This window comes from Leucoraja erinacea, chromosome 6 (genome assembly GCF_028641065.1).
Source record: "Leucoraja erinacea ecotype New England chromosome 6, Leri_hhj_1, whole genome shotgun sequence".
Taxonomy (NCBI): domain Eukaryota; kingdom Metazoa; phylum Chordata; class Chondrichthyes; order Rajiformes; family Rajidae; genus Leucoraja; species Leucoraja erinaceus.
The window spans coordinates 75,885,897-75,957,985 of NC_073382.1; the positions used below are offsets into that span (position 1 = coordinate 75,885,897).

Sequence of the window (72,089 nt, forward strand, 5' to 3'; positions counted from 1 at the left end):
GGAGCCAGTGGAGAGAGGCCAGGATCGGGGTGATGTGGTCCCTTTTTCGGGTGCCCGTCAGGAGTCTCGCTGCGGCGTTTTGGGCCAGTTGCAGGCGGGACAGAAGATTGGCTGATGCCAGTGTAAAGGGAGTTGCAGTAATCTAGACGGGAGGAGATGAATGTGTGGATGATCTTTTCCAGGTCATCAAACTGGAGGAATTGTTTTATTTTAGCTATCATCAGAAGCTGAAAGAAGCTAGCTTTTACACGGCATTGATTTGTTTGTCAAATGGCGGTGTAGAATTGGTATTTACTTAGAATTGGTATTTACTTGAATTGTTATTGCTGCATGTTCACCGTTGGGCTGATTTTACTGGCCCTCCTAACCCTCACCCTTGTCTCACTGAAGTTTATTTGCTCACCAAAGCCAGCACTCAAAGTACTGTGCATTCTGATTACCATGTCCAAACCACATAAAAGCCTAGATCACAGTCAAATCTCAGCCTATTCAGTTCACTCCACAACATATCATAAATGGTTAACTGGATTGAATATTGCAATTACAAAGGAACCAAACAAGATTTACTCACATATTTTGCTTTAGTTTGATATCTTTTGAAACATTCCTAAGTATATTTACATAATTAACATTTTTAAAATCGCTAATATACATTGTTATATTGTGCGTCATTGATGGGACATTGCAGTATTGTATACAGTTCTGGTCCCCTAGCTAAAGAAGGATGTCATTAAGGATGAAAGGCCGCAAATAGGATTTGTGAAGATGATAGCAGGAATGGAGGGCTTGAGTTAAAAGGAGAGGCTAGTTAGGCTGGGATTTATTTCCCTGGAGTATATGAGGTTGAGAGATGACTTTATAGAGACATATAAAACCATGAAAGTGTAGAAGAGGTGGGTGACCACAGTTGCTTTCCAATGGATAGGGAAGTCTAAAATTAGAGGGCACAGATTTAATGTGAGATGGGAATGCTTTAAAAAGGACCTGAGGTGTAACATTTTCACACAGAGACTGGTGGGTATATTGAATGAGTAACTAGAAGGAAACTGGAGAGACATGTACAATAACTATGCTTAAAGGACATTTGGACAGGTACATAGACAGAAAGGGTCTAGAGGGATATGCACCAAGTACTGGCAAATGAGGCTACGCGACATGAGCAAATGAGGCTACCTCAGATAGACATCTTAGTCAACATGAGAAAGTTGGGCTGAAGGCAGAGATAGATAGATTTGTACGCTCGTCAAGGGTTATGGGGAGAAGGCAAGAGAATGGGGTTAGGAGGAAGAGATAGATCAGCCATGATTGAATGGTAAAGTAGAAGATGGGCCAAATGGCCTAATTCTGCTCCTATCACTTATGACATAACCAATTGCCATGCAATGCACCTCTATGACTATTGGGTTGGGGTGGAAGATTGCAACCTTCACGTGGTCCTCCCTGTTGCGACTAATGCAATCAACCTGGCGTGCACAATCAAATAAGATCAAATAGAACATGTTGTCCTACAACTTTAGGCTGTGCACGCCATACGCAAGAAGAAGAAAAAGATTATTGTTTTTTTTTTTAAATTATTGACTACCTTTGTTAAATTTCTCTGACTTTTAGATGTACGTCTGTAATATTAAATTTGTCTAAGAAATCATGGATGTCAAAGGCGTTTCAAGGGTTTCAAGGGTGGGACTTCTACACTGTTTAGATCGAAATGCTCAACCGACCAAAATAAAATTCAGCCCAGGTTAGTGCAATTGTCAACGATTGGATGGTATGTTGGTTCAACATAATGCCATTTAATGCATTGAGGTAATGTAGAGAAAAGAGGAAAATATGTATAAATGTGAGGACAAAGATTATTTGTGTGGCTGTGGTTAATTTGGAAGGGTGTGGTGCACTGATAGATGTAGCTACAGAATAAAATGTAATATTTTCTCTAAATATTATATGCATATAGCATATAAAGTGTTTGCTTAAGCAATTGTAACTGCAATTTAAATGCACTTTTTGTCCAAATTGGTCAATCTCTTTGAACAGTGACCAAATGAGTTTGAAATAACACTTCACTAAACTTACCTGTTCTATTCCCGTCTGTATGCATTTCCTGCCTCGGGCTTCGGTGCGGTTTAATTTTTCTTCGCTCTTCCTAACTTGTCACTTTAATAAATTCTGCTCTTAGGTTTTACATTGAGCACTGCATTTTTTCCCCATTTAAATTGCTAGCGAGTATACCAATCTCTGGGTACACCCGGCTTAATCTGTTTTGTATGTGAGAGGTTCCTGCAGCATCCTGGTATAGCGATATCTTAACATTTATATGGTTATCTGAAAATCAATTTTCTTTCATCTTCTGTAATATTGGATTTCATCCTTTTATGTTCCAAATGTTAGTTAATTTAAATGCATGACAAAATATTTGTATTAGATATAGCCGTTTCTTTCATGTATATTTGCTTCACATTCAGTATTTATAATTTCATCTTATTTCCATACCCTTTATTCTCTTGAGTTTCTGCATAATCTTCTAATTTGCTCTGCATGCTAAAATTAGAGCTATTTATTACCATGTCACATGTGGCTTAATTGCAGATGTAATTTACATGCATGCTATTAATGCCCGCAGGTTGCATATTTTATCCAATCTCTACCCATTTACTTTCACATGGTGTTTAGTTGTATCTAAGAAGGTCAGTTTCGGGAGGTGTGCTGCCTTCACCGAGGAAGATCGAAATCTGAGGCAAGCTGCACTGTTTATTGTAATTATGTGGAGCATAACCAAACATGTACAATCTCAAATCTGCTTCAAATCCATCCACGGCTCATTCTTCCCCTAACTGAAATCTTATCTAACACAATAGCTCTCTGAGATTCTCGTGCTCTCCCAGTTTTAGTCTTGTGTGCGTCTCTCACCGTATTCACCTTTTATTGCCTGCTATGTCTTCAGCTAACTAAGCCCTTGGCTCCCTTATACGTCCTTGCATCTTCATTTCTATCCACTCCTTTAAGACAGACATAAAACCCGCAATTTTGTCCGAACATTTAAATTTATTTATTATGTATGGCTGATCATGTTTCTGCGAAGTACCTTCAGATATTTCGCCATGATACAAGCTTCACACAAATGGAAGCCGCAGCTGTAGTTTTGCAGGTTTTACCTTGGATAGAAATCCACGTCCCATGGCAACAAGTGCTTGCGTGCATAATGCCTCCTTTTGACAGCTCGTGACAATTTATATGTAGAATCGCTACCTAGAATGGCAGCATTCACTCACATGAGAGATGTTGGTCATGCTTTAAATGCCACATTTATCCATGTCTATTTATATTCCTATCTACATTTTTCAGCTTTTTTTCTGTCCCTTTCAATTTCTATTTCATGCTTTTCCACTCCTGTCACCTTCAACCATGTTATCAAAGCGGACTGCAGCTGTATGTTCTTAATGCAACTTTGCCCTCTGTCAAACCATCTATTCCTCGCCTGCTTTACATTGGAATGATTACCATAACCTATTCTCCTTTCAAATTTCAGATGTAAATTGCTTTAAACATATTTTCCAAGGTATTTATTTATCTCTGTATTTTAGAATGTTTATCCAAGAAAGTTTCGTCAAATGTTTCATTTGAACTCTGTGCATTTATCTTAAAATTGTGAAGTAACATTTGTTGATGGATAGATTTAACATAATATTTTGCGTTATCTCAGTTAAGCATTTCCTTCATTTTTAAATTATTATGAGTTTGAAATTTCCAATGGTCTTGCCTGCCTTAAGCCCATAATTTTCTTCAAATCTATAATCCTTTGAAGAACTTGCACCACTCTAAGTTTGCATCTTCTTTATACTAGAATTTACAGCAAATGCTCAAACTATGGATGAAATGCCTTCCACAGAATTGTAGGTCAATTGGCTTGGTAAAATTGTAAATTGTCCCTAGTGTGTGTACGATAGTGTTAATGTGCTGGGATTGCTGGTCAGCGTCGATTCAGTGGACTAAAGGGCCTTTTTTCCATGCTGTATCTATAAACTAAACTACATTAAACTAAACTCAATCTTTCTGCATATTTGCTTAGAGTTGTAGAGAGATACAGTGTGGAAACTGGCCCTTCAGCCCAACTTTCCCACACCGGCCAACAATGTCCCAGCTACACGAGTCCCACCTGCCTGCGCTTGGTCCATATCCCTCCAAACCTGTCCTATCCATGTACCTGTCTAACTGTTTCTTAAATGTTGGGATAGTCCCAGCCTCAACTACCTCCTCTGGCAGCTTGTTTCATACACCCACCACCCTTTGTGTGAAAATGTTACTCTTAAAAAGTCCTATTAAATCTTTTCCTATTCACCTATGTCCTCTGGTCCTTGATTCCCCTACTCTGGGCAAGAGACTCTGTGCGATCTACCCGATCTATTCCTCTCATGAACTTGTATACCTCTGTAAGGGAACATCTTTATTGCGGAGACCATTTACAACAGTAGTTTAAGGGAAAAAAAGCCTTCCACAAAATTTTCAAGGGCAATTATGGATGGGTAATAATTGCTGGCCTTTGCATTGTCCTCTTTATCACATGAATAAATTAAAGAGTAAGGTGATGTTTTACGTCTATTGAATGGGTCTAAATAAAATTGGCGTTCAGTAGATGAAGGACAAACAGATTGGCTGAGAATCAACATATCCATAAGAAGCATGAACAGTATGATGTTGTAGTTTATGGCAAAGTTATGATTTCAGAATGTATAACATGGATAGTTTAGAAAACTATAACCAACAAGTTTGCATGGTTTTCCTCTGACTGTGGGCTTCCTCCAAGTGCTCTGGTTTCCTCCTACATTCCAAAGACATAGTCATCTCATCAATGGGATGATGTAGATTAGGCCCAAATACGTCAATTGCTGCAAGAATATTTTGCCATTTTTAGAAGTGTTCTAGCACCAACATCATAATGTTTCTGGAACAAATACATGCCTCAGTGGAGAACTATGGACTTGTGCTTTCCCTCTCCTCTGCGAAGAGGCCAGTGCAGAGCGAGTGGTCGAGTCGAGGTGATCAGGTCGGAGCCCTGACGTCAGGTCGAAGGCGAGGTCAGATGGGAGCCTTGAGGTCAGGTCGGTCCGAGGATGAGGTTAAGATGAAGATGGGCCGAGGTCAGAGTCTCGGGGTCCGGCTGAGGTGGACGGGCCACATCGTCGAGGACAAAGGGGGACCCAGTCTGGGGGGGGGGGGGGAGAGACGAAGAAGAGGTGAATACTTTTTGTAACTTTGTCGTTGCCTTTATGGCAACTCTTTTGTGTACTTTGAATGCAAAAACAAGGGATTTAACTGCACCCATCTAGGTACAAGTGTCAATAAAGTATCATCATCATGATTAGCATGGATGCATTGGATTGAAAGGTTCAGTGTTACGTGGTTCTATATGAGGGGAATGAGGATGAGAAGAGTTTCGCTGATCAAACTCATGTTAATGATGACAATTGTGTTTGAGTCAGGAGTGGAATGAATTGAGGAGGAAGAACAAGATGAAGTGATGGGAATGTCGGCTGCATTGGGGTGAATATAAGCTCCATGCTCACCTTCCTAATTTATTAAGCGAGGTTCTGAATTCATGGTATTCATGGTTTTCCTCCTAACTCCAGATGCTTGCCTGCACTTCCAGCTCCAATCAAGCCTTCGCATTTGGCTAAAACAACCCGCGTCCTACTGTGGAGGAAGGAACTACAGATGCTAGTTTACACCAAAGATAGACACAAAATCCTGGAGTAACTCAGCGGGTCAGGCAGCATCTCTGGAGAAATGGAATAGGTGACATTTCGGGTTGAGACCCTTTTTCTCCTACTGCCTACTGGTGTCAATAGCATCTCCACTTTCACCATGAAACCCTTGGCTAATCTTTCCACTTCTCAGTTTTAAGTTCAATATCCTGCTTCTCCTTTATCAATTCAATGACTATCCTCCTAAATTTCTCTGCTGAAAATGGACCAGTCATAATCGAAAAGAAGGTGCATTATGTAGACCTGTCATCTTTCCACTTGCACTTATTGGAGAAGCAGTGCTCCAATAGGAGAACCTTCTGATCCTTTTAAGGTAGAAGCCCTACCATGCAGAGAGACAAGTGCAACATGCGTGTAGGAATATTGTCCAAATTCCCTTTCAAATCTTGCATCATCCTGAACAAGACATAACTCACCGTTCATTCATTATTTTTGGGACAAAGACCCAATTTTCTGGGAAGTGATATCCAAACCATAAACGTCAAGGCCTTGTGCAGTGCATAGCCCAGTGCCATTCAATGCCATTTCAGGATGTGCCACAACTAGCCACAGGGTGACCACAGTGGCGCAGCGGCAGAGTTGCTGCCTTACAGCATTTGCAGCGCCGGAGATCTGGTTCGATCCTACTATGGGTGCTGTCTGTACGGATTTTGTACATTCTCCCCGTGACTGTGTGGGTTTTCTCCGAAATCAGTTTCCTCCCACACTCCAAAGACGTACAGGTATGTATTGGCTTGGTGAATGTGTAAAATTGTCCTTAGTGTGTGTAGAATAGTGTTAATGAGCGGGGATCGCTGGTCAGTGCAGACTCGGTGGGCCAAAGGGAATTGTTTCCATGCTGTATCTTTAAACTAAATTAAACTATAATATTCTGCAGTCCTTGACACCTGCTGCATGGGAGGGGAGCAATTGTATCTCTAAACCTAAAACTAGCCTCACTCCAGGATCGCTGAGAAAATAACTTCTCCTTCTGAAACTCTATGCCTACAAGCATACAATTGTCAAAATTATACAGGAGTTTGACCACTTCAAAAAACTTTTTTTTAATTGAAACTTGTTTTAATTGTTTAAGCTTTTCATGCTATTTTTAAAAGAGAACTGAAGAAATCAGAAGTATTTTAATTCCCTGGTGTTTAACCATTTCCCTTGAACCGTATAAGAGTCAAGAGAGTTTAATTGACATATGTACCTGCAATGAAACAACAAAATTCTTACTTGCTGCAGCTTTACAGGCCCATTATCAGCAAATCACACAAATAAAAATATAATTCTCAATAATACAATAAATTAATAGTCAATAATACCAGGTAAACCAGACCACAGTAGAGCAAAATCAAAGATTGAGGTGCAACCAAAATCGAAGTCCATAGTAGATCATAGTTGCTGAGGTAGTTGGTTGTGTAGTGTTCAAGAGCCTAATGATTGCTGCGAAGAAGCTATTGATGAGCCTGGAGGTCCCAGTTTTCAGGCTTCTTCCCAATGGTAGTAGTGACATGAAAGCCAGGGCAGTGTGCATCTTTGATGATATTAGCTGCTGCCTGCAGATTGTTTCAACAGTGCGGAGGTTAGTACATGTGATGGACCAGACAGTGTCTACCATTTTCTGCAGCCTCCCTTGTTTATGGGCATTTGAGTTATCAAACCAGGCCATGATACGACCAGTGTGCTCTCTACCACACACCATTATATGTTCAATAAGAGTGTTCAGTGACATTCCAAATCTACTCTCTCTTTGAAGGGGATGGAGATATACATGAGTGTTTTTTGTGATTGCATCAATGTGTTGGGCCCAGGACAGATCTTCTTTTAAATTGTAGCCCACGGATTCTGTGGTGTATTTGATGTATAGAGTGTTTAGCAGGTTAGAAGCTTCTGCATGTTATATTCAAAGCAGAGACTTTCTGGCAAAACTGCTGGGAAATAGTAGCGCTCCACTACTGGACTCCATGTGGAGGACCACCGAGTGATTTTGGGAATTACCAGTGATTCAGCACGTTCAGAACTTCACATGAGAGGGTGACACGGTGGTGCAGTGGTAGAGCTGCTGCCTTACAGCACCAGAGACCCGGGTTTGATCCTGACTACCGATGCTTGTCTGTACGGAGTTTGTACGTTCTTCCCATGACCTGTGTAGATTTTCTCCGGGAGTTCCAGTTTCCTCCCACACTCCAAATATATACAGGTTTATAGGTTAATTGGCTTGGCATCATTGTAAATTGTCACTATTGTATGCAGGATAGTGTTAGTGTGCAGGGATCGCTGGTCGGCACACACCCGGTGGGCTGAAGGGAATTGTTTCCGTGCTGAATCTTTAAACTAAACTATAAAATTTTGCAGTCCCTGATACTTGCTGCAGAGAGGGGAGTAATTATAGAAACTTTCCACAACATTTCTGATATCTTCCAGCAACTTGCAGACGAATAGCCCCAATAAAACCCAACATCCCCCCCCCCCCCCCCCCTCCCCTCCCATGTCAAGGTGTTGCACATTCTCCCTACCACCACACAATCCCCATTTTGTTTTTGTTCCATTTTCTCATTGAAATTGGGTCAGAATTAAATGTCCTCATAACTATTCTTGCCTGACTGTCATATTCTCCATTGGATTAAAGAGATGGGTTACAACTACTTTGAAAAAAATCAAATCCCAAACGCACGCATAGATTTAAAGAAGTTGAAGAATAAGGCTTCTTAGATTTTGAAATGCAAAACAAGAGATGAATTCAGAAAAATATCAATTCAATTTAATGTTCATTTATACAATTAAATAAGAACATTGAAGCAACATTCACCCAGTCTAAATAAAAGACATTACATTGAGATGTCTATTATGTGATTATAAATCATTAAAGACAGGTTACAAGATGAAAGATTACAGTGTACATCCCTTTAGATCAGAGATATACACCGTGGTTGGGAACCTTTACTTCATACCTGAAGAGTTTGTATTTATCAACAGAATCTAAATTTGACAGCTCCTGGAGGATGATAATCAAACAACCTTTGCAAAAACTTATTTGTAACAACATATAGGCAGTGCCGGATTTAGATGAAGAGAGGCCCTAAGCTGTTCCACTTGTGAGGCCCCCAACGACCGGACAGCCATGGCGGCCAAATCTCCCACAATTCAAAGCGAGGGAGAAAGTGCCCAGCGCCGACCAGTTGCCGTTGCAGTGCGCATGCGCAGGGCAGCCGATGATGTGCTGGCCGTGGTTGTGCGCATGTGCAAGGCGGCCTGCCGTGCCAGCGGATGAGGAGCGAGCGGAGGCCGGAGGCCCGGACTCGGATAGTGGGGGGAGATGGAGAGAGAGAGATAGAGAGGGGGGCCGCCCAGAGTTGAACAGTAGGTGTTCTGCCTTGGCCGGAGGCCCCCCTAGACCTCGAGGCCCATCAATTTTTTCGGGGGCCCCCCTAGAAAGTGGGGGCCCTAAGCTATAGCTTGTTTAGCTTATACGTAAATCCGACACTGTATATAGACCTTACCACACACCCGCCAGGATAGAGAAGACAGCATATTTTGCGTGGGCAGCTTACAGCACAGTGGTATGAACATTGATTTGTCTAACATCAAGTAATCCCGGCATTCCATCTCTCTCTATCCCTCCCCCACCGAAGTCACACCATCTTCTCGTTTTCACCCAACAAACAGCTAACAATGGCCTGTTTCCTTTAATATCGTTACTTTTTTGCATATCTTTCATTCACTGTTCTTTATCTCTCTATACCTGGGGCCTCCAAACTTTTCAGCATGAGGGCCACATTATATATTTGGCACATTTTTTGCGGGCTGTACGCGCACACACTCACCCACACACTCACCCCCACCCACACACTCACACACACACACACCCACACACCCACACACCCACCCACTCACACACACACACACACACACACACACACACACACTCGCACTCACACTCACACACATCCAGAGATGCCACTTTTCATTTCACTGTACATCTCGTATGTGTATGTGACGAATAAACTTGACTTGACTTGACTCACACTCACACACACGCTCACTCTACATCATCATCAATATCTCTTGTTTCCCTTATCCCTAACCAGCCTGAAAAAGGGTCTTGACCCGAAACATCACCCATTCCTTCTCTCCAGAGATGCTGCCTGTCCCGTTGAGTTACTCCAGTTTTTTGTGTCTATCTCGGTTTAAGCCAGCATCTGCAGTTCCTTCCTAAACAGCATACCATTGCTTGGTTAAAAATTGCTTTTTCAGATTTCTGGTCAGATTTCTGGTTATGCAGAGAAGCATTTGCAAATGTGTCTGTGTAATGAGTTACTTTCACATCGTCATTGATGCTTAAAGAAAAGGATACTGAAAACTGACCAATAAACTCAATACCTTTATGCAAATATATTTTTCTGCTGTTTTAGTTGATGTCCACTTATAAGCTGTACTTCTCTTCAGTGGCCTGTTATTTTTAACTTTCCATATATATTTCTTTTTTGTGCTTTCTTCTTTATGCCTACACTTATTTTTTTCCACTTCTCAATCATCGATATAACAGCTACCTTCACATCTTCCATTCGCTCAATTCCAAATTTCATATGCATTGGAATTGCAGAATTGATTTCCTAAATGTAGAATCAGAAATAAGGATTTTAAAGTGCAATGCATTCAGATTCAGATATCTGATAATATTGCAAAGTGAAAATACTTTTCGAAAAAGTAATCCCCATACACCTTTGTAATGATGCTGTTTCTTCTGGCTGAGCACATCAAACAGGATCTGGCAATGCTTTAGTGTGGAGTGTACCCTAGAATTCCAATATAGCTATGAGTATTTTCTCCACCATCAACCTCCTTATATCTTTCTTGCAATCTTCAGTTAGTTTTCCTTTCAAGCCCCATCCTTAAGGGCCTGTCCCACGAGCATGTGACTCCATGCGGCAAGCGCGACCTAACTAGAAGCGGGGGCCGCGCGGAAGTCGAGTGAGTGACATGAAGTTCGAGCAAAGTCTGCGGGAAGTTTGCGCGTGACGTACGGCGTCGAGGTGGCTGCGGGCCGGCAGGATGTGCCGCATGGAATTTTTGAACATGGTCAGTTTTTTGGAGCCCCGCGCCATGTCGGGACCAGTTCTGCACAACTCCATACGGCTCCGGCGATCGAAGTGGGACCGGCCCCGCGAGGCCGTACAGCTCAAGCAACCACGTTAGGTTGCGCTTGCCGCATGGAGTCGCTTGGGTCATGTTTGCCGCATAGAATTGCATGCTCGTGGGACAGGCCCTTAAGAAATGTAAAATCATTCTCTTTAGGTACTGTACTCCTATTTCCAATGTGCTAATTGGAGATTAATCCTCCCCTCCCTTTCTAAAACCTTCACCACTATGCTACCAAATTGCCTTCTTATATTCAAATTACTGTGCTTTGGGCAGCACAGAAGTAGAGTTGCTTCCTTGTAGTGCCAGAGACCCAGGTGCTGTCTGTATACATTCTCCCTGTGACCGCGTGGGTTTTCCCTGGGTGCTCCAGTTTCCACACGCCAAAGACGTGCATTTACCACCATTGCTGGGGACTTCAATAAGGCGGACCTCAAGAAATCACTCCCCAACTTCCACCAACATGTTTCTTGCTGCACCAGAGGACCTGACACCCTCGACCACTGCTACACCACCATCAAGAATGCCTATAGTTCTATCCCTCGCCCTCACTTCGGTAAGTCCGACCATACCGCGGTGCTGCTTCTTCCTGCCTACAGGCAGCAATTAAAGAGTGTACCCCCAGAAGTGAGGACAGTACAGAGTGGTGGGGGGCAGAAGAACAACAACTCCAGGACTGTTTGGAGTCTGTAGAGTGGGCAATGTTCAAGGACTCGGCAACGGACTTGAACGAATACGCCACAGTCGTTACAGACTTCATAAAGAAATGTGTGGAGGACTGCATCCCTACAAAAACCTTCCGAGTGTTTCCCAATCAGAAACCTTGGATAAACTTTGAGATCCGCACTCTCCTGAAGCCCAGACACAGGGCATTCACCTCCAATGATACAGTGGCCTACATGAAGACCAGATATGACCTTGGTAAGGCCATCAAAAATGCCAAAAGGGACTTCTGCTCCAAACTGGAGGACGAGACAGATGTTCGGCAGCTGTGGCAGCGCCTGAATTCAATCACCTCCTACAAGGCAAAACCAGGAGGCAGCTCGAATGCCGGTATAACATCACTCCCTGACGAGAATGTGTTTTACGCACACTTTGACAGGGAGAATACTGATGTGCCTTCCCGATCCCCCATTCGCTGTGATGGCATTTCAGTCTCAGTCACAGAGGCCGATATCAGGAAATCCTTCAGAGGGGTGAACCCCCGAAAAGCACCTGGTCCTGATGGTATACCCGGTCGTGTTCTAAAAACCTGTGCGGACCAACTGGCGGGAGTTTTTACGGACATTTTCAACCTCTCACTTCTGAGGTCTGAGGTCCCCACCTGCTTTAAAAGGGCATCAATTATACCGGTGCCCAAGAAGAGTAAGGTGACGTGCCTCAATGACTATCGACCAGTGGCACTAACGCCGGTGGTGATGAAGTGCTTTGAGAGGTTGATCATGGAGCAAATCAACTCCTGGACCCACTGCAGTTTGTGTACCGCCACAACAGATCAACGGTGGATGCGATCTCGCTGGCCCTCCACTCTGCACTGGACCACTTGGACAACAAAAACTCATATGTCAGGCTGTTATTCATTGATTACAGCTCGGCATTTAACACAATCATCCCCTCCAAACTGGTTACCAAACTCGCAGAACTGGGTCTCTCCGTATCCCTCTGCAACTGGATCCTCGACTTCCTCATCCACAGACCACAGTCTATTCGTATTGGTGGAAATGTGTCAGCCTCGATAACAATCAGCACGGGAGCACCTCAAGGCTGCGTGCTCAGCCCCCTGCTGTACTCACTCTACACCCATGACTGAGTAGCGAACCGCAGTGCAAACTCCATCATCAAGTTCGCTGACGACACCACTATTGTGGGGCGTATCACTGATGGGGATGAGTCAGAATACAGAAGAGAGATCGAGCAACTGTCCATATGGTGCCAGCGCAATAACCTGGCCCTCAACACCAGAAAAACCAAGGAACTGATTGTGGACTTTGGAAGGAGTAGGAGGGGGACCCACAGCCCCATTTATATCAACAGGTCAATGGTTGAAAGGGTCAAGAACTTCAAATTTCTGGGCGTGCACATCTCTGAAGATCTTTCCTGGTCCGAGAACACTAACGCAATTATCAAAAAAGCTCATCAGTGCCTCTACTTCCTGAGAAGATTACGGAGAGTCGGATTGTCAAGGAAGACTCTCTCTAACTTCTTCAGGTGCACAGTAGAGAGCATGCTGACTGGTTGCATCGTGGCTTGGTTCGGCAATTTGAGCGCCCTGGAGAGGAAAAGACTACAAAAAGTAGTAAACACTGCCCAGTCCATCATCGGCTCTGACCTTCCTTCCATCGAGGGGATTTATCGCAGTCGCTGCCTCAAAAAGGCTGGCAGTATCATCAAAGACCCACACCATCCTGGCCACACACTCATCTCCCTGCTACCTTCAGGTACAGGAGCCTGAAGACTGCAACAACCAGGTTCAGGAATAGCTACTTCCCCACAACCATCGGGCTATTAAACCTGGCTCGGACAAAACTCTGATTATTAATAACCACTTTCTGTTATTTGCACTTTACCAGTTTATTTATTCATGTGTGTATATATTTATATCATGGTATATGGACACATTTATCTGTTTTGTAGTAAATGCCTACTATTTTCTGTGTGCTTAAGCAAAGCAAGAATTTCATTGTCCTATACAGGGACACATGACAAGAAACTCACTTGAACTTGAACTTGTTTGTAGGTTATTTGGCTTCAGTAAAATTGTAAATTGTCTAGCGTGCCGGACAGTGCTAGTTTACAGGGCGATCATCTATTAGTGTGGACTCGGTGGGCCGAAGGCCTATTTCTGCACTGTATCTCTAAAGTCAAGTACTAAAGTTATCACTAAATCTGTGCCTTCCTATCCCGCAACACCATTTATGAAACTTTCCAATCATATTTCCCTAATATGAATGTTTAAATTCTTAATGCTGATTGTAAAGACCATCAGGGGGCGCCACATGATGGCAGCCTCGCTAACAGTCTTGTCTGTCTTTTCGCCTTTTTTTTTGTTATTTTAGTGTGTTTTTAAAGTTTTTGTTAATGTTATCTCGTTTGTTTTTATGAGGGGGTTGGGGGAAACTTTTTTTCAATCTCATACCTTGCCGGAGATGCGATTGTTTTCAGGATCGTATCTCCGGTCGCTCTGTGGCCTAACATCATGGAGCTGGAGGCCTTACTCGGGCTGACTTTGAGCCCCACTGCCGGGACGTGGGCTTACCATCGGAGTAAATCCCTTGCCTGGGATCGACGCTCCAACCACGGCCTGCAGATTTCACCATTAAGGTGCTTACGGTCTCAGGTAGATACCGATGTCGGGAAACTCCAAACGATGCAGAAGGTTCAACGAGCCCCGACCCGGGGTCCGATCACCCGGCGTAGGGAGTGACATCCCCCCGATGCAGGAGTTTGATCGCTCTGACGTGGAGGGGCCGACCGCCGGCTACAGGAGCCAAGATCATCCCGTTAACGGAAGGCTCAATGTCCCCGGCCGCGGGAGAACAAAGAAGGGAAGAGATTGAACTTTTTTTTTCACCTTCCATCACAGTGAGGAATGTGGAGGAGTCACTGTGGTGAATGTTCATGGTAAAATGTATTTTGTGTGTTTTGTTGCTTTTTTTTAATGGCAAATCAAATTCCTCGTATGTTGCAAAATATACTTGGCCAATGAAGTATAATTATGATTATGAATAGGATTATGATTAAATAAACGAATGCACTTTCTGGTAACTCATGGTTATTTGTTATAGGTGAACTGTATTAATATTGTCTAAGGATAATACTTTTACTGAAGAAAGTCACTAAGCTAAAATGTTAATGTTTCTCTTTCTAATAATGCTGTTTAACTTGCTGAGCAATTAAATAATTTTGATATTTATTTCAATTTCCAGGTTCCACAGTATTTTGCCTTTAACTAGCACTATCACTGGCTTGATGCAGAAATTGAATTGAAATCTAAATATTCAATCAAGTAATAAAGTTAGTGCTCGGACTGCCAAACAAGTTCTTATTGTTCATCAACTGATCATATTTTCATATTAATTACTATGGTGCTGATACATTAATGAGTCAATTGCAACCAGAAATAAAATACAGCCAGGATTTACAGTGCATTGCTTTACATCCATGTGCCAATTTATATAGTTTCAGTACAAAAAATATGGATGATTTTAAACTAGAGCTTGATCTTCTGTCCAGACCGACTGCAAACCACCACATGGTGCCAACTTAGATCCGATTATTCTAAATCCATTCCTGTTAAATACATCCAGTTAATTGCATTCCACAGGACCAGAGAATAGCCAATGTTGTTCTTTTGTTTAAGAATGGAAAAGAGATAATCCAGGTAATTATAGTTTGGTGAGCCTCACAGTTGTAGGGGAGATATTGGAGAGGATTCACAGAGATGGGATTTATCCATATTTGAAGTGAATCGACTAATTAGGAACAGTCAGCATTGTCACAGTCTGCCCTCTCCTCATTCTCATCCACTTCACGTCCCAGTACTTTTCCACTGGTCCCTCCTTCTCCTCACCCGCCTGCCTGCCACTACCCTCTCATCAGCCTAACTCTCCTCACCTGTTGCACTCAGTTGCCTCTGATCACCTATTAACCCGGTATATAGACTCTCCTCACCGTTCACACAGTGCCAGATTGTTCGGTGTTTGGGGTATCCCTGCAACGGCTCCTCGACTTCCTGCCTGGCTTCGACTCTCCTTTCGTCTGTCCCTCGCTGGTTTGTTTGCATCGTGTGTTGGATCTCCTGGTTACCGGACCTTCCGCTACCCCGACTACGTCTCCTGCCTGCCCCTCTTCGGAACCCTCGCTCAATCCTGAGCCTCTGTGTGAGTATGGTGTACCCATTCCTGTGTTACAGTATCGTAATCAGATTCATTACCAATTATACCTGCCTGATTCTGTGCTGCTATTGGGTCCAAGCTATACCCGTTACAGTACAATCTGGCCAAAAATGGGCTCGGCGCACACAAGGTCTCTGTCAAACCGCTTCGAGAGGATTGAGCACACGCTCCTGCAGCACGAAGCTATGCTCACTGCCTCCAACTCCGAGGTTCGACAGGCTGTGTCAAGCCACGAGCAGGCATTGGTTGCACTAGCCACCCAGGTCCAACAGCTGACGACCACCCTCGCCCAGACTACACCCCAGGCTTCGCCTCCGGCTCCAACAGCACCAGCTCCCGGTCCGCCAGGACCATCACCTGAGCCTCGGGTGGGAACCCCGGAGCGCTACGCTGGAGACCCGGAGGGCTGCAACCCATTCATCACGAACTGTTCCATTCTCTTCGCCCTACAGCCCTACACCTTCGCCCAGGAAGCGGCGAGAGTGGCGTTTACCATTAATCACCTGACTGGCAGAGCTCGGCTGTGGGGAACGGCTGAATGGGAGCGACGCACGCCGGCTTGCTCCTCTTTCCAGGCCTTCGCCGCGGAGCTTCGCAAGGTGTTCGGTGAGGTTTCGATGGGTCCGGACGCTGCGGGAGGTCTGCTGGGGTTGAGCCAGGGGAACCAGAGCGTCGCTGACTTCGCCATCAACTTTCGCACCAGGGCCCGTCAGAGTGATTGGAACGCCCCGGCCCAGTGTGACGCTTTCTTGCTGGGCTTGAATGACTTTATCAAGGATGAGTTGGTGTCCCATGACCTTCCTTTTTCTCTGGATGGGCTTATCGAGCTAACGACCCGTCTGGACCGACGCATCCTGGCGAGACGTCGGGAAAGGCGACAGGGACAGGCGGTCCACCAGCTATCCACCCAAGCTCGTTTTCCTCCGGAGACTGGACTACCCTCGTCGGGGCAACCGTCGAGGCAACCCGAACCCATGCAGGTGGGTCGCACCAGTGTCACCCCCGAGGAACAGGAACGTCGGCGTGGGGGGAACCTCTGTCTCTACTGTGGCCTGGCGGGTCATTACATCTCCAAGTGTCCAGTAAAAGGGCCAGACTCGCCAGTAGCGGAGGAATTACTAGTGAGTCAAACCTCTGAACTTTCCTCTGCCTGATGTCCTCTTTGTAATGCCCATCTGCTGTTGTCTGATGGTTCCCACACCCTCGCCACCTTCATAGACTCGGGTTGTGACATTAATCTTATGGACATGGAACTAGCCCGTCAGCTAGGCATCAGTTGTGTTCCCCTGCCTAAACCTGTTCCCGCCAACGCCCTCGACGGCCATCTCCTGGGGACTGTTTCTCACCAGACGGTCCCAGTGCGCATGCTCCTGTCTGGTAATCACCATGAGACCATCCAGTTCCACATCCTGCAGTCTCCCCGTCTTCCCCTCATCCTGGGTTACCCCTGGCTTCGGCGACACAACCCCAACATCGACTGGAGGATCTCTTGGGTTGGAGCCCTTCCTGCCACCAAGTGTGCCTGAAGCAAGCCTCAGCTCCTCAACAGGCCACCTGCTCCAGTTCTGCTCCAGATCTGACGGGGGTCCCAGCCGAGTACCATGACTTTGGGGAGGTTTTTAGCAAGTCTAGGGCCACCTCCCTTCCTCCTCATCGGCCCTATGACTGCGCCATAGACCTCCTGCCTGGTTCCGCTCCTCCTAGGGGTCACCTTTACTCCCTGTCTGCCCCCGAGAGAGGCGCCATGGAGAAATACATAAGCGACTCCTTGGCTGCTGGTCTCATCCGTCCCTCCTCGTCTCCTGCTGGGGCTGGGTTCTTCTTCGTGGAGAAGAAGGACAAATCTCTGTGTCCCTGCATAGATTACCGGGGGCTCAACGGCATCACGGTGAATAATCGCTACCCTCTCCCACCCATCTCCTCTGCTTTCGAGCTCCTGGAGGGGGCCACCATCTTTTCGAAGTTGGATCTACGCAACGCCTACCACTTGGTCCGCATCAAAGAGGGAGATGAGTGGAAGACCGCCTTCAACACTCCCACGGGACATTATGAATACCTGGTGATGCCCTTTGGCCTCACCAATGCCCCGGCCGTCTTCCAGGCTTTGGTCAATGACGTTCTCAGGGACATGTTGAACAAGTACGTGTTCGTCTATATTGATGACATCCTCATCTTTTCACGGACCAAGGAGGAACACGTACACCACGTCCAGGCAGTTCTACATCGGCTCCTGGAGAACTCGCTCTTCGTTAAAGCTGAGAAGTGCGAGTTTCACTCCCCGTCAGTCTCCTTCCTAGGATACATCGTTGGCCAAGGGAACATCAAGATGGACCCCGCTAAGGTCTCTGCTGTCACCACCTGGCCTGTTCCTGACTCCCGCAAGCAGCTCCAAAGGTTCCTGGGGTTCGCCAATTTTTACCGACGGTTCATCCGTGGCTACAGTACTGTGGCCGCACCCCTCACGGCACTCACCTCCTCCAAGGTTCCGTTCCGGTGGTCTGCCGCGGCCGACGAAGCTTTTCAGACACTCAAGACACGGTTTACATCGGCCCCCATCCTCCAAGTTCCGGACTCAGAGAGACAGTTCGTGGTGGAGGTGGACGCCTCCGACGTGGGGGTGGGAGCTGTTCTGTCCCAGCGGGCTGCCGGGGACCAGAAGCTCCATCCATGCGCCTTCTTCTCCCGACGCCTGACCCCTGCTGAGAGGAATTATGACATTGGCAACCGAGAACTGTTGGCGGTTAAGTTGGCGTTGGAGGAATGGCGTCACTGGTTGGAGGGAACCGAGCAGCCTTTCTTGGTTTGGACTGACCACAAGAACCTTGAATACCTCCAGTCAGCCAAGAGGCTCAACTCTCGTCAGGCCCGCTGGTCTCTCTTCCTCACCCGCTTCAACTTCTCCCTCTCCTACCGACCTGGGTCCCGCAACGTGAAGCCCGATGCCCTCTCTCGGCAGTTCTTGGCGAAGGAGGAGCCTGCCTCTGGCCCCAAGACCATCCTCCCGTCCTCGCACAGGGTTGCCTCCCTCACCTGGGAAGTGGAGGAGAAGGTCAAGGCGGCCTTGGAGAACCAGCCGGGACCCAGCGCATGCCCTCCTGATCGCCTGTTTGTGGTTTCTGCCCTGCGGTCCGACGTCCTTCAGTGGGCCCACAGCTCTCGACTCACCTGTCATCCCGGCATTCAGCGGACCAAGGAGATGGTGCTACGGAGGTTCTGGTGGGCATCGCTGGAGGAGGACACTCGGGAGTTTGTCAACGCCTGTCCCGTTTGCAACCAGCACAAGGTCTCACACCAAGCTCCTGCGGGTCATCTGCTTCCACTGCCTGTACCCCATCGACCATGGTCCCACATCTCCCTGGACTTCGTTACCGGCCTACCCCCATGGTCACACCACTATCCTGACCGTGGTCAATAGATTTAGCAAGATGGCTCACTTCGTGCCCCTGCCCAAGCTTCCGTCAGCCAAGGAAACGGCTGAGCTCGTATTACTCCACATCTTCAGGCTCCATGGTCTCCCCGTCAATGTAGTCTCCGACCGGGGACCCCAGTTTGCGTCTGTGTTCTGGAGGGAGTTCTGCACGCTTGTGGGGGCCACCGTGAGTCTGACGTCCGGATTTCATCCCCAGTCCACCGGCCAAACTGAAAGGAAGAATCAGGAGATGGAGACGGCGCTGCGGTGTATGGTGTCCAAGCATCCCTCCTCCTGGTCCCAGCAGTTGTTGTGGGTGGAGTACGCCCACAACACCCTGACCAGCTCGGCCACTGGGCTCTCCCCTTTCCAGTGTGCCTACGGGTTCCAACCTCCACTGTTCCCGGCGCTGGAGAAAGATGTTTCCTGCCCGTCCGTCCAGGCCTTCATTCGTCGCTGCCACAGGACGTGGACCCAAGCCAGAGCGGCTCTTCTCTGCTCCGTGGACCGTTACGCCATGGCTGCCAACCATCACCGCACCCAGGCCCCCACCTACCTCGCGGGCCAGAAGGTGTGGCTGTCGACCCGGGACCTTCCCTTGAGGGTGGAGTCCAAGAAGTTGGCACTCAAGTTTATCGGTCCCTTTGCGATCCAGAAGGTCATCAACCCAGCGGCTGTGAGGCTCAAGTTGCCTCGTTCCATGCGGGTCCATCCTATGTTCCACGTGTCCAGAGTAAAGCCAGTCCGGGAGAGCTCCCTGGTCCCCGCAGTCCCTCCTCCTCCACCACCTCGTCTCATCGACGGAGGCCCCGCATTTACGGTGCACCGCCTCCTGCGCTCCCGCCGTCGCGGGAGGGGTCTCCAATACCTGGTCGATTGGGAGGGTTACGGTCCAGAGGAGAGGTCCTGGGTTCCTGCTGGACACATCCTGGACGCCTCCCTCATCAGGGAGTTTCACCGGCGTCATCCCGACCAGCTGTCCAAGTCCGCCACTCCCATGGGGGTCGCTGCCCCTGAGACTCTGTCCCCTCTTCCGTCTGAGGCGCCCAGTGACGACGAGACGGAGCTTTCCTCTGATGCCATGGAGGAGGATGCGGACATGGATGTCTCGGACAAATATTAGCCCTCCTCCGGTCCCCCTCCTCCCATCCAACTCTGCGTGGGATTGGGTTTATTTTCTTTATTGTTTTTTTGTTTGTTTGTTGTTTTGGGATGTCGGGGGGGCCTAATTCTCATCCACTTCATCTCCCAGGTAATTATAGTTTGGTGGGCCTCACAGTTGTAGGGGAGATATTGGAGAGGATTCACAGAGAAAACATTTATCCGTATTTGAAGTGAATCGACTAATTAGGAACAGTCAGCATTGTCACAGTCTGCCCTCTCCTCATTCTCATCCACTTCACCTCCCAGTACTTTTCCACCGGTCCCTCCTTCTCCTCACCTGACTGCCTGCCACTCCCCTCTCATCAGCCTAACTCTCCTCACCTGTTGCACTCAGTTGCCTCTGATCACATATTAACCCGGTATATAGACTCTCCTCACCGTTCACACAGTGCCAGATTGTTCTCAGCATTCATGCAAGACTCTCCAGCGATTTCACGACTGCCTACACGGATTCGAACCTGCCTGCCCCTGACCATTCCGTCCTGTCGTCTTCCCAGATATCACCTCAGCCTTCTGTCCCCGACCTCCTGGTTTCTGTCTGCCTCTCTCCTGGGCTGTTTGGTGTATCCCTGCAACGGCTCCTCGACTACCTGCCTGACTGACTCTCCTTTCGTCTGTCCCTCGCTGGTTTGTTTGCATCGTGTGTTGGATCTCCTGGTTACAGGACCTCCCGCTACCCCGACCACGTCTCTTGTCTGCCCCTCTTCGGAACCCTCGCTCAATCCTGAGCCTCTGTGTGAGTACGGTGTACCCATTCCTGTGTTACTACTCTGTGTTACAGTATCGTAATCAGGTTCATTACCAATTAAACCTTCCTGATTCTGTGCTGCTATTGGGTCCAAGCTATACCCGTTACAAGCATGGCTTTGCTCATGGCAGGAGATGTCTTATAAACCAGTTTTTTGGAGGAGGTGATGAAGATGAATAATGAGGAGAGGGCAAAGGATGTTGTCACGGTGGCGCAGTAGTAGAATTGCTGCCTTGCAGCGTTTACAGCGCCGGAGACCCAGGTTCGATCCCGACTTAGGGTGCTGTCTGTACGGAGTTTGTGCGCTCTCCCCGTGATCATGTGGGTTTTCCCCGAGATCTTGGGCTTCCTCCCACACTCCAAAGATGTACAGGCATGTAGGTTAATTGGCTTGGTATAAGTGTAAATTGTCCCTAGTGTGTGTAGGATAGTGTTAACGTTTGAGGATCGCTGGTCGGTGCCGACTCGGTGGGCCGAAGGGCCTGTTTCCGTGCTGTATCTTTAAATTAAACTAAACAAAAAAAATTCTCCAGTTGCTGACACTTACTGGATTTTATTGAGGCATTTGATAACTTCCCTCTTGATAGGCTGAGCATAATATCCCAGTCATGTATTCCTAACCATGCCCTGAGTACACCTATATTACCTGTTGGACCACTTACATTGAAATTAATGCATTTTAAACCACAAGACTTTCCTCACACTCTGCTATGCTCCAGCCTGCCTGTCTTCTAAGCTTTGCTCTATTTAACTTCTGTACTTGCCTGAATCTTCTTATCGTACCTCACTGCCGCAATGGGTCCCACCCCCTGCCAAATGAGTTTCAATCCTCCCAAGTAGCTCTGGCAAATCTCCCTGCCAAGATATTAGTCCACACCTTGTTCAGGTGCAACCTGTCCCTCTTGTACCGGTCACTTCTCCCCTAAAGAGATCCAAATGAACCAAAATATCCTTGCAGAGTGCATGGGTCCACTGGGATTTGGTAGCTGGGATTCAGAGCTAGTTTAGCAGTATAAGGCAGAGAATAATGGCGAAGGGTGTTATACTGGCAGGAGGTCTGTGACCAGTGGCGTTCTGTAGGAATGTATCAATGATTTGAATAAGAGTGTACAAGGTATCTATCTATATTACTAAAAGTCTGATCTTGACCACCCTGTTGTTCTGTATATTGATTTTAGGAAAATCGCTGCCATTTACGGCTGTGATTTTTGGCCATCTTACTCGGAGTCCCCCTTCGTTGTGCAGGACAAGAGGACTTTTCCCATCGATGAAAAATAAGAGTTATTGGTGTTTAAAAAATGTTGAGATTCTCTCTCCTGAAGGCCACGCCCCTTCCGGAGGGACTATAAAACCCGGAAGTGTTGAGTGCCTCAGTCAGTCTCTGGAAAATGGGGGAGTGAGAGGGTCACGTCTCTCAGTCTGAGCTGTGAATAACACTGAACACATGCCTACTAAACTGAGTGGTTTTACTGACCTATCAGTGCCCTTAATGTGGTTTGAAAATATAGTTTGTAAATGCCAAAGCTGTGTTGCATTTGGTTTGTAAATGCAAAAGCTGTGTTGCCTTTGGTTTGGAAATGCTAAAACTGTGTTGCCTTTGGTTTGGAAATGCTAAAGCTGTGTTGCCTTGCCTAATTAAAGTTGCCTTGCCTAATTAGAGTTGTATTACCTAATTAAAGTTGCCTTGCCTTCTATATAATTCAAAGTCTAATCTTGACCACTTCATGTTTGCGCTTTATATTGATTTTAGAAAAAACGCTACCACATACGGCTGTGATTTTTGGCCATCTTACTCAGAGTCCCCCTCTGCTTTTTTCCCATTAATAAAAAATAAAAGAGTTATTTGTGTTTAAAAAATGTTGAGATGCTCTCTCCTGTCAATCACGCCATGAAGGCCACGCCCCTTCTGGTGGGAGGGGGAGGGACTATAAAACCCAGAAGTGTGGGCGTGGCACAGTCTCTGCAAGATGGAGGTGGGAGGAGGTCATGACTAGCTGTCTTTAGTGGCTTTGCACCCTGCTTGAAATTGTATGAAACTGCACTTGAATTTGGTGGCCTTGCACCCTGCTTCAAATGGAATTTCAAGACATAGCCGTGTCAACTGCCAGCCCATCAGCCATGAGTGAGTGAGCAGCCAGCACAACAGGCTTGAGTGACTGAGCCACCAGCCCAAGAATCGATTCCGTCCACAATGCCAATATTAGCCCTCTGGAAACCAGTCCCTTCAGCCCTCAACATCCATACGAGCGCTCCAGACACCCCCCCCCCCCCCCCCCCCCCCCCCCCCCCCCCCCCCCCCCCCCCCCCCATGTGATGCTGGGACCCAACGGGTCCCACTTAGTCTAGTAATTAATAAATTTGCAGATGACACTGAAATTGGTGATATCATAGACAGTGAAGATAGATATCAAAAATTGCAGTGGGATCTCAATCAGCTAGGCAAGTGGGCCGAGGAACAACTGATGGAGTTTAATTCAGGTAAGTGTGTAGTGTTTCATTTTGGGTCTAAACCAGGGTAGAGCCCTCACAGTGAACAGTAGTGCCATGGAGAATGTTGTAGAGCAGAGGGATCTCAGAGTACAAGCACATAATTCTCCAAAAGTGGTGTCACAGGTAGATAGGATGGTGAAGGTGACCTTTGACACATTGGCCTTCAGTCAGGGAATTGAGCATCGATTTTGGGATGTTATGTTACATTTATATAAGACATTGGTGAGGCTGCATTTGGAGTATTATGTTCAGTTTTGGTCACCCTGCTACATTAATGCCATTAAGCTGTAAAGGGTGAAGAGAAGATTTATGATGGTGTTACCAGGACTCGAGGGCATGATGTAAAAGACGAGGTTGGGCAGGCTAGGTCTATTCTTTGGCATGCAGGAGGTTGAAGGGTGAAATTGTAGATGTGTATACATTTTTTAGGGGAATGTATAGAGTGAATGCAGTCTTTTTTACAGGGTAGTGGAATCAAGAATAGAGGGCATAGATTTAAGGAGAGAGAGAACCTGAGGAGCAACCTTTTCCACACAAAGGGTGCTGAATATATGGAACAAACTGCAGAGAAATTAGTTAAGTCGGGTGCAATAACAAAATTCAAAAGACATTTGGCCAGCCACAGGGATGGGGAAGCTTTAGAGGGATATGGGCCAAATAAAAGGGACTAGCTTAGATGGGGCATCTTGGTCAGCACGGATGAGTTGATCCTAAAGGCCTGTTAACGTGGTCTACGACTTTATAGTACAATATATGAAATATTGTCCTAGACTGCCTCAATTTCTTCCTGTTACAATTCAGTCTCAATCATTACAATTTTATTTGATAATACTCAGAAGGACACTGGGACATGTTACCAAAACAAAGATACTATATAATGATATAGTAGAAGATAACAGCATACCTGTGCCCCATCATGACTTTGCAGTAATCCCAAACAGGAAAATCAACATCGAAACATAGAAATTAGGTGCAGGAGTAGGCCATTCGGCCCTTCGAGCCTGCACCGCCATTCAATATGATCATGGCTGATCATCCAACTCAGTATCCCGTACCTGCCTTCTCTCCATACCCTCTGATCCCCTTGGCCACAAGGGCCACATCTAACTCCCTCTTAAATATAGCCAATGAACTGGCCTCAACTAGTGGCAGAGAGTTCCAGAGATTCACCACTCTCTGTGTGAAAAAAGTTCTCCTCATCTCGGTTTTAAAGGATTTTCCCTTTATCCTTAAGCTGTGACCCCTTGTCCTGGACTTCCCCAACATCGGGAACATCTAATGTCATCACAATGTTGAAGTGTGATGATCAGAATTGAAAGAAATTTGAAATAAATGTTTCAAGCAAACAGCGTCACCGAAACATAATTGCGTTTCCATCGTGTTCTACGGCTCTATTTAAAATGACAATTATTCGCTTAAAAAAAGAGCTCAATTTGTCCTGACCCCTTCAAAAGATATGCGTATATTAATTCTCCATTTCTCTCCTGTTCATGTATCCTCTTCACAATTGTACCATTCAGGTCAAATTACTTTCCCAGGTTCACTCAGAAAATGCACAGGTTCACACGTTTCTGCATCAAATGACATCTTTCAGTTTCTTTCATCAACTGGTTTTGCTGGATTTCACTAATTTCAAAATATAGTGTCACTTATAAACTCTGATCTAATGTTACTATTCCAAAGTCTGTTATTTATGCCAGAGTAGCATTTCTAATATGAACCCATGAGAGCACCACTGTGTATGTGCCTCACAATTCTACTGTCTCTTTATGAATTCCATTTCCACGTTCTAAATGCTCCTTTAATATCGAGGGATTATCTTTTTATTCATTAAATGTCATTTGCAAGTCCATAGGACTCATTGTTGTGCATTTACCTTCATCTACTGTCTCAGTAATCTCATCAAGCAACTTAATTTGCCTTTAATGAATATGTAGTGTAATTTATCCTTCTTTGGGGGAAGAGGAAAAACCTTGTGAAATATGCATTTAGAGGACTCGGTCCCAGAGCAAAACCTTTGCCAAGAACAGCACATGGAAAAGGGAGGGAATTATTTTGCTGTTACAAGAAACATTGCTACTGTAGAATTCACCTCTGCACAATAAGTGTGGAAGTCATACAATTTGCGGCTGATTTACACACATGAAATTATTGTCAGTAAATGGACAAAATTTGCACTGAAAAATGCTCCCTCTGTACACTTACATGGACAAAGCATGAATTATTTTTTGAATGAAATTATGATGAATTTTGCAGTAATATATCCTAACAGGTTGCACAATGGTGAAGCTGGTTGAACTGTTGTCTCACAACACATTTTGCACATTCTCCATGTGATCGCTTGGGTTTCCTTTGGTGCACCGGGTTCCTCCCACATCCCAAAGACATGCAGGTTTGTAGTAAGTGAATTGACCTTGGTGATATTGCCTCTTGTATATAGGCAGTGTATGAGAAAATGGGATAACATACAATTAGGGCGAATGGGTGATCGAAGTTCAACATGGACACGGTGCTCGAAGGACCTATTGCCACGCTGCATCTCCAAAACAAAAATAAACTAAATGCACTCACTCACTGACTGTAGGCAGTATATTGAGATGTTAATTCACATGTGTAGTCAAATTAGGGACATGAACACATCCAAGTTTACAGTAATGAGTTATTATTGCAAAGATTGACCCTTCCCACAGAAATCAACTTGATCAGTGCTAGCATGTGTAGCAATGTGAGTGATCATAGGTTCAAGATCTAATCCATAAGCAGGCCACAGAATCCTGAATGACAATTTATATTGCAATTCCTTAGAGCGCACTGCAACAGATACCAAATATTCTGGAGGTGCTAATATTTTTTCAAATTAATTAATAATAAATGAATTGTCAGCATGGAGTTTCATTATGTACTGAACAATACAGCAGAAAAAATATTTTTAAACCATTTTTTTTAAACCATTTACAGTTGTACAGAGCCCTAGTGAGACCATACCTGGAATATTGTGTGCAGTTTTGGTCCCCTAATTTGAGGAAGGGCATTCTTGCTATTGTCGGAATGCAGCGTAGGTTTACACGGTTAACTCCCGGGATGGCGGGATTGTCATATGCTGAGTGAATGGAGCGGCTGGGCTTGTACACTCTGGAGTTTAGAAGGATGAGAGGATATCTTATTGAAATATATAAGATTGTTAAGGGTTTGGACACGCTAGAGGCAGGAAACATGTTCCCGATGTTGGGGGAGTCCAGAACCAGGGGCCACAGTTTAAGAATAAGGGAATAAAGCCATTTGGAACGGAGACGAGGAAACACTTTTTCTCAGTGAGTTGTGAGTCTGAAGAATTCTCTGCCACAGAGGGCGGTGGAGGCAGGTTCTCTGGATGCTTTCAAGAGAGCTAGATAGGGCTCTTAAAGATAGCGGAGTCAGGGGATATGGGGAGAAGGCAGGAACGGGGTACTGATTGGGGATGATCAGCCATGATCACATTGAATGGCGGTGCTGGCTCGAAGGGCCAAATGGCCTACTCCTGTACCTATTGTCTATTCAGTTACAACTCCATATTTTGATAATCCTCAGGATTGGAGTAATGAAACATTTCAGATTTGAGGTCACTTGGAAATCTAAAAATTCACAAATGTGCAGCTGGGTTTCAAGTTACATTCTTTGAACAGTTAACCTAATTTTGCTTCGCATCTAGCCCTTATTTTCTGTGACATAAGAATGCTCATTATATAGAAGGCCATTCAATTTTTAGCACTGGATACAGTACCTTCATGACCAAACCCAGTGAAATGTTTACTAAAATGTGTTAGAAGTGGCTACCAACTTCTGGGAAATGCAAGATACTGTCTCAGTTAAGTACAGCATGGCATATTATCAAAAGGAATATCTGTATGCAGAATGCTCCAGCAAATACATTTGTTTTCTTTCCAGAATTGCAGACTTGTTACATCTTCGTTATAAACAATTGCTCATTAAATTTTGTAGACTTTTAAAATTAAACACCTTTCCACACAAGAATTTAATTGATTTCCAATACCAAGGGAAGAGTTTTAGTTGAACTTGTCATTAAAGTATATTCACGTGTTCCTGGCACTCTGATGAACCCCTCAACCAATGTTTTGCCTGTACCCTAATTTGCGCTTGTTCAATTCATCCATGACCCAAGTAACATTGCACATATTGGCTTGCTGGTCTGGTATGCATCTCATTTTGAAATTCTCACTAATTGCACCCTCCCTGCACACATACCAAATTCCACCAAGTTCTAAGTTATTTAACCATTTTTGGAAACCCTTCAAGTATTCCGATTTCTCATACTGTTCATGTCATTTTTGTCCACCTTTGATGCCCACGCTTTCTACTTCTTAACATGCAAATGATTTCATGCACAAATATCCCTCAAGTATAAGACCTCGTCACAACACCACTTGCTCTTTTGCAAATTGGTGTGCAGAAATTGGCTGCCAGGGTTCCTTCATTAAACTGCAAACTTCACTTAAAAAAAACATGACTAAAGGCACATGGTATGTCCTTACCAAATATAAAATGCACATAAAAGCAAGCACGTCTACCTTCAAATCTAGTCTGTCCTCCACACTCCATTTGATCATGCTTTTCAACATACATTTGAATATATATATGGAATTTGAAACATAGTTAAGACTATCAAGCCCTTTGGTATATTTTATTTTACAGAAGTGCAAGCAGTCGTAAACTGCATCCAGAAGGGATTTTTCTTTTAATTGGCTGCTCTTAGAATTACATCACTTTGTTGGAAGTGACAGAAACAACGCATGGAATATGAACGATTGCAGGATTCTTCACTTCATCTTCGGACTGTTGCATGATCAATATAGGCACCAAATGGTATCGCAAATTAGGGCCAGAGTGGGGAGCGTGTCGTCATGTTAACCTCCCAGTGCAACAACAAATCAGACATAATTATGAAAAGAAAATGACTTTAATTGTACATTTATAAAAAGACACACACATTTCATGATATATATTAAAACAATTTATCAGAAAAGTTTGTCAAAAAGCAATTCATTACTTTCTCACAAAAAAAATTCCAAAAAAAACAGATAATATTAAATAATGGCAATTATTTACAAACAAATATTGTTAATGGTCCATTTTGACATTAATACATTTAGAGCTCATAATAATTTTTTTTTGATTACTTACCCGATTTAATACTTTTCAAAACCGTTTGGATTCCTTATTAAAGTTCCAAATGGGAAAGTAAAACAAATGCCATTTCATTCTTCTAGCAATATCCTTTTGATAGCAAGTGAAATTGGTAATATTTTAATTTTACATTTTTACATTTGCTATTTTCATTGTGGGTGGTGGGGTGGGATAGCTGGGAGGTGAGGAGTGGGGGGGGGGGGGGGGGAAGCAGGGGGATAGAGGGAGAGGAGGGGGGTATGGAGGGGAGAGGGAGGAGCAAATGGGGGAGGTGAGGAGGGACAGTGGGGTAAGGATAGAGGAGGGGGGAGGGGGGGCGGTAGGGAGTGGAAGATAGAGGGAGAGGAGGGGAGGGAGAGGAGGGGAGGAAGAGAGGGGTAAGAAGAGGGAGGTTGAAGAGCAAGGGGAGGGAGGGAGTGCTGGGGGATGAGGGGGAATGGAGGATAGGGGTACTAAGAGGGATGGCAAGGCGCTGTTGGGGGAAGGTTGCCATGACTCGCGTCACAACGGGGATCTCTGGCGTCACAACGGGAACCTCTGCCGTCACAACGGGAACCCCTCAGCCGCGCCTGCGCAGTTGGAGGCTATGGGTCAGTGGTGGAATATTGCCTTGGGCCCAACGGCTCTGCACCTGGTCTAGTTTCTACTATAAATGTTTAAAATATGTACAAAACTATTTACAAATGAGCAGCAATTTGTAACCAAGCACAATATATGCATATCATGGATCAAATTTTTCTATCATGTTATCCTGATTATTTTCTAAATTGGCTATTACTTCCACTTATCATAAACAGGTTGCAATTATCAGGTTTCAGTGTGACCTATTGTCTGTTCCTTCTATGTTGTTTACAAAAAAATAAAAACAGAACCAATACTGAGTACATTGCAAATTAATGACATCCGATTACAATAAAAGCAGAATATTTGGTTGAGCAATAGTAAGAACAATTAAAATGTTGTCAAGAGTTCAAAATGAAGTAGCCACTTCTGAGAGTTCTGTGTTAAGATAGCTTGTTTGGTATCTATGTCCAGAAGTCCCTGATGCTGAGGAGTTTGATTTATTGTGTCTCTGCTCTGTTGGTTGGCAAAACAAGTGTACTGGCTTTCCAGAATCTCTGGAAAGAACCTTTTCAGAAGTCTGAGGTCCTGACTTTAATATGTGACCATGTTGGCGAATGCATTTCAAAGGATGATCTTGCAGAACTGAATTTGCTGTATTACTTGATGAATGGAAGAATGCAGTAGGTGTTGAAGAATATGCAACCATGCAGTCCTGGTTTAAATGGGGAGATAATTTGCCACACTCTGTCTGTTGAGAGGTCAAGTTGAAATGTGGCTCTGAAATGCAAGGACTTTGGTTTTCATCAAGACAGGGCAATCCTAAAATGGAACAAATATAGAAATTATTCAAATATTGATTCTAAGAGTCAATTTATAAATGAAAATTGTAGACGCAAAAACTGCAGATGCTTGAATCTTGAATGCTGGAGTAATTCAGCAGGTTAGGCAGTATCTCTGGAGGACATGGATAGGTGATATTTCTGCTTTTGACTCTTCAGACAAACTCAAATTTAATTTGGTTCGCTAAATGCAACATTGGGCTACTGTAAGAGTAGGTTGCATAAATAAGGCTAATTCCAGATGGATAACATTACAATTTCAAATTAAATGAAGTGTATTTACCATTTTGTCTTTGATCAATAACTGCATTTCCTTTTTTCATGGCATCTCCACTTATATCAGAAGCGCTGTCATTGAAGTCACTGTCACCTTTTCCACTGTCTTTCCCACTAAATATTTCTTGGGGCCTGCACAAAAAGAAAAAAAACTAAATATATTTATGTTTTAAAACAGATTACTATTTTCTTTGACTGCACAAAATGATTTAAAATGCAAAAGCAGAAGCTCATCAGTTAGAATGCACTACTTACTTTCTGTGTTGCTGAATGGAAACTGTGGTGCCATGATCAAGACCAGACAGACTCCGATATAAAGCTCTAAAAAACAGAAAAAGGACAAAATAAAAAAATATTAATTACCAAATTATATTCCATGTAATTATATCAATTAGCTTGAGATTTCCTGTGAATATAAAAATTATATTACTAGTGCTGAAGAAAATGTGAAATGATTACTTCTAGTACATAACTGACAGCTTCACTGTTCCAAATATACACTCACGCTGTGCATGGCTCCATGAACATGCAATGGAAACTGCATGACTCCATCAGATTTTAATTTGTATGCTGCTGGAACCTATATTCAGTCCTTGTGACTGTTAATAATATGTACAAATCCCATTTTGATTCACTAAACCAGAATAAATAATATAGGAAATTAATAATTGCAAATTGTTGAATTCCATTAGACCCATTTCCTTGTTGATATAGCATTAATAATGTATTGACTGCACCAATTTCAGATTTAGGGGTAGTCCATTCAGGAACAAAATAAAATGAAGAAAAGAGAATCATAGTTGGCTAGAAATTCATCCCCATCTGCAAAGCTAAATCGTCGCACTTGAGCTTTGTGCTCAGACTCTAAAATGCATTCCGTTGAAGTCAGTTAAATAGAATTCACTAAGATAACTGAATCAACAAATTTCACACAATTGATGAAAAAAATAATTTCAGTAATGCTGTTGCTTGCCAAGTTCCAAAGATATCTGATTCACTTGGAGAATAAAGCAAGCAGGTTCCATTGCCAAACCAAAGAACATTAATGGGCTGTCGAAAAGGTTTGGTTATGTTGTCAGCAATGGGGTGTACAAGTCGAAAACAGTGGCCATAGATTGGTCCAGACCATAGTGCATATCAAGACTCCAAAACAATACCTACTCTACCCAGAAAGTGTTTTGAACATTTAGGCTATATACTGGCTGAACTGTTAAAGATGTTGAGTACTTTTAAAAAAACAACAGGCATGGAAGCTTATAGCAACACGAGCTTCTTTTTTCTTTAGGCATTGACATCAGACATCTCATTGCAACATTGATTTTATTGCTAGAGAAAAAAAATCCGTTGTGCCAAAGTTGAAATAGAATTTCCATTCTAATTATACAATAGATAAGCAAACTGAAGATTACATTTATCTTTAAATTAACAGTCCTTCAGTTGTGAAAGCTGTTGTTGTGAAGAAGGGTTTTCAATTTGAAGTGCTAATTCAGTTTGTTTTTCTACATTTGCTGCCTAAGATACTAAGTGCTTCCTGTATTAAATATATCCTGGACAGCATTGTAGAAATGGCAGTAAATAAACAACAGCAACTTTAATAGCTTGTCTGATATTTATTCAATGGAAAATAATTTCTTATGGGACCCAGAATTCAGACAGGTGATTTGCTATTATGTATTTTGCACTACTAACCATAAAAATATTATTATGAATGGAACAATTGTTGATTTATTCAATTTTGTCTTGAACTCTCATATTTTTTTCCTTCAGTTCTATCAATACTTGGCCTTTCAATAATATAATTTCCACTGAAATATCCCAGCTTAGATATCGTCCAAAGGAATATGCTCTCAGATCCTGCATCATGTTAGCTGTGTTGCAAAATCCAGAAGCCCATTCAAAACAAATTGTACACCGGGCTCAAAAACCAAAAAATAAATTAAATACAACTATTTGCATTTACAGAATGATAACTCTACATGCTTAGATTTTATATTCAAAATATTATTTTAAATGTTACTGAACATCAGACACATTGAAAAAACATTGAGAGTTTTGAGGTATGATAAGCTGGGGGATGCAATTCCTTTTGTAGAAACAAGATTCGTAGGCAGTGCTTGTTCTGGCACACCTCACTCAATGTTTTAAAGCATAAATGGCACAGGGCCTTCACCACCAAGCTCCAAGATGATGTCACACAGAAAGATCTTCTGCGTGGATCCAATTTTGATAAGATTTGGGAACAGAAACTATGAGTATAGATATCAGATCTGAAGGGGGAAATCCAGGCCTATCTGTAAATGTCACTGGGCCTTCACCACCAAGCTCCAAGATGATCTCACACAGAAAGATCTTCTGCGTGGATCCAATTTTGATAAGATTTGGGAACAGAAACTATGAGTATAGATATCAGATCTGAAGGGGGAAATCCAGGCCTATCTGTAAATGTCACTGTTGCATTACAGCTTCATGATGCATCTTATCCCAAATCTCCAACCTATTTTATCAGATGTCTGGAAATACCTTATTCCTTGAACAATAACATTCAGATTGTTTGGTGATGATGCAGGCAAATGGGACGATCTCGGTCAAGTTGGACAAGTTGGGCCGAAGGGCCTGTTTTTGTGCTGTCGGGACACTATGACCTTTGTGCAGTTGGTAGGTAATAAGAACTGGGTACAAAATGACTTTCGCCATCAAAATACATTTATGATGTCGAAAATGAGAATCCCCCAATGCCTTGTGCAAGCATTGCAAACTTTGCAAATAATTCCAGAAAGAAAACTGAGTGGAGATCTAGAGTATTGTGTCCAGTTTTGGTCTCCTAATTTGAGGAAGGACATCCTTGTGATTGAGGCAGTGCAACATAGGTTCACGAGATTGATCCCTGGGATGGCGGGACTGTCATATGAGGAAAGATTGAAAACACTAGGCTTGTATTCACTGGAGTTTAGAAGGATGAGGGGGATCTTATAGAAATATATAAAATTATAAAAGGACTGGACAAGCTAGATGCAGTAAAAATGTTCCAAATGTTGGGAGAGTCCAGAAGCAGGGGCCACAGTCTTAGAATAAAGGGGAGGCCATTTAAGACTGATGTGAGAAATCACTTTTTCACCCAGAGAGTTGTGAATTTGTGGAATTCCCTGCCAGAGGGCAGTGGAGGTCAAATCACTGGATGGATTTAAGAGAGAGTTAGATAGAGCTCTAGGGGCTAGTGGAATCAAGGGATATGGGGAGAAGGTAGGCACGGGTTATTGATTGGGGACGATTAGCCTCCTCCTGCACCTATTTTCTATGTTTCTATGAATTCTAGAAAGTAAGGTGAATTGTATGTGAAATATTTGCCTGGTATTACAAATTCAATATGTGTGGGGAAAAAACTGCAGATGCTGGTTTATACCGAAAATAGACAAAATGCTGAATTAACTCGGCGTGACTGGCAGCATCTCTGGAGAGATGAAATGGGTGGCGTTTCTGATCGAGACCCTTCTTCAGACTGAAGTCAAGGGAGAGGGAAACATAGATAAGGAAGTGTAAGTTGTGAAGACGGGTCAAGGGGGCGACGACCAATAACAATGTAGATCATTTTTAGCTGGGAGAAAGTAATTACAAAGTAAACAAAGATAAAATGTAGTCGGAGAACTGGGATGGGAGACGGAGATAGAGAAAGGGAAAGTTCCTTCAAGTTAGAGAACTCGTCAGAATTGTTCTGATGAAGGGTCTTGACCCGAAATATCACCCATTCCTTCTCTCCAGAGATGCTGCCTGTCCGGCCGAGTTACTCCAGCATTTTGTGTCTATCAACATTCATACCACTGTCCGAGCGAAATGCAATGCTAATTACCTCTCCGCTGGTGCCAGTCTCTTTAGGGTCCGATGTGAGGCTGCTCAGATCTTCGGAATTTCCTCCCACTTCACTGTTGGTCGAGGGTGGAGACGAATTCAGCAACAAGTCGCCGACATCCAGCTCGCTATCTCTCGCCAACCGGCCGCCGGCCCGGCGCCCCGGGGATGTTGTCGCCTTCCCGCCGCTGCTGCAGGAGGCGGCCACGCCAACGATGGCCACGATGAGGGCGGCGCACCCGCCCGCCAGCACCACGATCACCACCAGCGACGTGTCCCAGCCCCGCTGTCCCGGGAAGAGCCGCCGCCGCCGCCCGGGACCGACCGCCTCCTCCTCGGCCTCCAGCACAAAGTGCAGCGTGGCGGTGGCGGACAGGGCGGGTTGTCCGTTGTCACTGACGGCCACGACGAGCCGCCAGGCCCCGTTGCCATCCCCGGGCTCGGGTGTGGGGGGTCGGCCGAGCCGCACGTCCCCGCTGCGGCGCTCGATGCTGAAGAGCCCGTCCCCGTCCCCGGCCCGGGCGCCGCTCAGCAGCCGGAAACTCAGCTCCGCGTTCACCCCCTGGTCGGCATCACGGGCGCGCATGCGCGTGGCCAGGTGTCCAGCGCCGGCGTGGCGGGGCAGCGTGATGACGCAGGCGGAGGCGTTGCCGTTAACGTTGGCGTTGCCGGGCAGCGGGTGCGTGATGACGGGCGCGTTGTCGTTGCGGTCGGTGACTGTCAGGCGGACGGTGGCCGAGCTGCTGAGCGGCGGTGACCCGCCGTCGGTGACGCGCACCAGCAGCTCGGCCTCGGGCAGCGCCTCTCGGTCGAAGGAGCGCAGCGCGTAGATGGCGCCGGTGGCCGGGTGGATGGAGGCGAGCGCGGCGCCGGGCCCCAGCAGCCGGTAGGTGAGGCGGCCGTTGTGGGCCAGGTCGGGGTCGTGGGCCTGCACGGTGGTCATGTGGGCGCCGGGACGGTTGTTCTCCGCCAGCGACACGTGGTAGAGGCGGCGCGAGAAGGCGGGCGCGTTGTCGTTCACGTCGGACACGCGCACGGTGAGCGCGCGCTGGGTGCGGCGCGGGGGCGAGCCCCCGTCCTCGGCCACGAGCGTCAGGTTGTAGTCGGCCACGCGCTCGCGGTCGAGCGGCGCCGCCGTCAACAGCAGGAGGCTGGAGCCGTGCGCGCGCCGCAGCTCGAAGTGACCGTTGGGCGGCGAGAGCGCGCAGTGAACGCGCCCGTTGGCGCCCGCGTCGCGGTCCGTGGCGGTGACGAGCGCCACCAGGCTGCCGGGCGCCGCCGCCTCACTGACAACCGCGGTCACGGGCACTGACACCGGGTCGGGGACGAGCGGCGCCACCCCGATCTCGGGCGCGTTGTCGTTGACGTCGAGCACGCGCACGGTGACGCTGCAGACGGCGGCGGCGCTGGGCGGGTGCCCGCGGTCGCGCGCGCGTACCTCCAGTTCCAGGGCGGGCGCGCGCTCGCGGTCCAGGCGCGCGGCCAGGCTGAGGCGGCCGGAGCGCGCGTCGAGGTGGAAGAGGCGGCGGACGGCGGCGGGAAGCTGCGGGCTGAGGCTGTAGATGATCTCGCCGTTGGCGCCCAGGTCGGGGTCGGTCGCCCGCAGCTGCAGCAGCAACGAGCCGGGCGCCGCGTCTTCCCGCAGCTCCAGCACCACCGCGCTGCGCTCGAAGGCCGGGCTGTTGTCGTTGGAGTCGAGCACCTGCACCCGGAGCCGCACCGTGGCCGTCCTCCTCGCCGGGATACTGTTGCCGCCGTCCTCGGCCTCCAGCTGCAGCAGCAGCTCCGCCTGACTCTCACGGTCCAGCCGCTCCACCAACACCAGCTCCGGGCAACGCAGCCCGTCGGCGCCGATCCGCTGCTCCAGCGCAAAGGGGCGGCTCGGCGACAGCCGGTACTTGAGCAGCGAGTTGGCGCCCAGGTCGGGGTCGAGCGCCGGCTCCAGCGGGACGCGGGTTCCCAACACCGAGCTCTCGCTGATTTCCAGCAGCACCTCCGGTCGCCCGAAGTCGGGGGCGTGGTCGTTAATGTCCCGCACTCGCACCTCGACGCGGATCAGCACGAACTTGTCTCCGGACAGGTTGACCACGTCGAAGAGCAGCGAGCACGGCTCCAGCTGCGGCTGCGGCTCCGCATCGGGGTCGGATCCCGCTCCTGCTCTCGCTTGTTGGGGGCACAGTTGCTCCCGGTCGATGCGGCCCCCGACCCGCAGCTGCCCGTCCGTCTCGCCCACTTCCACCAGCGACCCGTTGAACTTTTGCATCAGTCGGAAGCTGCCCGCCACTTCCAGCTGCAGATCTGCCGCCAGGTTTCCGATCACGGTGCCGGGCGGCTCCTCCTCGTAGACGGAGTAGTTGGCCGTTAAGCAGTCAGCTGTTGGGGCAGTTAAAAGTACGAGGAGGAGGCAGCGGAGGAGTCCGGGGATGGTGGCAGAAACTGGGGCAGCAAAGTTGTTTCTGTCTCTTCCGCCGGTCATCATGCACTCGCGGATCTCACTCGGAAAAAGTTCAAGCAATTTTTGGCAACGCCAAGAAGTAGAACTTCTGTCACGAATTAGTAGTGGGGGATGAACTTTCATTGAAGTACCCCACGGGGTGTGAGTGCAGTTCTGGGCCCTCGAGTTTTATTTATTAGTCATTGCATGCAAATAGGAAGGTCAGTGGCCAATCCAAATCCTCCAATGTCGACCAAATGCTACTGCTGCACGGAACATGTGTAGCTTCCACGGCCCAACAAACCTAGAACAAATGTGTATGTTTTAATAACATATCGCAAATGCTAGGAATTGGCGAGTGCTCTGAAACCGAGGATTTAATTTACTTTTTGCAGCAATTTAAAACGAACAAATTGCAGCAGGTTGAAACAAACATTCCATTTTTGTAAAATTAAAAATTAAAAAAAACATTAACGCAACTATTTATATTTCAGTTTTCATGTTTGGTCTCTTCAGACACGATAACTGCTACAACTGTCAGGAATGCGTGACTGCAAGAATGTAATTGATATTTGCTGATTATCAGCGCTACTTTCAAATTTTGCATATCTGGGTGGTTTGTTATATTTTGCTGTAATGTTACCACGTCTCTGACAGATTTTAGCTATAACAAAGAACTTGTGGATTCACAAATTTTGCAGCAGTATTGTGACATTTAAGTTTCAAAGCGTGAAATTATAAAACCACTTACAGTTAGAAAAATAAGTTTTTTAGAGCAATTTACTACCGGGAATGGTTGGTTATATTCAGGGGACTATGTATTAATTAGTATTAATCTAATAAAAAGCTTATGGTTTGCGACAAAACGGACCATGCAGCTAAAGAAGTTGAAGTTCCAATACTCAGCTGTAACTAAAGAGTGGCCTGCTTTTATAGTTCGCATTTAGTCGGAATTTTAAGAACATGTCTGGTTACTGATATGAACAAATGGAAGTAACTGAAGGCCTGGTTTTGGAGCACGGTTTCATATATCAGCCAACGAACGATTAGTGGACGTGTGAACGAACGCCTTTCCCTGTTTTTTGGAAGGTATATCGAATGCAATATTAAATCCTTTACAATACCCACAGCCAGACCTGTTCTGTCAGCATGTAACCGTGGGACGTAGGTTGGAGGGGTGCGGTAGGGGCGTCAGATGTCCGTGGTTGTGTGAATCTATACTTTTAGCGAGAGAATGAGATTATAATTCAACAAATTGTTTATTGTTCGCCAATTCGTTTATGCTAACTGTTTATATAATTGGCCTTATAATAGATGCGTCCGGATGTATGCTCGGTCGGGAATAGCTTTTGTTGAATAAGCCAAGTAGAACTTTAAACAAGATGTCTTCAACAGCAATTAAAAAAAAACCACAAACGCTTCCACATCCTCTCACTTGAGAGCCACAAGTGATAACGGACGGACACAAATTGTGCTTTACAACAATAAACATATGAAACTACATCTGAATATTGTTCTTGTGTTTTAAATACAATTTTTGAAGGACTATCATATATTTATGGATGGAAGTGATGCTGCGAATGCTACATTTATAAAGTTTTTAAACGTTATTTGCTGCGTTAGTTTCATGCCGAGAACTCGTTCAAGCTGTTAATTCGTTTTCCTTTCAATTTAGCGTTTGGTGACTTTGAGGCCATTTGTGACCAGCAGGGACATTTGGGGTTATAGTGGAAGCCGTGGGCTCTCTTTGCCTTTAATGGGGATGACGATTGAAGACACGCGAGCAAAACGAGAGCCGTTTGTTCGAGGTGATGACGCCTCGTCAAAGCGAGAGTGTCAGATGAAGCCTCTTCTATTTACTGAGACCCTGCCGAGAGTACTTTTGTCACTCAAATGTAAAACACGAACAAAAGGAGATAATCCCCTTGTTACAATTCCTAAGCATCGGAACGACCTCGAAGCGGTAGGGGGTTGGTGGCTTTATACGACTTCAAGAAAATACCAAGCTGGGAGCATTCCATGTTTTAATGGGATAAATGATCTGGAATGTTTCCCGGAAAGAACGGAATATTTACTTCGTGAGAATACTGCAATCTACAGGAGTCCTGGACTGCAAGCTCAGATCATGACAAATGTAAAAGTGGGGGCACACTTTGGATCGTTTATTAGTTTACGCGTTTAATCTATCCTGTCTGCGTTAGAATCCAACATATATGAATAGTGTTTTCAAAAGACATTCGCTCCTGCTACATTTTAATCCCCTCAAGACACTAATTTTAACACAGCAAAATCTTCAGATGTATCTGACCATGGGTGGGCTCCTATGCCTGCACTTTACACACAGGTACCAGCTATCGCGGGACGTCGTTCTTTACAGCAAATATTACATGCAATAAATCAAGTAGACATCCTCTTGAGTAACTAATCTTACCCGTATATTAATCCCTTACACAAACTTCAGAAAGTTCTAGTTCAAGTTTTAAATCCAAAGTCAAGACATAAAATACTTTCAATGAAAAAAATCCCAAATGCCACGTTAAACGTGCCTCCGGGAAAGGTAAATTTGCTTGACGACCGATAACCTATTCAAATGAGAGCGGCGTGGTGTCAGCGCGCCCTTCAGCTTAGATCGTTTATTGGGTTCAATAAAGGTTAATGGTTTTTGAGTGAAGTGGCAGTAACATTCTTAGGTATTCAATCGATCGCAAAGCTTTTGGTATGAAAGCTCGCACGATGAACACAAATGTGGAATCTCCGACCAGTGTTCCATAAAGGGAAAATGCAAAGCGAAGAATAAGGATATAAGCGCCTGTCCCGCTGAGTTACTCCAACAATTTGTGTCAATCTTCGGTGTGAACTAGCATCTGCAGTTTCCTCCTACACAATAAGGATATTAATATTTTCACTTAATTAATTTGCCTGGAATAGTCATTGTTCTCGCTCGCAGCAAGTGTTGTAAAGGTTCTGATGGGGGCAAAGATTGTGTGCATTTTTCCTACTTATCCAGCCAATAAAGCTTTTTTTTTAACTGAGAAACACCGTCCAATTGTATTTTTGTTAAGATAAAAACAATATCAAATCAAAAATATGGTTGGAAATCTCTCATATGTTTCTCATATGTTTGTCTTTTTCTATTGGAAATAACGATAGACAATAAGAGAACATTTCTGGAGCTACCAGAAATTGCAGATGTTGGAATCTTGAGCAAAAAAAAACTGGAGGGAACCCACTGAGTCAGGCAGCTGGATTTGAACCAGGTTTTAGACTATTTTGGGTAGAATTAGTTTGACCAGTCCCTCTTCACCAAAAGAAAAAAAAGTTGAGTGTTTGAAAATGAGGTAAGTTTTATCAAAAGTTCTAGAAGATTCGACTAACCAGTGCATTATCAAGTTCAAAACAGAAACGCTAATGTGATTAACTTTAAAAACAGGTTTCAATGCAGTCATCAACATCTATGAGAAATGTGATATAATGTTCCTTTGAAACATCTCCAATCAGATGTCCTTACACCCAAATGTGACTATATTTTACATTATTTGCTTTCCTGCTTTCTGCAGTAAAATATTTAGGCCATGTGATGGATATTGATTATTTCTCTTAATTCATTAATCTGGCAGTTCCTACCAATGGCTCAGTGAATCATTCTCGCTTCTGAACCAAACGTTATAGATTAAAAAATACACTCCAGAGACCTGGTCATGGATTAAAAGTCAAATATTACAGGTTTTAGAATTCTGAACGAACAATAATGAAAATACTCAACAGAAGGTCATTGATCTGAAATGTTGGCGCAAACAAATCACCTGACACACACTCTGCACTGTCATTGCACAGACAAATTTCACATTAATGCAATATGGATACATTTTATTCACATTTCAAGGAGAATTAATACCTGAATGGTATATTTCTGGCCTAATGCTATTTCTTGTTGGCATCTAGGGTGCCTAAACAGTGCTGCAGTGCCCAAAATTTGTTTCCATCAGGATGTTCTACTATATTTCTTTTAACAACATGGGTGCTGTTTACTCACACAGAAATACAACTTTTAACAACACCAAAGGTTCTAAATTGACATTATTTAAAAGGCATGAATGACCCTTTCCTCCTGTAGGCATTTTTTAACATCAGTGCTGGAAAATGATAGAAGAAATCCTTCAAGAATAGAACTGGTCATCAGATTGGAAATGGTTGCAAAAGAGGAGAAGCACCAAGATTTGCTTCCCTCATCTCCTCACAGCTCTAATGTCAGGTATAGTGGTTCTTAACAGGGCCGTACCACAATAAAACTGACTCCCAAGGAGTGTTGGCAGGGTATGCTCACGTGTTCCAGTGTTGTCACATTTAGCAATTTAATTTTAAGTCTTGCAAAATGGCAAATATAAAATTTGCTGATTGTTCCAGGCACATTGCTGGACTATTATTTCTCCCTACAGATGCTGCCTCACAATCTGAGTACTTCTAACATGTTTTGTCTTTATATTTGAGCATAAGAAGTAGGCCAACAGTCAAATGACATAGTGAGGGAGCAATAAATATTAGTACCAACAACAAACTGCTGTAAGAACTCAGCTGGTCAGGCAGCATCTGTGAAGACAAAGGGAACATTGCCGTTTCAGGACAAGGCTCCCCATTGGACTGATAGAAGTGATTTATGGGTCCTGATGCAGGTCTTGATTCAAAATATTGACCATTCTTCGGTCTTCACAGATGCTGCCTGACCCCTGATTTCTTCCAGTTTGTTTTTATTTCAGATTACAGCATCTGCAATCCTTTGTGCGAGCAGAAGATACTCCTGCTTAAACTCCAATGTTGGCTTGTTCCTTTTAAGAAACATTTTTAAGAAATAGATGCAATCATAGAAAGAGTACACAATTTTGATGTGGATATATAGAATATATACAATTCAAAATTGTGTGCTGTTTCTATAAATAACACATTTATTTCTTGTAGCACCTAATCCATCACTCTTAATAGAAAACATTTGTATTGTTCAGAAACAACAAAACTTAATCTCACCCTAAGCAATTGCACAGTAATCTGGAGACACTTGGAGATATTCTAGCTCTTGACTGAAATGTTAAACTGAACCAATGGAACGTGAAGATGAGCAGTAGTGTTCTTAAGGGTGTCATCGTCAATATTTATTCAACCATTACATCCACTCATTGCTGGTGCTCTTCAGGAATGTATGTTCAGTCCCTAGCTCTGCTCCCTGTACTCACATTAATGTCTGTCGAAATACCGCAACAACTCAATCTTCGTTCACTTATTATATGACCGTTGTCAGCTGGATCAGCAACAATGATGAGACGGACTACAGAAAAGAGATCCAAGAACCTTGTATAATGCCGTTATAACATGAAAGAAAATGCTATGGAAGTAGCAATAGAAAGATAGAACAGATGAACGGTGAAGAGTTGGTGCAGGGAAAAATGATTCAGATTTAATTGTCAATGAGAATTAAAACAAAAAGTATGCAGGCTGGTTGTAGACAGTTGCAAAAATCTTCAAGAGAGAGTTGATGAGCACTCATTCTGAGAGCAGAGAAAGTTTTTTTAATTTAGAAGGAGAGACGAGAAAACTTTTTGCAATTCAAAGAAGGCTTGTTTAAAGTGAAAACGGGACATTTAAAAGACAAGCATTTAATTGGCGTAATGAGAGACCCAACGGCCAATAAAAGGGAGGGAAGTTTTAGCAGAGCAGCTTATTGGAAACAACTGTGTTGAGGGTAAGTGTATTACTGAGGCTTTGGTGAGAAGGCTAAGCAAAGAGTAAACGGCTGATTAAGGTACAGACTGTTTTTACATAGATACATTATCATAGACAATTGGTGCAGGAATAGGCCATTTGGCCCTTCGAGCCAGCACTGACATTCAATGTGATCATGGCTGATTTTGTATACATTTGTTCCTTTACCTTGGTGCCGTAGAGATGGCTGGTGGAATAGTGGAATGCTGCAGGAAGTTAGAAGTCAGGGGAATTCCAATGCCCCTGAAGAGTACACCAGCAATAAGTGTGTTGAGCTTCAGCTCCTTGCACACCCTGTTAAGGAACAAAAGCTGCAGCTAGATGACTTCAGGATTATCCGAGTGGGGGAATATAGATATGAGTTACAATGAGGTGGTCATGCCGAAGGTATGGGCAAAAAATAGATAGGTGACCACCAGGAAAGGGTGTAGGCAGAAAGTGCAACAATCCCTGTTGCTGTTCCCCTGGACATTAGGAATGCTCCTTTTGATACTGTACTCAGACAGAGCTATAGTAATAGAAGACGAGTTAGTTAAGGAGATAGACAGGAGATTCTGTGGCAGAAAATGAGACTCATGGAAAGTGCATTGCCTCCCTGGTTCTAGGATTCAGAATTTCTGAGTGGCTGCAAAACATTTTTGAGGCTGATGGCAAGCAGTCGGAAGTCGTTGTGCACATTAGCACAAATGACATAGATAGGAAAATAAATAATGTACTGTTGAGTGAATATAGGGCGTTAGGCAAAATAATAAAATGCAGGACCATAAGGTAATAATCTTTGGTGCGAGTGAGGGTAGAAACTGGAAGATACTACATACGAATGTATGGCTCAGCAGTTAGTGCAGGGGACAGGGATTCAAGTTTTTTGTCCATTGGAATTTCTTCTGGGGTAGGGGTAACCTGTACAAGAAGGATGGGTTGCTTCTGAAGTGTAGGGGGAACAATATTCTAGCTGGGAAGTTTGCTATTGCTACTAATTGAGGTTTAAACTAGGGAGGCACGTGGGTGGGAGCCAGAATAGTAGGTCAGAAATTGGAAGAGGTAATGGGAAGGTAGATGTTAGGACCAGTAAGTCTCAGAAGAAACAGCAGGCAGGGACAGATGAAGGAATATAGTGAAGCTCATGGGCTGAGTGTATTTATTTCAATGCAGGGAGTAATATAGGGAAAGCAACTTAGAGCCTGGATCGGTGCTTGGGACTAATGTTCCAGAGTTTTAATGTTTAACATGTGATTGAAGGGGAAGGGAATGTGGTGAAGGAGTTGTACTACTCATCATGGAGACTGACATGGCAGCATTCAGTGAGGACATACAGAAGGTTTCATCCTCTAAAGCGATATGGGCAGGACAGAAAAATAAGAAAGGTACAAGCACTCAAATTGTACTATGGGGCCCCACAATAGCAAGAGGGAGATAGAGGAACAGATATGTAGACAGATTACTGAAAGACGCCAAAGCAATAGAGTTGGCTTAGTGGGTGACTTTAACTGCCGCAATATTGACTGGGACTTGTTCAGTGCCGAAGGCTTAGATGGGGCAGAATTTGTGCATTGTATCCAAGGGGGTTTCTTGAAACAGTATGTGGAATAGTCCAAACTTCGAAGTACAAAATAGATTAAGACAATTTATAATGTTATTAGACAGGTAGACAGGATCTCGGGTGGGTGGGTGGAATAGATTGAGAGCATTTGTTGTTGGAGACGACATATGGGAGTTATTAAAAGACCAGTTGATCAAAATTCAGAACTGATCTCCAAATACTGGGTCCTAGTACTAGGAATCGGCTTTCCCCTCTGCCACTAGATCCTCGACGCACAGACCTCAATCACCGAGATATAGGTGATAATGCCTCCTCAACAATAATTCTCCATACCTACCGGTGCCCTACAAGGATGCGTTCTCAGATCCCTACTACATTCCATCACACTCACGACTGTTTGGCTAAATTTGGCTCTGATTTAATCTATAAATTTGCAGACGACACCACAAATCATGAACAATAATGAGACGGAGTACAGGAAGGAGATAGAGAACTTGGTGACATGGTGTCAGGACAATAACCTCTCCCTCAATGTCAGCAAGATGAAGGAGCTAGTTATTGACTTCAGGAAACATGGTGGAGTACATGCCCCAATCTGCATCAATGGTGCTGATGTGGAACTGGTTGAGAGCTTCAACATTTTGGCATTAATATTACCAATGATCTGTTGTGGACCAACCACATTGATGTGACATCAAAGAAGACACACCAACGCCTCGACTTCATGAGGAGATTGAGAACATCCAACATGCTTCTAGTGACTCTTACAAACATCTACAGATGCACCATAGAAAGCATACTGTCGGGTTGCATTACAGCTTGGTTTGGGAACAGTACCCAAGACCATAAGAAATTTCAGTGAATTGTAGATGTAGCCAGTCCATCACACAGAGCAGACCCATTGACAAAATCTACATGTCACACTGCCTCAGTAAAGTAGCCAACATAATCAAAGATAGACACAAAAAGCTGGAGTAACACTGGAGAAAAGGAATAGGTAACGTTTCTAGTTGAGATCCATCTTCAGACTGAGAGTCAGTGAGACAAGAGATGTAGACAGTGATTTAGAGAGATATAGAACAAATGAATGAAAGATATGCAAAAATGTCATCAAACGCTTTGCCCCCCCCCCCCCCCCCCGCTCATTCCTTCTCCCACCCAGCAGAACATACAGGAGCTTGAAAGCGCACACCACCAGACTCAGGAACAGCTTTCAGGCTTCTGTTATCATGCTTCTGAATAGTCCTTCCATAAGCTAGGTTACTGGTCGATTCACCTCTATCCCATGGAGGACATTGGCCTTTTTCTAAGGAACCGATGCACTACAATGCTGAGAACTATTTTCTGCACTCTGTAACTTCCCCTTTGTTCTATTATACTGATTTGTATCTATGTATCTGGTTTGAATTCATTTGTATCTATGTATAATATATCTGATCTGTTTGGATAGTATTCAAAACAAAGCTTTACACTGTATCTCGGTGCACGTGACAATAATAAACCCTAAACCTAATCTATATGGTATCAGCACTAGTTGGGACAAGATACATATTTATCCTGGTGGCATATCAGTATTGTTATTTAATTCACTCATAGATTATGGACATTTTGGCAAGTTGTCGCCCATCTCTTACTTTGAATTAAGCATCAAGAGCTGTGAGCTGCTGAACACAGATCCGGTTAATTTTTGTTCTAGACCTACTTGCATTATAAATAGCAGTGACATTCAATGATGCATATATTTTAGTGCAGCTTTGGTTGAGTGAGTAATTGTCTTGTGGGTACTACACTTACTGATTCACCATTGCAGATAAATTTACAACTACATTAAATTAAAAGACACACTACAAGACCATTGGAATTTTAAAAAACAGCGGTTTCTAAAGAGCAATAGTTTAGTTTCTATGTTTCACAATGTTAGCTACTTCAAAGGTCTGATTCAATCTCTGCTGTTGCAAAGAGGTTGAATCAATTGCTTTCCAGCTCCATGCTAGTGACCATTCTTGCTACTTCGGCATTTCTTATACAGTAGATAAGACGGGCTGTTGGGAGTTAATGCGGTGTACACAATCATGAGAAATAGATCGGGTAGATGCACAGAATCTCTTGCCCAGAGTAAGGAAATCGAGGACCAGAGGACATAGGTTCAAGGTGAAGGGGAAAAGATTCAATAGGAATCTGAAGGGTAACTTTTTCACACAAACTGTGTGGTGGGTGATGGAACAAGCTGCCAGAGGAGATAGTTGAGGTTGGATCTATCCCAACTTTTAAGAAACAGTTATACAGGAACATGGATAGGACAAGTTTGGAGGGATATGGACCAAGCACAGGCAGGTGGGACTAGTGTGGCTGGGACATGTTGGCTGGTGTGGGTAAGTTGGGCCGGTGGGCCTGTTTCCACACTGTATCACTCTGTGACTCTACGACTATGCTGCAGAGCGAAACAATCCCACCATAAATGGAATATTTTGCTTATATAATCCATCACAATGGATTATAGAATTTAGATCTAATCAATTTTCATGATTGAAACAATCGCTATTAAACTTGGACAACCATTGGCTGTATTTAATATATTAATCAAAATAATTATAACTTTATCCTAATAAAAAACTCAATATGATTTAAACAATACATTATAGTCACCTAATGAATTTCATCAATACATTTTTATCAATATTGATTTTTATGCCAATATTGTACGTAGTTCCCTGCCTTCTGATTTCATAATTGTGTTTTTACTGTTACCTAATTGGTTCCTTCACCAATCACATTTAAAAACAAACAATAAAAACTATTTTTCATACAATTATGTGACTCACTTTCTGTAAAAAGTTACTGAAATTACTTATCTAGTTTTTATTTTGTGGCTATTACTTTAAATGAAGATAGAATATGAACAACTTTTAAAAATTGCAACTCGGATCATAAACTGTAGTTATTATTATGTAGCAAACTTTAACAGTTACTGTGTTGAGGGATAATTCAAAGAACACTACTACATAAGAATTCAATGTGATAGAGATTCTTAAATTGGCTGATGGTTATTCTGATCACAAACAATTATCGGTCTTAAGATGTATAGTTTTCAAAGTTTACCTTGAGAGCTTTTGACAAAAAATCAATCAGTTCTGAAAGAGACAATTCATCTTTAATGTTTCAAACATTGTAACATAATAGATCACATAAAAAAGGAACTCACATTTTGAACCAAAGTGTAAGATCAATTGATCTTTACTTAAAATTTCAAACGAGAAACTTACTTAGAAAAAATATTTGTAGTGATCAGCATTCTTATATATTATAAAGTGGAAATGTATTTATATAACCATTAAATATGTACCTGTACATCTTTTGCAAACATAATAACAAAAGATGTCAAAATATGTGACGAAAAAGCTTGTCATATGATAATCAACCATTTCATCCCTTGTATTATTTCTAGATTTTGAAATCGCTATATTTCGAAAAGCTAGTGGTCTGAATTTGAGTGCTGATATAATCCAGGATAAAATAATGGAAAACAAAAGAATAATGGCGAGAGTAATGTGCATTTTGCCACATCCAATAAAGTTGCTTATTTAAATAAATCCTGGTTTGTCTCCCACCTGAAAATGAAATGCAGAGCATAGACTTCTCACAGTTATAAATACTAGCCACTACCTAATGTGAAATATAATGTGGTCCAAGATTAATCACATTGCAGGATTCATATTAATCACATATCATTGTATCTTGTTCATAGTTTATAAAGAAACCCAGTTTATTATTTCTTGATAATCTTGATATTTCCTGCATTTATGAATATGACCATGACCGTTAATATTAATTTGACAAGAAAGTTTATGAGTTATAATAGACACCAGTATTTGGACTTAATACATTCATTGCACATTTGCATTGAAATGTATAGTTTAAACAGTGTACACATTGAACAGGCTTTGGAAATAAGTGGTTCTAACTAGAATTGGTATCCGTTAACATTTTGTTAGCTTGGCACCCAGTCAAATCAAATTCTACATGAGTACAATTATACTATGCATATCTACAACAGGGACAAATACCAGAATCTAGAATATTGCATTTTTTAGCATTATAGTATTACTAGACCAAGTGCAGACCCGTTGGGTCTGCTCCCCCAATGGTGTGATTCCCCCAACCCAATATTCCACCATGCACCCGTCTCCTCCAATGGAACTGAAGCCGTTGCCAAATGAAGGTTTCCAGCAATCCTCTGCCTCCCTCAATTGCACCTCCCCTGCCTGCTGCAGCAGTAAAAAGTTCAGTGTTCCTGTCTTGCAACTTTGTTTCGAAGTGTGTTGGAAGCTGACAGGAAGGCGCAGCGAATCAAAAGGAAGAAAGGCAGCTGGCAGCCGGACGGCAGGCGGCAGCCACAGACTTTTATATAATAACTAGACCAAGTGCAGACCCCTGCTCCCCCAATGGTGTGATTCCCCCAACCCAATATTCCACCATGCACCTGTCTCCTCCAATGGAACTGAAGCCGTTGCCAAATGTAAGTTTCCAGCACTCCCCTGCCTCCCTCAATTGCACCTGCCCTGCCTGCTGCAGCAGTGAAAAGTTCAGTGTTCATGTCTTGCATCTTTGTTTCGAAGTGTGTTGGAAGCTGACAGGAAGGAGCAGCGAATCAAAAGGAAGAAAGGCAGCTGGCAGCCGGACGGCAGGCAGCAGCCACAGACTTTTATAGATAGATAGATAGATAGATAGATAGATAGATAGATAGATAGATAGATAGATAGATAGATAGATAGATAGATAGATAGATAGATAGATAGATAGATAGATAGATAGATAGATAGATAGATAGATAGTTACAAAGAGAGAGCAGGTAAAAAAAAAACTAAGGCAGGTTGGGTTATCTGGACTGCACCCTTAATTTAGGGGAGGGCTATTCAGTAGACCGGTAGCAGCAAGGAAGAAACTGGTACTGAATTTGGTAGTAAATACTTTTAAATAGTTGTATCTTCTGCCTGATGAAGAGAGGGAATGACATGGGTGTGAATGGTCTTCATTATATTGACTGCTTTGCTTAGGCAGTGTTAACTGTTGATGTAGTCAATGTGAAGGCCAGTTTGTGTGATGGATTGGGCTACATCAACAAATCTCTGTAATTTCACAAGTTCACAAATTATAGGAATAAAATTAGGCCATTTGGCCGATCGAATCCACTGCCATTCAATCATGGCTGATCTCTGCCTCATAATCCTATTTCCCTGCCTTCTCTCCATAACCCTTGACACCCATGTCCAGCAGATGAGCTCCAGGCCAGTGGGTGATCGAGTCGAGGAGTGTCAGTGGAGGGGCCGGTCTGGAGTGGGTGTGTGTGAGTAGGGGTATGTAAGTGGGTGTGGGTATGCGTGGGTGGGTGTTGGTGTGGGTGGGTGTTGGTGTGGGTGGGTGTGGGTGAGTGGGAGTGGGTGTGCCTGAGTGGGTGTGTCTGAGTGGGTGTGTCTGTGTGAGTTGGTTTGTGTGGGTGAGTGAGGGAATGAGTGGTTGTGTGTGTGTGTGTGAGTGTGTGTGAGAGTGAGTGAGTGAGTGTGAGTGAGTGTGTGGGTGAGTCAGTTTGTGAGTGAGTGAGTGAGTGTGTGTGGGTGTGTATGAACTAAATCTGACAGCCAAAACAAGAAATTATGTCCATGGAATTTTATTATATGTGACATCTTTTGCGTGTGTGTTAATGTCAGCTGTGTGGTACTAAGTATTAGCTGGCATAGATATTTGCAACAAGGTCATCCAAGCTAGAGATTCCACACTGGATGTTGAAGCAGCAAACATAGAAACTCTCCTCATGGATCTGACAAAACTTCGAAACAACTGGAAATCCATGTGGAATTAAGCTAAATCGGTTTATGTCAAACTCAAAGATAGAAATAAACTCTCCCTTAGATGTGGTGGAGTTCAGCACATGAGGGCAAGGCCACATGATGACAGCACACCTGATGCTAACTTGGAGGAAATGAATGACCGCCAGAAGAGGCCTACTTCAGAAAGTGTGTGATTTGGTAGACAACGTTATATCAGGATTAACTGCCCGCTTCAATGGTGTTAAGCAGTTGGCAGAATTTTTGATTTTTGATTTCTTGTGCAAATAGCTCACCATGTCTGAAAGTGTTGTGGAGAGAAAAGCTTTATCTTTGTCAGAGCAATATCCTGCTGACCTTAACGGATGATTTTGGAAACAAAATGCAACATTTACCTTCAGTACATAAAGCAAATTTTGTAAATGCACAGTTAAACCCATTAGATCTGTTAACTTGTTAACAGTGTACAGACTTGCTCCATAGATGCTGCCTCATCCGCTGAGTTTCTCCAGCATTTTTGTCTACCCTCGTTTTTTCCAGCATCTGCAGTTCCTTCTTAAACAAACTTGGTGACATGTTTCCAAATGTTTGTGTTAGTTTAGCAATTTGTGTTAGGATTAACAATTCCAGCAACAGTAGCTTCTGCAGAGAGGTAATTTAACAAATTCAAGCTGATTAAGAATTATTTAAGGTCTACAATGTCTCAGAAATGTTTTGTGGATTTGGCTAGGCTAAGTATTGAATCAAATATTGACAGAACAATACATTTTCATGCTCTGATTTGAATTTTTTTTACAAAAAAGGCCAGGAAAGCTCTTTATTTAAAATAAATACTAAGCCTATCTACCTTTTTTTTTTACTTTTACTACTAATTAAGTCTTCTGATGATCTGATCTGCATTGAAATATAAAAGGATGTTTTAATGTGAATTATTTCTCCTTATCTGTATTGTAGCATAAACAAAGATGTTCAAAACAAATGTGCTTTCTGATCCTTTTATTGTATTTATATGTATTTATATTGATCACGGAGGTAGTACAGGAGCATAAGGCCTCCATTCCACCCCTCTCTCATCTTCCATACCCTGTTTGGCCATTACAGCTCATGGCATAAAACCGTAGTGGATAAACACAGGATTAACAACCCACTGATAAAATTCCTCTCAGAGGCCCTGACTGACCTGCCCTCACAGCCATCTGTGGCAATGAGTTCCACAGATTAACTACCATCTGACTAAAGAAGTTACTCCTCACCTCCTTTCTAAAAGAGCATCCTTTAATTCTGAGGCCATGACTCATTGCGATCTATTCTTGAAGTCTTGGGCAAAGCTGCTAGGGAGAGAGAGTTTGCCATTGAATATCTATATAACTAAAAGTCTCATCTTGACCACTTCCTGTCTGCGCTCTATATTGATTTTAGAAAATACGCTACCATATATCGCTATGATTTCTGGCCATCTTACTCAAAGTCCTCCTCCATTGAAGCAGCCCAGAAGACATTTCCGATCGATGTAAAATAAAAAAAGTTATATGTGTTTAAAAAACCGTGAGATCAGCTGATTGGTCCCCTTGCCTGTCAATCACCACGATGAAGTTAACGCTCCTTCCGAGGGCTGCAGAACTATAAAACCCTGTATGCCTGGGCGTGAGTAAGTCACTCCGGAATATCTCGAGGGAGAGTCCACAACTGTGATTCCAAGCTGTGAATCAACGGAACTGCGAGTCTGCAATATACTTGCAATACATGTCAGCAGATCTATATCGGTGAGACCAAGCGGAGGTTGGGCGATCGTTTCGCCGAACACCTCCGCTCGGTCCGCAATAACCAAGCTGACCTCCTGGTGGCTCAGCACTTCAACTCCCCTTCCCACTCCGTCTCCGACCTCTCTGTCCTGGGTCTCCTCCATTGCCACAGCGACCAGCATCGGAAATTGGAGGAACAGCACCTCACATTCCGTTTGGGGAGTCTGCATCCTGGGGGCATGAACATCGAATTCTCCCAATTTTATTAGTCCTTGCTGTCTCCTCCCCTTCCTCAGCCCCCCTGCTGTCTCCTCCCATCCCCCAGCCTTCGGGCTCCTCCTCCTTTTCCCTTTCTTGTCCCCGCCCACCCCCGCCCCCGATCAGTCTGAAGAAGGGTTTCGGCCCGAAACGTTGCCTATTTCCTTCGCACCATAGATGCTGCTGCACCCGCTGAGTTTCTCCAGCTTTTTTGTGTACTTGCAATACATGATTTGTTGTCCGTTAATGACAATGCAATGAGTTGTTTTTGGCAGTTTGGTGGCCTGCACTCTACTTGAAATTCTATGAAATTGAATTTGGTGGCCTGCACTGCTTGAAATGCTATGAAATTGAATTTGCTGGACTGCACTCTGCTTGAAATGGAATTTCAAGGAATAGCCGTGGTGAATTGCCAAACCACCAGCCCTGAGTGGCTGAGCTGCCAGCCCACCAGCCCTGAGAGACTGATCTGCCAGCCCACCAACCCTGAGTGACTGAGCTGCCAGCCCGCCAGCCCTGAGTGACTGTGCTGCCAGCCCAAAAATCCATTCGGCCCACAATGTCCATACTAGCCATCTGTAAACCAGTCCCTTCGGCCTTCAACACCCATACTAGCACTCCCGAAACCACCTCCACCTCCCCCCCCCCCCCCCCCCCCTCCCACTGGCCACCAATGCCCCCCAACGGATCCCACTTAGTCTAGTCTATCATATCTGCTGAGTTAATATTTGGTCACTTTGTTAATTTGAAGACCCTCTTTTTAATGTAAGTTTTGGCTAAACATATTAGTTGACTAAATTATAAATGTTTCTCAATCTGAAATATGTTTTGACTTCAATAAAAGTTTACTTTAGTAAACTACAGTCAGTGTAGAACCAGGTAAAATGCTTCAATGGCAGAAATTTGAGAATTAATAGTGGCATTCGGAACACAGTATCATTAGTACAAATCTTTGGGAACTAATCTGTTCCCCTGGAGATGAAAACTATTCATTTCTGCTTGCTGTGAGATTTTTCATGGAACAGTCTCCATGTTATTTCTTCACGGAACAAACACTTTACAGAAAATGCATTGATTTGTTTTGCTGATTAACAGCAAGATTGTAGATTTACTTTGTGTGGCATTACCGTGGAAGTGAAATTCTCACTTGGGTTTACCATTTCGAAATTGAGGAAAGGTAGGGAGGCTTTAGGGGTAGGGATAGGGTTTTAGTGGGAGGGCAATGGTTGAAGGGAAGTTGTATTATTCTTGTCAAATGGTTTTCTTGAGTTGTAACAACTCCGAGTTTAAAGAGAAGGCTTGTTAGACCTCCTGCAGGTTTCAATTACACACTCCTTTGACTCAGAGTACCATTAATTCAAGATATAGACACAAGGAACCACAAATGCTGGTTTACAGGGGGGGACCTGTAGCAGAGGAGGGACAGGCCAAAGAATAGCGAGTAGACAAAAAGTGCTGGAGTAACTTAGTGGGTCAGGCAGCATCTAAGGAGAAGAAGCATGGGTGACATTTCCCCAGATTGAACACGTATGGAGTTCTATTGGTTTTAACCTTTACATTCCACCAGCCTCCACATCCAACATCAATCTCTGACATTACGCCATCTTCAATGTTATCTCCCCACCAGTCATAACTTCCCATCCCCACCTCTTTCCCCCTTCAGCAGAGACTGCTCCCTGTGCAACTCCTTGTTTCACTCATCTCTTCCCACCCAAACCACCTCCTCCCTAGGTATTTTTCCCTGCAACCACAGGAGATGTAATACCTGTCCCTATACCTCCTCATTCTCATCCATCCAGTCACTGCAGCAACCCTTTCAGGTGAGGCAGAGGTTCACCTGCACCTGCTCTAACCTCATCTACTACATTTGGTGCTCTAAGTGTGGACTTCTTTACATCGGCAAGACCAAGCGGAAAAACAAACAAAACAAAACCAAACAAAACTGACTGTTTCGCAGAATACTTGCACTTGGCCTTCCAAAACCTGTTGGATGTCCCAGCTGCCAACCATTTTAACGTCGCTTTCCATCCCTATATGGACCTTTCTGACCTGGGCCTCCTCCCATTGCCAGAGTTAGGCCACACACAAACTGAAGGAATAGTAATTCGTTCAGTTTGGGTAGCTTAAAGGGCCTGTCCCACTTGGGCGTCATTTGCGCGTGACGCATGTGGCGCGCAAAGATTTTGTGAATCCCTAAAACCTATGGGCGCCGCGCGCGACCGCGCCTCACTGCCTATGCCACCACGCCCCATGTGCGCGTAATTCATGCCATGCGTGCATCACGTGAGCGTCATGACGCGCGCGTCGTGCGTTGTGACGCGTAAATGATGGTGCGTAAATGACTTGCAAATGTCGCCCAAGTGGGACAGGTCCTTAATGGCATGAACAATGAATTCGACAATTTTAGGTAACTAACCTACAAACAACCCCTCCCCTTTACTTCAATCTGTTACCCCCATCTTCCCTGTGCCCAACCTGGACACACCCATTTTCCGCCTTCCATATATATTCCTTTCTCCGGCTTCACAATTCGCACCTCTTCTATCCTTATCTCGCATCTTTTTATCTTTTCATCTCTGGCGTGTGTCCAACCATCTGCCCATCAACCCCCCTTTACCTGCACCCACCTATCACTTGCCAGGCTTTGTCCTCGCCCTTCTCTCTTCCAGTTTTCTCCCCACCCTCCAACCATAGTCAATGGGTCCCAACCTGAAGGATCCCAACCTGAAACTTCACCCATCTAAGCTCTCCAGTGATACTGCTTGACCCGCTGAATTGCTCCACCTTTGTGTCTTTTTATTAACCATTAATTCCATCCCGCTCCAAAGATTTCAGCCAATAATCAAAACTAACACTTTAGTGCACCACAAAGGAAACACCACACTTTTTTGAGGATGTAACTAGGAAAATGGACAAGGGAGGGCCAGTGGATGTAGTGTACCTGGACTTTCAGAAAGCATTTGATAAGGTCCCACATGGGAGATCAGTGGGCATAGTTAGGGCACATGGTATTCAGGGTAGAGTGCTGACACGGATAGAAAATTGGTTTGCAGATAGGAAACAAAGAGTAGGGATTAACGGGTCCCTTTTAGAATGGCAGGAGGTGACTAGTGGGGTACCACAAGGCTCGGTGCTGGGACTGCAGCTATTTACAATATACATCAATGATTTAGATGAAGGGATTCAAAGTAACATTAGCAAATTTGCAGATGACACAAAGCTGAGTGGCAGTGTGAACTGTGAGGAGGATGCTATTAGAATGCAACGTGACTTGAACAGGTTGGGTGAGTGGGCAGATGCATGGCAGATGCAGTTTAATGTGGATAAATGTGAGGGTATCCATGTTGGTAGCAAAAACCAGAAGGCAGATTATTATCTAAATGGTTTCAAGTTGGGAAAAGGGGAAGTACAACAGGATCTGGGGGGCCTTGTTCATCAGTCAATGAAAGTAAGCATGCAGGTACAGCAAGCAGTGAAGAAAGCGAATGGCATGTTGCCCATCATAACAAGAGGAGTTGAGTATAGGAACAAAGAGGTCCTTTGGCAGTTGTACAGGGCCCTAGTGAGACCACACCTGGAAAATTGTGTGCAGTTTTGGTCTCCAAATTTGAGGAAGGACATTCTTGCTATTGAGCGAGTGCAGCGTAGGTTCACCAGGTTAATTCCCGGGAAGGCGGGACTGTCATATGCAGAGAGAATGGAGCGGCTCCGCTTGTATACTCTGGAATTTAAAAGGATGAGAGGGGATCTTATTGAAACATATAAGATTATTAATGGGTTGGATACGCTAGAGGCAGGAAACATGTTCCCGATGTTGGGGGAGTCCAGAACCAGGGGCCACAGTTTTAGAATGTGGGGTAAGCCATTTAGAACGGAGATGAGGAAACACTTTTTCGCAGAGAGTTGTGAGTCTGTGGAATTCTCTTCCTCAGAGTGTGGTGGAGGCCGGTTCTCTGGATACTTTCAAGTGAGAGCTAGATAGGGCTCTTAAAGATAGCGAAGTCAGGGGATATGGGGAGAAGGTATGAACGGGGTACTGATTGTTGATGATCAGCCATGATCACATTGAATGGCGGTGCTGGCTGGAAGGGCCGAATGGCCTACTCCTGCACCTATTGTCTATTGCCTATTGTCAATGGGTGGTGAATCTGTGGAATTCTGACACTAAGTCAATGGATATTCTTAAGGCAGAGATAGATAGATTCTTGATTAGTATGGGTATCGGGGGTTATGGGGAGAAGGCAGAAGAATAGGGTTAGGAAGGAGAGATAGATCAGCCATGATTGAATGGTGGATTAGACTCGATGGGCCGAATGGCCTAATACTGCTCCTATCACTTCTGACCTTATGACCAATCGCCTACTTGTTTAAGCCAAAAGATACATACTTTTGGGACTAAAATAAATGTAAATGTATTTGTCGGCAGTGCTCAGTTTCTGGTTGCTTTTTGTCATACGTAATAAATTTGCTTAAAACAAATATCCACAAATGAAGGTAACAGAAAAGAAGCCCTGCAAGATATATAGATAAAGTAAAAAAGGGGTTTAAACTGACTTAATGACTGGTAATGTTTCAGGTTGTTGGAATTCATTATGAAAAAATCCCTGGTCAGTCATTCTGGGGCAATAAAAGATAAATGTCTTAACAGACAGAGAAGTGACAGAAGACATTGAATATAGATAAGTCTACAGAGAAGCAAAGTGCTGAAAAAAGGCACCATCCACTCAATGGCACTCTTCTAAAGAGTATGCAAGAACACAGGGACCTTGTACATCAACCTTAAATCTTTGGAAGTGGTTAGACATGTTGGTAGTGTGGTTAGTAAAAAAAGACATGATTCAGTGCTTTTAAATAATAGGAATAGGAATACTTTATTGTCACATGTGACTAGGCACAGTGAAATTCTTTGCTTTCATACACAATGTATACGAATAGCAACCACCTAAAATAAAGCATAGCATACAAAAAGAGTGACGCTGTGGTGAATCTTTACGATATGCTAAATAGTCCACAATCTGTTCACTATATTTTAGGAAAGATGTGAACATCCTGAAAAAATTGAGGAAAAGATTACCAAGAATAATTCCAAGGAAGAGAGGGTTTGCTTGCGATGTTAGAGTACATTGTTCTCTTTAAATCATATAAAGGTTGGTGTAAATAGACGTGTATAAGATCATGCATCTTGGAATTTGCATAAAGTAAAATGAGAGAAGCTGATAATATAGAACCACGAGGAACTGATTTAAGGTAATGGGAAATAAATTATATTTGAACGCAGCATATTGTCAAAAAGCATATTGTCAGAACAAGACTTCACTCCATTATCTGAGACCTAGTCACTCCTTGCAGACAGTTCTGCTTCACAGCACAGAGCTCAACCGTATCTGTAAGTGCAATCCAAGGAATAGCGTGGGAGGATGGGTGGAGCCAAACAGGGAATAAGTATTATCAAGCATCTAATGAAAAAAAATAAAATAAAATAATGCTACAAAAATCAGTCAATGAAAAAATTAGGAGATAACTTTTTCATTGTGATTTCCCAGTCGAGAGACTCGTCACTTCCTTCCATCCATTCCATCTTCAGAGTGATGTTGCATCAAGAAGGCTAGAAGTATCCTTAAGGATGCCTGCTATTCTAGCAATTTTGTTTTCTCTCTTCTACCTTTTCAGATATTATATAGGAGCTGGACATTAAAACCTCAAGAACCTACACACTTACTGAAGTTCCCCTTTAAAATCGCAACAGAAAAATTTAAATATTTGGGTATTCAGATTACTAGAAAATATAAAGCATTATTCAATGCTAATTTCATACCTTTATTAAATAAACTTAATACACGGATTAAATTTTGGAAAACACTTCCCTTATCATTATTAGGTAGAATAAATGCAATAAAAATGATCTTCTTACCACAATTACTATACCTATTTCAGTCTATACCGGTATATATACCAAAATATTTTTTTTAAAAATTAGACTCTAACATTACAAATTATATTTGGGACTATAAATCACATAGAATCACAAAAAAACACTTATGTAAACCAAAAGAGGTCGGGGGACTTTCACTTCCGAATTTTATGTATTATTACTGGGCAGTGCATATTAAGAATATGATTTATTGGTTGGATAGTTCTACACAACAGACAGAATGGATAAAAATGGAGAAGGAGGATTGTCATCCTTGTAATATAGGAACGATTCTCTTTTCCCCCAAAAAACTGAATAACACAATATATAAGAAGAACCCAATTATATATGGTACAATAAGAATTTGGAAACAAATAAAATTATCTTTAAAATTAAGAAATCTATCACTGTTAATGCCAATTGCGAATAACCCTTTATTTAAACCATCTCTTATTGATAAGACATATAACCAATGGGAAAGTCTCGGAATTAGAAGGATCAGGGATATGTACGAAACAGGAAACCTACTATCATTCCAACAACTACAATTAAAATTTAAATTGAAAAACAACCAATATTTTAAATATCTTCAGATTTGCGACTTTGTGAAAAAATATATACAAGGATATCAAAAAGTAACTCCTGACTTATTGGAAGAAGCAATGAATATTGAAGCTGACTCACAAAAATTAATATCCTATTTATATAATAGTATTCTAAATATAGACCTACCATCGACAGAGGTACTTAGAGAAGAGTGGGAACGGGAATTGATGATAAAAATTACGAAGGTTAAATGGGAAAAATACCTGATATATATTCACAAATGTTCAATTAATGTAAGACATAATCTAATTCAATTTAAAATTGTACATAGATTATATTATTCAAAAACAAGATTGAACAAATTTTATCCAAATATATCCGCCACTTGTGATAAATGTCTAGCCCAAAAGGCAACTATAACACACTCCTTAGTTTCCTGCATAAAACTTTATAGATTTTGGAATGATATTTTTGAAATACTTACAAAATTATTCAAGACAAGAATGGAACCTAATACTGAAATGATTATATTTGGTGTAATGGAAGATGGGAATAAATTGAACACATCTCAAAATCTATTCCTTAATTATGGTTTAATAATAGCAAAAAAATTAATACTTAAATTTTGGAAGGGTACATCAATACCAACGCTTAAAATGTGGATTGCAAGTATGTTGGACACCGCTCATCTTGAGGAAATGCGATTCCTCCTAATGGATAAATCAGACCAATTCATAACGAGTTGGTCTCCATTCGTCGTTTTTTTTGAATCATATGGTGCAACACAATTGTAAAAAATAACTGTTTCAGGACTGGACGAGGGTTGGTCAAGACTATAAATAATGATCTCCTTTTCTTTTCACTATTTTCTCTCTCAACTTTCTTCATTTACTCGTTTTCTTTCTTCACACACTATATATTTCACATTTTTCTATCCTTTACTATCTAACCTCTTTTTCTTATTCTCATCTTTTTTCAATGTAACAAAAAAAAAAGAAGTTGTACATAAAATGTATTATGAAAATATATATTAGGCACTTTGGTGCCATATGACTGTGCTTACTTCTAATAAAATAAAATATAAAAAAAAAAAAAAGATATTATATAGGAGCTGGAAAGCCCAGATGACCGCACGGTTATCTGACTACTGAACCAATTTCCTCTTAAGCGCACCCTTCTCTTTCTTAAGCTGCCACCTACTCTTTCTCTTAGCTCTACCTCATTCAGTTATTCCGTTGATCAACATTTTTTTTTGCAGTACTTCTGATTACACTACAATCTTTGCATCACTCTGCTGTTTAGTATTTGTTGCATTTTTTAAATTATTTCTATCATTAACATGTACAGGTATACAGTTTATTCTATGTGTTTCATGTAAATGAGGTGGTGGGATATTGCAACCCTCACTTGGTCCAACCTGTTTCAACTAATGCAATCAACCCGGCGTGCACAATCAAATAAGATCAAATAGAACAAGTTGTCCTACAATTTTAGGCTGTGCACGCAAGAAGAAGATGTAAACAAGGAATTTCATGGACACTGGTGTATATGACAATAAATGAATATGACTCTCAGTTAGCCATCAGTTTGGTTCAACCCATTACTATGACATATAAATGGGTAAAGCATTTGAGGGTAAGAAGACAGAACACATTAAGTTAGAGATAGGGAACAATCATTGAGCCAAAATGCTATGACATGCTAGGGGACGCCAAATACTGGGGAAAAAATAGAGAAGCAAAATTGCAGGCACAATACAAAGAAATGCAATAATTGTGGATAATGGGACATTCAATTATCTTTATCTGCACATGGAAAGTAGTGGTGTAAAGGGCAAAATAAATACTGTATATGCAAGGGCACTTTTTAAACCAATGTGTTTCTATCAAAATAAGAAAGAAAGTGTACTCGATGTGCTTCTTATGATTCGAGAAGAGCTGATTTTAGTGGGAAACATATGGGCAATAATGAACATAATGTTATCAAAGTAGAATAATTATGGAAAAGAATCAATAAGAAACAATGAACAACAAAATACTGCATTGGGGAAAAGTTGATTTAGTGAGTTGAAATGGGATGTGGTCCATATAATTCTTACCAAACTTTGGTAGACAACAAAGTCCTTCAAAACGATGGGTTGGGAACATTGATATTTTACCATACAAAGGGCACTAAAATCTAAGAACAACATAGAAGACATAAGATAATGAGGTTCATGACAAATGTAAATTTCCAAAGCATAGAGATCAATCAACGTACAGAAGAGAATTAGAAATATATAACTTCAAAACCAAAAGGCATACATACCTTCTTTATCATTTCCACAGAGTAATTATTTGGCCCCAGAATGCACACCAATGATAAATGTAGTGGAGTGTCAAGAACATCCTCTGCCTTCAAATAACCTGTTTCCCTTTGGTGTGAACATAATCAAACACTGCTCCCACTACCCAAGAGAAGTCTGAGAAATGCATAGAAACAAAAATGAGGATAATATCCAGCTACCTCTCTCTAAGATTAAGAAAATCAATGTTGTTTACTTTCACAGAAAAACCACTTGCCTTATGGCTCATGTTACCATTACCACCTGTAATTAGGTCAGGCAGAAATAATTAAAAAACATAGACACAAATTAATCCCATTTGAATACCCTGAATATTAGCTGTTTTACAATTTTTAACCTTGTCAGGTGAAGTATTTCTTTATTGCATGTTTTTCAACTCTAGATAATTGAATTAAGATTTATTTATATTAATTAATAATATAAATGTAGGATCAGCAATCAGAAGATTTAAGTCAAGATAGCAGTGGTGGAAGGAGAGTGTTGATGGTTGTGAGCGGTTGCAAGTTCATCTCCAGCTCCCTTGTATTCCATGGTTGACCAGGGCATGGTAACATCAGTGCACAGAAGCGAAGGTGCGACTATCAGAGGTGTTCGTGGTGGTCTCGGGACGGTGTTGGTGGAGTCAGTCGCGGAGGTTCCTGTAGCGTTTCAAGTTGTGGTGCAGCTGAGGTGGCTGCAGGAGATCCTACAGCAGTGTGCATTAGTGCACAGCCTGCACCAGCTGCATGGAGCAACAGTGGAAATCATCACTGGCATCATACTGGATCATTCAGAACCCTTCTTCATCGATCCCGTGTCGCCAGAACACCGGGACAAATTGAGATGTATAAGAATTACATGTTTCCTTAAGCCCAGATCAGATATTTCAGACACTTGGAACTTGCAAGATGGTGTAGAACTGTAACAATTCTGCATTTCAGAAGAGGATCTATTTTAAATAAAGTATGGTATGATTTGGTGAATAACATGCAGAACAAGCATGTCATGCTATCTCTGTGACAATAAAGAAGCCATCAAACTACTGAATGGCAAAATATCAAAATTGCTGTAAGTTGTCATAATTTAACGCATTGGGTTGTGATAAAAAATATTTAAGAATGGGAAAGTAACTTCAATAGTACTTCTCAATTGGATACATAAGATTTTTTTTCAAATAGAGGAAAAGAATAGTAAGCTGCATTGTTATCAAAGTCTGATGCATGCCTATAATTAACATACTTTGATTTGCTTTTTATCAAACCATCATAGAGCTTGAGAGACTCTGGCTAGGATCTAGCGGTATGTTCCAACACTGAACTTCATGTGGAATCCAGCAGCAAACATGAACATGTTGAGATTCCCCTGCACTTGCGTTGAGGAACTGTGTTCTCTTTAATTTGATATGTTATAATTATGTAGCTCACCTTATTGTCTTCAGTCTTCCTTGCAGCTGTAACATTTCAATTGAAATGAATGATTCATTTAATTTGATTGATTCATTGGATCATACAACATCTTGGAGAAGCATACCAAGCTGCTGAATTCCATATGAAGTCCAGTGGAAAGAGATATTGTCAGATTTGTTGGCTGTGAGTTAGTGGCTTTTGTTTTTAGGCGTGCATGAGCTGAATTCCTGAATGCGCTTACATTTACATGGGTAAGTGCTGGCAATATGCTTCTGCACTGCTGGCCTTTATCGGCAAATGTTGCCAAAATTACAATGGCAACTTTGAAATGCTATAACATCCATCTGCACCAAGTGCACAATACATTTTAAGTCAGAACTAGAACTCCCAATCAGATTTATTCCAAACACAAGATTGGCCATAGGTACAAACAATGTAAACTGAAGGGTCTGAATGCACTTTATGAACTGCTGTTCAACCAAACAAAGCAGAGACTTGCTATTCTCAAAGCATAAGGTTACCTCACGGTATGTTGGTTCCTTCGAGAATAAAATATAATCATTGTGACTGACATATGTCTATATTCTACCAGTGCCAGATTCACTGACAACATCTCCAGGGATGTATGTGGACAATTCAGCTTGAGATTTCATTTCTTTACTGAGGGAGTGTTGAATTGCTGAGGTTACCATTTATCAATTGAATGTTAACCAAAACCCTATCTATCTTTTCTGGTGGGCATTTAAAGCTTCATAGTGTGGTCACACATGAGTTCACACAATACTCTAAGGTGGTCTAGCCGCTATTGATCCCTTTGCCCATATCCAACCAGATTTGAAGTGCATCTAGCCATCAGTTTAGCCACTTACAGATCAAATCTGGATTCAGTGGTGTACCAAGGTGTGCTTCAGTGGGGGCATTTGGATTACAATGCACAGCCCTAAAAATTATCATTACATTGAGACGCAAATTATAGCCAATCAATGTTTATCTTTGGAGCCATTGGCTCGTCATCAGTGTGTTCCAACTCATTACTTTTACATAATAATGGATAAAGCAGTTGAGAGTAAAAAGACATAATAATTTAGGTTAGAGATGGGGAACAATTCTTGAAGCACAATGGATTGTCAAACAGTGGGAAGGAAATAGGGGAGCAAAGCTTAAGCCATATAGAAAGAGATGCAAGAATTGTAGGCAGTAAAAATGGGACATTCAATTATCTTTATCTGCATACGGTGTTAAAGGCAAAAATAAATATATGCAAAAGCAGGTTATACATTGTTGGACCCTAATTTGTGTAAAATCTACTGTGGAAATTCCTAAATGCAACAGACGATACTTGATTGAATCTATAGGACATTAGAATATCTTGAGGTCCTTTAATTTGCTATATTAATGCAAGTACATTCTTCAAGTGATAATGAATGGAATAGCTTTCTGAAGTACATTTCAAACATTCAAAGTTGAGCATCCTTCAGTCTTATGCTCAGTATTTTATTTCTCATACAATTGAGGTCATTTGAGATAGGTGCTCACAAAATTAAAACCCAATGATATAGATTCAAGATAACATGGTAAACCTGACATATCTAAATTCATTAGTATAGCAGAGGCATTTCTTTTATACAAAAATATGAACATTTCAAAATGTATGGCATATTATAATTAATACAATTACTCAGGTCTGAAATTAAAGTATTTTTAGTGTGCCTGCAGAAAGAGAAATGTATTCCTATTTATAATGAATAGTTTCAGGCAGATGTTCGTTTGAATTCGTCAGTAATGTCCATATTCGGTCATTAGGCAGTGACTTACAAAGAGGTTACCTAAAATTATAGTTGATATGAATCATTGACTATATTTCCTATGAACATTAATCTTATGAGCCTGTTGATTGTTGCTCAGAGCCCTAGAGTATCAAACCTATCAGCGGGGATGAATGATTGCTGCTGAAGATTTAAAGATATTTCTTTGTTCCTAATAGGATCAGTTTGAGGGTGTCGACTAATATAATTTTTCTCACGAATATTTTCATTAACACAGTGGTGTAAATCAAACAGAATATAAATTGGATATGGAAGATTATGGAATTTTAGGCAGACTAACAGCATATTTTTCAAATTGATTTTTTTCAATCATTCTCCACCTGTGAAAACCACAGAGAGATTCAAAGTGACAAACCACTCAGTCACTGTAACATTTCTCTGCTGATGTCAGTTGCAGTAAACACATTGTGCTATGACACTTATCATCTTGTCTGTCTTACTTTTCCAGAATTTTCCACCCATTCTACACCCTATTTTGTAATAGCATCAAGAAGGTGCATGTAATTTATCCTTGACACTTTGCTCCATATCTGATACAGTGCTGTTGCACATATTCTTTCTATTATAAATTCAGAATAAAGGAATATAGTTACTTAACTTTCTGATGCAATCCTTTAGCATTTAAATAAAAACATCAGTCCTTTAGAGGCAGCTATGCTATTGTTTCTACAAATAGCAAGGGGAACAACTGTGAATGAGACAAAGGCATTGCTTAGACATAAAAGGGACAGATAAAAAAATACATGATAATAACTTAATTGGGAAGAGCAACAATTGACCAAAAAATGACACAGGCCAAGTTGCCGAGAAGTTAGATTCCATCTATGTTTGGTCTGCTGCAATTAGTTTCTCACACCTTTCAGTTTTCTTTTATAAAAATCATGTAGTTTGACCAGAAACACTTGAAAAGCCTTCGTGACATTTTGCACCTGTAATCATGCAGCACACTGGAACCTCCCAAAATCTCCTTACCCCAATTTTGTAAACCTGTAGACTTCAGCTGTGCTCTACTTCTTCCAGGGCTAGGCCGCACTCCCCATTATATACAATACATAATGGCAGCCAAATAGGAGGCAGAAGGTTCGGAGGAGAGGGATAGAACACCTGATACAATTGATGGGGCACTGAACATCAAATAGTGCAATAGAGTGGTGTTCTGTCCTAGTGTGGAGAGACTGGGGCTGTAAGTAGAGGTGGCAGAAGATCTGCTTGGCCCACTGGTAGAATACAGGATGAGACGCTGGGGTGATACCTGGCCACTATGACAATCTTGAAATGATATTATATCAAATTCCATGATTATATCAGATATGGGCAGTTGACTTGCAACAGCACAAATAATGTTTTCATGCTGACATTTAGAGAGGTGAACTGTGGCTTCATTCACAATGTACAACACCTAGTTATGGAACTAAATGTCAAGGATAAATTACGTAATCTTCTGGGCCTGTCCCACAGGCGATTTTTTTTACTGCTATGGTCGTAGCAGGTCGCCAAAAAACCAGCGACTGGGTTGTCTACAACAACCTACCACCTAGTCGACGGCTAGCTACTGAGAACCGGCGACCCATTAGGACGTCCACCTACGACAACCTAAGTCCGTGACAAGCTACAACTAGGTAAGACAATTCAGTCGCCAGTACCTGTCGCCGGTTGGCATTGGTTGACGTAGGTAGTCGCCAATGGAATTCACCAAAGTCAGCACCGGCGACAGCCTACTTCACCTGGCGACAACCTACGTCATCCTGGCGACAACCTACAGCATCTACGTCAGGAGAAATCAAGCTACGTTCATTGGCGTCAAGCAAACTGTCGCTGACTGCCTCCGAAAAGTTTTGAACGTTACAAAATCCAGCAGCAACCAGAATAACCCTACGATTCTTTGGGCGACTGAGGAGACTACTATACATGCGACACCCCGGAGACCATGTGACGACGGCGTAGTCACCTGTAGTCACCTAAAAAATTGCCTCAGTGGGACAGGGGCATTATGTGCACTTATTTGATGCTGTTACAAAATAATTGCAATCCCATTCTGCCATGTTATGCTTTGCTCTCTATCTCGATTAGGAAATCACCTGAGAGTAAGAAATTAGGGAAGAAGCGGGCAGCCCCTGCCACCTAGAATCCATCCCTGCATGCAGGGTTTACAAACAACTGGCAGTGCATTGTCATTAAGGATAGATGCATCATGGATGCTACCAGGAAACATTGCAATGATGCTGAGAACGTTTCTGATGATTCACAAGTGAGTGGAAGCTTTGCTGTTGAATAAAAGGTCAGAATGGTGGAGTGGAGCGGTATTGGGCAAATTAATGGTGTCACCACACCAATGGAAAGCCAGCATTGTAGGCCAATTCCAATGCCTGAGATGCAACATTACAAATACCTGAAGCAAGTCATTCTATGTGAATGAATTGACTAGGTGACCTCTCTGATGTGGTGAGCAGCAAGTTGTGATACTGGACATATATCTGCCGCAGCCACCTGGAAGAATCATGGGAATTTGGCTCAAAGGCTTTCCTTATCATGCACAGGTCTCAGATATGGCAGCCTTGGGAAAGCTAAGACTTGTTTACCTGGAGGTCTACAAAAAAATTAATTGAACACTCTTTGGAATAAATTGAAATTGATGGTCATGTATGTGCCTCTTTGTCTGAGGTTCCTGTCACACCCTTTGGACAATCGCCACAGTTGATTCCTCCCATTAATAGTTAGGCCCCATTGGTTTGATATGGAGGCCCCCATGGCCTGAAGATGTTAACATATAATTTGTACATAACAACATACATTGTGAGTTGCAGCATTCTCTGAAGATTTCAGATAGTTTTCAGAGCAGCCTTCAATTATCACAAGTACAATACATTATTTAACATATGTGTGTCAACGCTATTCACATTTCCTCCTTAAACAATGCACCCATGAACAATCTGGGAGGATGTTAGACATGGTCTGGCCCTTCAATCTGGCCAGTGCCAGCAGAACACTAGACTTGGGCCTTCTGCGGAAAACCTTTGTGCAGGTAGCTTCAGGTTTCAATGTATCTCTTAACATGTACTCTTGCACCTTGGAATATGCTGGACGGCAGCATTCACTTACAGACATCACCTTACACTGGAAGTTCAGCAAGTTTCAACCTAACCAAAATGCATCTTTCACTGAGGGGGAGTTGATGTTTGTCTCAATATGCACCTATGCATTACAGATTCCTCTGTTACACAGCTACTTGGGGCAAAACCTAGCAATAATTATAGCGTTCTCTTTCAGACATTCTTGGGAAATGTACAGTATGGGCGAACAATCATCAAATTTACACCATACCACCTCCAGGGTTAGTGTGCAGCGGGTATGAGGCCGCACCAATGCAGGAAGGATTTGACAGGGTGAGCCCCACTCATTTGCCAGCTAAATGAGCTCTTGGTGCTTGTTTGTAAGTTCTGGCAATGCTCACTTTACCAAATGACTTTGACGATCAGTTTGGAAACCCATTCCATGGAATACACAATATCCTTCTCCTGCAGGGTTTCCAGAATAGGGGCTGTGTGGGGTTATTTCTCTCCCTTTCTCTGGAGACATATCTTCAGTGAGATCTGAAGGTGGCCAGTCAAGTACCATGATATCAGTGGTGTCCCTTATTAAACAGGGCTGGTAGGTTGCATGATGTAGTCCCGGTTGCATTGTGATGACCAGTTAGAGTGCTCGGTTGCACCAATATGCTGCAACACCATACGCTGCATTCTGGTTACTTTTCTCTTTGCATACTTGTGTATGGCTTGCGTGTACTCATGTATGGCATGATTTGACTGTATTGCAAGGGTGGGAGATTGCAACCTTCACGTGGTCCACCCTGTTTTGATTAATGCAATCAGACTGACGTGCATGAACAAGATCAAATAGAACAAATTGACCTACGACTTTAGGCTGTGCATGCCATACACAAGAAGAAGGCTGCATAACACACAAACAGTTTTTCACTGCATCTCAGTACATGCGACAATAAAAAATCAATACCAATTTATGACAGTAAAATTGGAAATGGATGTCATGCACATTGATGTTATCAATAGCTGTGTGTGCGCTACCAGGAAACGTCCGGCATGCAAAGGTGAAAGGCTTAGGCCAATCTTGCAGTAGATGTCGTCTCTATTACAAATAGTTGCTCTTGCATTGAATGACACACTAAACCATCTTGATGCACCATTGCCACATAAAAATCAAGCAATTTCTTCAGCGAATGTTTTGTTTGCAATTTTGGTCTCCTAATTTGTGGAAGGACATTATTGCTTTTGAGGGAGTGCAGTATAGGTTCACCATGTTAATTCCCAGGATGGCAGGACTGACATCTGATGAAAGAATGGGTTGTCTGGGCTTCTATTCACTGGAATTTAGAAGGATGAGGGGGTATCTTATTGAAACAAATAACATTCTTAAAGGATTGGACAGGCTAGATGTAGTAAAAAATGGTCCCGATGTTGGGGGACTCCAGTTTAAGAATAAACAGAAGGCCATTTAGGACTGAGATGAGGAAAAAATATTTCACCCAGAGAGTTGTGAATCTGTGGAATTCTCTGCCACCAAAAGGCAGTGGAGGCCATTTCACTGGATGTTTTCAAGAGAGAGTTAGATAAAAGCTCTTAGAGCTAAAAGAATCAAGGGATATGGGGAAAAAGCAGGAATGGGGTACTGATTTTAGATGATCAGCCTCGAAGGGCCGAATGGCCTACTCCTGCACCTATTTTTCTATGTTTCAAATGAGAAGTGAAATCAGTTGGCAAATCTGCCCAAGGGTAAGCAGAAATGTGGCCTAAAATTTCCAAAATGAAAGATAAAACAAAGCATATTTTATATTTATGGTACAAAAATGCTGGAGAAACTCAGCGGGTGCAGCAGCATCTATGGAGCGAAGGAAATGGGTGACGTTTCGGGCCGAAACCCTTCTTCAGACTGATAGGGGGTGGGGGGGAAGAAGGAAGGAAAAAGGGAGGAGGAGGAGCCAAGGGCGGGGGGATGGGAGGAGACAGCTCGAGGGTTAAGGAAGGGGAGGAGACAGCAAGGGCTAGCAAAATTGGGAGAATTCAATGTTCATGCCCGCCGGACGCAGGCTACCCAGGCGGAATATGAGGTGTTGTTCCTCCACTTTCAGGTGTTGCTCACTCTGGCAATGGAGGAGACCCAGGACAGAGAGGTCAGGTTTGGAATGGGAGGGGGAGTTGAAGTGCTGAGCCACCGGGAGCTCAGGTAGGTTATTGCGGAGGTGTTCAGCAAAACGATCGCCCAACCTCCGCTTAGTCTCACCGATGTAAAACAGCTGGCATCTAGAGCAGCGGATGCAGTAGATGTGGTTGGAGGAGATACAGGTGAACCTTTGTCGCACCTGGAATGACTGCTTGGGTCCTTGAATGAAGTCGAGGGTGGGAGGTAAAGGGACAGGTGTTGCATTTCTTGCAGTTGCAACGGAAAGTGCCCGGGGAGGAAGTGGTACGGGAGGGAAGGGAAGAATTGACAAGGGAGTTGCGGAGGGAGCGGTCTTTGCAGAAGGCAGACATGGAGGGAGACGGGAAGATGTGGCGAGTGGTGGGGTCACGTTGGATGTGGCGAAAATGGCGGAGGATGATTTGTTGTATTTGCCGGCTGGTGGGGTGAAAGGTGAGGACTAGGGGGACTCTGCCCTTGTTGCGAGTGCGGGGATTGGGAGAGAGAGCGGGGTATGGAAGAGACCCTGGTGATTTTATATTTATATGTTTCCACAAATGTGCTTACTCCTTCAGGTGAGACCTGGTGTATCCCATCATTGTGTATTTGGTTTACTATCTTTAAATCCACGCAAGAGGTTAGATGGGTTTAATGTCTTATATCTTCTGCAAGCATTAAACATTAGTCACATATAAAAGACACATATTCAGCAGCATTCTCTTTGTAATGTGTTGATGTGCTTGTAGGTTTTGACTGCTGAGGTTACTATTGCTGTGCCACAGAAGATTATATACCCTAAGACTATTCAGCCCCTTGAGTATATTCCACCATTCAATAGGACAAATTGTGATTTTACCACAACCTAATTTAGCATTACCAACATCATAAGCTCCTCTTGCCATTTGAAGATACCATTATACCATAATGGCAAAATGTTTCCACAATGACCTCAACAAGATCAACTAATAGATATACATGTAGTCACAAAACAACCATCATGTAAGAGTAACAGAATATAAAGAGGTGCACCTCCAGATGGCCAATGATGAAAAGTTATTCTTAACCCCATTGCCTAATCTCAACTACCTCGCCAGTGATTGGACTCTAATATCATTAATTTGGCTTCAATGTTCTTCAATGGCTGGCAGCCACCATGTAAATAATGTATGAGGGAAGTACTAGAGCCAGATGTAATGAAGTTCAGTGACCTGAAATTCAACTGAGTAAGTCCTTAATTCCTACCAGCACATATCAATGGAAAATGACTTCAATTAAAAACGCTTTCATGCTCCTTCCTAAAACAATCTTATTAGCAATTTGGCAGTTTGTACTCAATCTCAAATTGTATATATATATTATAGATGAGAAATGGATATGAGATGCAATTCAAATTTATCCCAAATAGTGTAGCTCAGAAACGGAAATTAGGTCAGTGACCTGGCTGCTGACTATTATGTAGCAAGGTGTGGAAGAAGACATTTTACATGTAATAGTCTTTAATTACATTTCTCATCTACGCAAGGATATACTATAAATTTACAAGCTTAACATCAAGCACTGGAAATATATTCAAAACACCTGAGGTACCAGAATTATTTTGATTTGGTGGGGATTTTATCATGTAAAAATTCAAACTTTAGTTGACCTAAGAATCTCTGAATAATATTCTTCGAGGGCTTCTACTAAGATTTGATTAATTGTTCAGTGCTGTTGAGGGAAAACATATTGCTGTTTGCTTTTAGTTATCCATTATCAAGTAAGCTTTCCAGTAAAGAAAATATGTCACAAAATCAAATAAATGAATGCAGAAGGGATTAGCAATTGACAGCGCAATAGTCTTTTACCTCATGTGCTTGGTCTATAACAAACACTCCAGACGGATAACAAACTCCTCCCCTGATGACTATTAAATGGATTCAGGCAAACCCTACCTAACTGTTAATAACCATGAATTAATGCCCTATAGTTTCCACATAACAATAAATCATTTTACTCCTAGCGATTTGTTCCTTGCATTTAAATTCATAAAATTAACAACCAAAAAGATTGAATTTTTATAATGATACATTAGGAAGTATATTGTGAGCTATGAATGAAAATATATTTCTGAAACAACGTGTACCTTTACCTGTAGGTTTCAAGTGAAACACTATTAAACTATGACTGGGATTTATGGTGTGCATTGCTTAATAGTATACTTCTATTAGGTGCTGTAATATTTACTTGACAGGGTACTTTGGTTAATTATTAGTCTGGCGGCCAATACATTTGGGGACATATATGATAATTATGCAATTGTGACTAAACATTTGATAATCTGTTACAAAAACATAAAGCTTAAATAAATCAGCGTGGTGTTTTAAAGTTGTCAGCATATCAGAATGTCACTTTTAAAGATTAAAAGCTGCAGGTTAACTATTATCTATACATAATTAAAACTCTGATATTGTTATCTTCCGGTTTGGCGGTCATTCCATTTGCGTAAAAATGGTACACAATAGCGCTACGATTTTTCGCCAGATTACTCACCTTTCTACTGAGCTGCGATTGCAACAAGTTTTGTTCTGATCGGTGGAAACTGGTAAGAGTTATCAAGGTTTAAAAAACTTTAAAACCGCGCGTGCGCAGATCGATTGCCTCTCCTGCCATTCAGCACCGCGTGGATTGGTCCCTTCTACTGTCACTCCACGGGACGGTTCGCCCTTTCCTGTGCCATCGCGTCTTTACTGCAGCTGCGGGAGGCTCTGGATGGCCAGCGGAGGTCTCCAACCGGACACAATTTTTGGAGGGAGGGACCGGAAACGGCCTGACCCAGCCTGACCTGGCCCAGCCCGACCCAGCACACCCAACCCGACCCTGCCCGGCACAGCCCAACCCAACCCAGCCTAACCCAGCTCTACTCAGCCCGACCCAACCCGATCCAGCCCGGCCCGACCAAGCCCAACCCAACCCAGCCTGGCATGGAGTCGTAGATGGCGCCAATGTCGCCAAATGGAAAGCGGAGACTCTGATCCCGGCGGAGGAGAACGACCAGCAAATCGGCCAGCACAG

General features: G+C 43.1%; 1 protein-coding gene and 1 long non-coding RNA gene across 2 annotated transcripts; one reads left to right on the forward strand and one right to left on the reverse strand.

The window, feature by feature from the left end:
* Window positions 1-28,521: 28,521 nt before the first annotated feature.
* On the reverse strand, window positions 28,522-36,864 carry LOC129698315 (protocadherin-8-like). The gene is given in 5 exon segments (XM_055637398.1): window positions 28,522-30,147; window positions 30,451-30,575; window positions 30,699-30,745; window positions 30,747-30,764; window positions 34,288-36,864. Coding segments are annotated over 5 exon segments (3,180 nt in total). The 3' UTR covers window positions 28,522-29,734.
* On the forward strand, window positions 35,032-39,756 carry LOC129698316 (uncharacterized). Its single transcript, XR_008723662.1, has 2 exons — window positions 35,032-35,172; window positions 38,396-39,756. It is a non-coding gene; the product is annotated as an uncharacterized LOC129698316 (long non-coding RNA).
* Window positions 39,757-72,089: the final 32,333 nt, after the last annotated feature.